At 41.7% G+C, this 72,089-nt stretch overlaps 3 protein-coding genes and 1 long non-coding RNA gene across 4 annotated transcripts; 3 read left to right on the plus strand and 1 right to left on the minus strand.

Annotated features, from left to right (window-relative positions):
• The first annotated feature begins 240 nt into the window (after positions 1–240).
• On the plus strand, positions 241–5,519 carry cd79b (CD79b molecule, immunoglobulin-associated beta). The gene is made up of 5 exons (XM_055922338.1): positions 241–409; positions 1,159–1,479; positions 1,766–1,884; positions 2,204–2,257; positions 4,507–5,519. The coding sequence occupies exons 1-5, from the start codon at positions 346–348 to the stop codon at positions 4,603–4,605; spliced, it is 657 nt and encodes a 218-aa protein (XP_055778313.1). The 5' UTR covers positions 241–345; the 3' UTR covers positions 4,606–5,519.
• A 20,402-nt stretch (positions 5,520–25,921) lies between these two features.
• LOC129855063 (uncharacterized) lies at positions 25,922–33,106 on the plus strand. The gene is made up of 3 exons (XR_008759417.1): positions 25,922–27,120; positions 29,426–29,527; positions 29,886–33,106. It is a non-coding gene; the product is annotated as an uncharacterized LOC129855063 (long non-coding RNA).
• Positions 33,107–35,312: 2,206 nt separating this feature from the next.
• ccr10 (chemokine (C-C motif) receptor 10) lies at positions 35,313–38,684 on the minus strand. The gene is made up of 2 exons (XM_055920153.1): positions 38,588–38,684; positions 35,313–36,601 (listed from the first exon to the last, which is right to left on the minus strand). The coding sequence occupies exons 1-2, from the start codon at positions 38,682–38,684 to the stop codon at positions 35,313–35,315; spliced, it is 1,386 nt and encodes a 461-aa protein (XP_055776128.1).
• A 7,455-nt stretch (positions 38,685–46,139) lies between these two features.
• Positions 46,140–51,651, plus strand: LOC129855068 (receptor activity-modifying protein 1-like). Its single transcript, XM_055922358.1, has 4 exons — positions 46,140–46,295; positions 46,773–46,826; positions 47,226–47,379; positions 48,267–51,651. The coding sequence occupies exons 1-4, from the start codon at positions 46,259–46,261 to the stop codon at positions 48,511–48,513; spliced, it is 492 nt and encodes a 163-aa protein (XP_055778333.1). The 5' UTR covers positions 46,140–46,258; the 3' UTR covers positions 48,514–51,651.
• Positions 51,652–72,089: the final 20,438 nt, after the last annotated feature.

Below are 72,089 nucleotides of genomic sequence, written 5' to 3' on the forward strand. Positions count from 1 at the left end.
TGTAAGCAGCCTATAAACAAGGACAATTCAGTGCAATTCACTTCACGAGTACAATTCACTCTTTGGGGTCGTTTATGTAGCCACTGCTACCATCCGCTAACGTTGGCATTTCAAAACTAACATGTAAGTCAAACAAGATTGCAATTTTGAAATGTGGGTGAACTATCCCTTTAATTATATCCTGTCTCTTATTTGTTTGATTATCTTGAATGAGGCATGCGCAACCAAACAGTGGGCACACCCACTGATGCTGGTGTCTCTCTCCACGCTACAGTCAAGGTGCTATTTTTCTGCATAGATTATTTTGGGCTAGTACAACTTGTGCTTTTACAATCTACAGTAGTAATGTTGACCACCATGTGCTGGCTACTGGTTGGATGTTGTGGGCTCGCCTTTGTGAACCTCTCAGGTAAGAGATTAGTACACTGACTTATTTTAAGAGTGATTCCTAGCATGTGTGCTGACAAATGAGACATACAATACTAGAGTCATCACATTACATCAAGCATTACATTTAAACTACTCTTGAAGTTATCTTTGTATCGATGTTTACAAATGTTTTATACATTGGATATTTATAACCGTTTTTTTGCAAGTATTTTTTTGTTGTTGTTGCATTGGACCATGTCTCGAGCATTGTTTCCTGCCCATCTGTGTAAAAGAGGAAGTCAAACTAACCTCACAATATATCTGTAATAAACATTTAGTTATGATCCATGTACAATTTGTTACATCCAAGATTGTTTAATCCATTGTATTATTGGTATTAGCCATTCATTTATGTTTTGTTTTTTACATTTACTTCATCGTTTTGTGTCATGGTAAATTAAGCAGAATATTTATTAGGCTGTTACTGTAAAACAGGCATACGGTCATTTGAAATAGCTTGGGTAGGCTTATACATTATTTCATATACTGATGTCTAACACGCTTACACATTTATATATTATATAATTAATCCGATACGAAAGATTATATGAAAGATTAGTGTTTGATTATCTAGGTGACATTTGCCATTTCATCATAACAAATATCTGACAACATTTGCTAATTAATCATGTTAATTTAACAGTAGTAGGTTTTATAAAATAGTTCAACGCTTCCATCACCTGTCTCACTGACCAAACCTTGTGTCTCTCATCCCACACGTCTCTCCAGTGGCTTTAAACAGCATCCCACACGTCACCCAGAAGCCTCGTTTCTATGGGGTGAAGACCAATCGCAATGTGACCATATTCTGTGTGGTATCGGACCGAAACCAGTCTGACACGGTGGAATGGTACAAGGCCTCAGAATACAACACCACGAGGAAGAAGATAGAGGGGGACCGTGTCACTGTGAGGCAGAAGAGCATGTTACGGAGCATGTTACGAAACGCCTCGATCGAACTCAGCCGTGTAGAGACGGAGGACACTGGATTGTACTTTTGTCGGATTAACAACATCACCTGGGGGCCAGGGACAGAGCTACAAGTGTTCAGTAAGTAGACTACAGTATAGCCCAATGCAATCTCGGATGGTGACATAAAATGTTAAGAATGATTGGATGAAAATGATTTGGAATCGTTTTTGTCAATGGGATGGCATCTGTTTAAGGATATGTATTGCTTTATCAACTAGTATGATTTTTTTTTTTATATATATATAATCCGCATCATTGTCATCCTCGGATTTGAAGATGGTGATAGATTGTCAAAACTCGTAATTTGCAAATTTACAAACTCGTAATTATATCTCTCTCTTTCTCTGTGTGTGTATGTATAAAGGACCCTCTAACGCTGAAAATGCAGAAAGGAGGAGCAAGCTGAAGGATGCTTTGATATTTCTTCAGGCGTTACTCTTAACGCTGTTTGCTCTTGTCCCACTGCTACGCCACCAATCCCTGGTGAGTCGCATGACACAATAAATATACATAACTGAAAACCCCAGCAAAAACAAAATTATGTATTTTAATGCATTATCTGGTGTGATTTCAATATGTTTGAATGTACCTGACACAACAAAACAAATGAAATAAAGTTATTCACATGGAATACTTACCTTCTGAACTTCAAGCTTTTCAAAAGTTTCATTATTTTGACACAAAGGTGAGAGGGTAGAGTGTGTGATACAGTATGTGTAAAATATATGGGGCAATATGTACAATTTGATACTTGGTTTTTATTATGCAGAATTGTTTTCAGTTGTCTCTAATTTTCTTTCAGTTGAAGAAGGAAGATGCAATTTATGAGGAACCTGAACATGATCACATCTATGAGGTACAGTATGTTAATGATGATAACAGGGTCTTCTGTGGTTTTTGATGAAAATGGAGCTAAAACCACCTCAATTCTCTATATGTTCTCCATACTATCTTGTATGCTGTAATGCAGTGTAACAATTTGGTTCATATTAGAAGGACAAGACTTCAGGGTTTGGGTCAATTCCGTTTTAATTCATGTCTGTTTAGGGAATGTAGGCCTATTGAAAATCAGGTTGCACCTATTTTACGATGCGAAGGTAACACTGTAAATACTATGAGTTTCTTTGGGATCCATTAAAACTTATACCACTCAGAGCCATTTGGTATCATTACCATTATTAACTACCGTAGAGTACCAGAAAGTATCCATTGTTACCACACAATTTCTCATTATGGAGTGGCTGTGCAACCTGTGTTCAGGACACGTATTCGTGTGACCCAACAACCTTACATTCTGCGCATGTTACTTTACGGGAAAAAAATTGGGATTGAAATGCAGCCCATGCAAAACAACTGATATCTCGAGTTAGTTACTGTGTGGATTGTAATTAATGTACATTTTTGTAGGGGTTGATACATTTTCTGTTAGGGAAAATCAAGTTTGACATTTAAAAAAACCTTTAGAAGCCTTCAATACATTACAAGTTTCCGACATCAACAGGGTGATCAAATTAAGATCCTACACCTGTAGGTTACATCAATTGGTAGGTAATTACAGTCAGCATGTAACCAACAAAGATTTCCTCAAGTTATGTCTTAAAATAGATTCAACATAAGATACATAAGATACACGGCACATAAGCTACCGGTAGATTAATTCCAGCCCTGTTAGTTCTAAATCAAATTAAACCAGTTGAAATCGCACTCTAAATGTATTAAACTTCAGAATTGCATTGTGGGTATACGTGTGCACAGCCTTATCTATGGATTATGCACCTATGAAATGGGATATCAGCCGACTCAGTAACACCCAAAAATCACAACTCTGTAGAGTTTTTGCAAATATTAGCGTCATACTGTAGCTCTTATTGCGGTACTTTGACTGTGGCAAGTCCCCTCCCCACTTAGTCTATTATGTGTGTTGAATATTCATGGAGAGGTGATTTCCCCCAGTCAAAGTCCTGCTATAAGAGCTATGATGCTAATATTTGTGTAAACCTGACAAAGTTGTCTTCTGTGGGTGTCACTGAGTAGGTTGATACGCCATTTCATGGGTGCACAATCCATAGGTTAGGCTGTACAGTGCATCATGAATGTTCAATATGCGCAATAGACTAAGTGGAGGAGGTGATTTTCCACAGTCAAAGTCCCACATTAAGAGCCAGGGACAGAGCTACAAGTGCTCAGTAAGTATGCTACAGTATAGCCCAATGCAGTCTCGGCTGGTGACGTAAAATGTTAGGAATGATTGGATGAAAATTATTTGGAATCATTTTAGTCAATGGGACACACAGGTCAATTCACCTGCCATCTTATTAAATACTAGTTGAATACCAGAGAAAACAGCGTAAAATAGCGCTACCAAGAATCATCACTGAAGTTAAATGATATCCAAGGTTTCATTAATTGAATTGATGAATTCAAATGTCAATTCATGTTCCAAATGACCTGGACCTGGAGAAATACATCTGAGCCTAACTTTAGGCCTGATCGGCTGTCAGTGACAAACAGGAAATTGTGCTTTTCCTCACAGCTGCATGTTTCTCTCTCTCTCTCTCTCTCTCTCTCTCTCTCTCCTTCAGTGACTCTTTAACCACAGCTTGTTTGTTATCATTGTCATAATGTGGATAACAAAATGTTTTCATTTTAGCATTTGTCTAAGTTGGCATTTCCTTTTTTGTGTTTGTGCATGTTGAAAATGTTGTGTGTCGTCATTCCAGCTTACACTTCTTATTTTCTGCATTCATCTGGCACCCATTTTTTTTTCTATAAATGGTGGGGCATCATCTTCCTTAAGCACTGCTTCTAATTAAAATAGTAGGGAAATATTTAGGTACTACTATTGCTCTCTCGCTATACACAGTCAACTTGTTGATATACCATAAAGACATACCAATAGCATAACAATCAAATTGTCATTAACAAATGAAAGTCATGTAAAAGCAGCACATTGTACATAAACTGTAGTCTACTTTTGTATATATTTGTATGAGTGTATTCATTGCATGTGCACAAAATTACATTTAGTTGTAATGTAGTAAATAGGGAATTTTCCCACCTTTTTTTTCCATCCCCGCGCCATTTTTCTTTATTTGACGCATGCAGGGCTTGGAGATCGAGCATTGTGGTGGTCTGTATGAGGACATCTCAGCGTATGCTCAGCCTGGGCCAGCAGAGGCTGCTGCAGCTTGGAAGCAGGAGTGAGCCGCATCGGCGCTGAGATGGGGACTGAGCTCTCCTGTCATCCACTGCACCTCAATGCCCAGCTGCCCCGTATTCGTTAAGCGTTCAGAGTAGGATTGCTGATCTATGATCAGTTTTGCCTCATAGATGAAAATGAATAGACAAGGGGGACCTGATCAAAGATCTGCACCCCTACTCTGATGCAATATGAATACGGCCCTGGACTCAAAAGGCCAATGTCTCATCCATGGTGTTTCAGGACGTATCTTATGTTTAGTGATTTGTTCAGATGACCACTATTTCTTTATGTTATAGATCCATCCATATGGAGAATGTCATTTTAGAATGCATGTCCGCATGTTCTTTTCGATACCTCCTATATAAGATGCACGTAGAGGAACAGATTGATGATTCATGTTTCTAACAGCATATTTTTCTCTCATCTCAAATGTGTTCGTGTTTTCTTTTCAGTTGTGTTTGGTGTTTTTATAAAAGGAGTTTTGAGTTGGTGCTACTATTTTGATTGTTATATAATAGGGTGAATGCGACAAAGTTAGTAATTGTAATGCTTGTCTGACGAGGCTTGTCCATAGAAAGGCTTTCTCTTTTCAGCTTCTCCTGTTTCAGTTGTAAATACTCAACCTGATCACACCCCTTCAAATTGTATCAATGTGGGTGTTTTGTTAAGTGGACATGTGGCCTGGATAAATATGTAGGCCATCCATTGCTGATTGCTAATAATGTTATACTTTTGCCTGTTCTATGATATGGCAGCATTGTAAAGTGGACTTTGCCTTTCATTTTTTTTCTTGTCTTTTGACATTTGTCTCGAGAGAGAAAGTTGAGCTGTCATTTTTGCCAAAGCGTCACAATGCCTGTTTTTATTAAAACTATTACTATACCATAAAACTATTAAACAGTGATTGACAAATCCATATGTAGTCAAAAATGCATTTAATGAAGTAGCACGTAAAAGCATACATCTACAGTAATTCTGTGTATAAAAATGTATCCAGCAATCATCCCAACAGAATAAATAAAAGTTAATAAATACCCCCACAAATAAATAGATTTAAAACCAGATTTAAAAAAACACATTTCTATGTGGAATCAATAAATATAAATAAAAAAACAGGCGAAATACATTTTTTTGTGAACATAATTATTGCGTTGCTCTGAGTTTAGATGCTGTTTTCTGTAGCTGAACCCAGAAGAACCAGCCTCCTCAGATGTGTCCTAACCTCTTTCCTGACCAGCTCCCATGCATGAGCACTGTATGCCTGCAGATTGATGACAAAGCCACAAACATATTAGCAGTTGAAAATCAGAACACCCTCATCATACAGAAGGGAACATTGCCTTTAAATTTCTAGCGCACTGTAGCGCAGCTCTTTATCATTAAGGATTACATTGAGCCCTATATTAGACAAGTACACAATACTGCAGTGTAGATAGGTACACATTGTTACATCTGATTGCACCATGAACAGTTTCAAGTATTTGCGAAATAAACAACAATTATTGGATGAGCGGAGGTTAGCCAAAATGAATCATGTATATGTTTTTGTATTTACAAATACAATGTACTTACACTGTACTTGCCAGTGTAACTACCATTTTTAATGTATGTACAGTATTTTGTTATGGACACAGAGTACCAGTCAAAAGTTTAGACACCCCTACTCATTCAAGGGTTTTTCTTTATTTTTACTATTTTCTACATTGTAGAATAATAGTGAAGACATTAAAACCATGAAATAACACATATAGAATCATGTAGTAACCAAAAAAGTGTTAAACATATCAAAATATATTTTATATTTGAGATTCTTCAAAGTAGCCACCCTTTGCCTTGATGACAGCTTTGCATATTCTTGGCATTCTCTCAACCAGCTTCATGAGGTAGTCACCTGGAATGCATTTCAATTAACAAGTGTATCTTGTTAATTTGTGGAATTTGTTTCCTTCTTAATGTGTTTGAACCAATCAGTTGTGGTGTGACAAGATAGGGTTGGTATACAGATGATATCCCTTTTTGGTAAAAGACCAAGTCCACATTATGTCAAGAACAGCTCAAATAAGCAATGAGAAATGACAGTCCATCATTACTTTAAGACATGAAGGTCAGTCAATCCGGAAAATTTCAAGAACTTTGAAAGTTTCTTCCAGTGCAGTCGCAAAAACCATCATGCATGCATCATGCATCATGCATGAAACTCGCTCTCATGAGGACGAAGACCCAGAGTCACCTCTGCTGCAAAGGAAAAGTTCATTAGAGTTACCAGCTTCAGAAATCTGCAATTAACTGTACATCAGATTGCAGCCCAAATAAATTCTTCACAGAGTTCAAGTAACTGACTCATCTCAACATCAACTGTTCAGAATACACTGCGTGAATCAGGCCTTCATGGTTGAATTGCTGCAAAGAAACCACTACTAAAGGATACCAATAATAAGAACAGACTTGCTTGGACAAAAAAATATGAGCAATGGACATTAGACCCATGGAAATCTGTCTTTTGGTCTGATGAGTCCGAATTTTAGATTTTTGGTTCCACAGCATTCTGTGGATATATACGCCATCCCATCTGGTTTGTGCTTAGTGGCACTATCATTTGCTTTTTAACTGGACACCCAAAACACACCTCCAGGCTGGGTAAGGGCTATTTTACCAAGAAGGAGAGTAATGGAGTGCTGCATCAGATGACCTGGCCTCCATGTAGGCTATTCAATATGATTTTAACTAGCCTATTTGTTTTATTTCATTTAGTAGCCATCGAAATTGGGCTACTTTAATGTTTGCCATTGAACAAAAATATATTTATATTAAAACGTAGGCCTATTTAAAAATAAAAATAAACGTAATACATCCAGCCACCCGTCATAGAGTGTTCTCTCTACTACCTCATGGCAAGCGGTACCGGAGTGCCAGGTCTAGGACAAAAAGGCTTCTCAATAGTTTTTACCACCAAACCATAAGACTCCTGAACAGGTAATCAAACAGGTAATCAAATGGCTACCCGGACTATTTGCATTGTGTGTTTATTTTTCACTGTCTTTTTACTGTTGTTTTATTTCATTACTTACCTATTGTTCACCTAATACCTTTTTTACCTGTTGAATTCGGCGCACATGACAAATACACTTTGATTTGAGCCTCAGGCTGTGTGACATCATGAATATCATCTGAAGCAGATCGAAAATGCATGACAACATCACTGATGATGAAATGTTATCGTAGTCTTACTGTAGGCTACACGTGGACTTTGCATCGAAAATATGTTTGCTGACGTTGTAATAACATGATAAGAGAGAGCCCCGATTATGAAATACTGTGTAGCCTGCTGACTTTCGACACGGTGATGAGTGGGAGTAGCGTAAAACGAAACGAAACCCCAGTGCTTCACCGCAGGATTAAGAAGAAATACGTCATATTTTTTCATTGTTGTCTGAATATTATCTCATGGTGACATACTACCCTATTATTAAACTGGAAATGCTTTTGGTTAATGAAAGAGGGCTGGAATGTGTTTCTTTGGAATCATCTAGAAGGCCCACTGAAATGTTCCAGAACCCTTTCAGGTCATATAAAAACCTTTTTGGTTGCAAATTTGGTTTTATTTGGAAAGACAGTTTCCAGCTAACTGCAATTTCTCTCCACTGATTCAAAGACAGGGCATCTGCAACTTTGCCCTTTACAACTTTAGAACTTTGACCTTCTCTTCTTCCTGATTTCTGTCAGCTCACTTTGGACTCAAACACAGCATGCAAAAAACCTCTCAGTGAGGGCTGAACAAAGTGACTGCTGAACAGCAAGATCAACCAGAGAGATTTGTTTTAGCCCGGCAGGTGGTGTGTGAGAGACTCTGTCTGGACATTACTGGGAGGTTGAGTGGAGTGGTAAAGGTGTTCTTCCATCAGTCTCAAGACATCATCAGGTCAAGTATAGACTGGATTGGGAAACAATGACAAGTCCTCGAGTTTAGAGTGCAATAAGCAGAGTTACTGGTTCAGACACAGTGTAAAGGCAGTCAATGTTGTTCTCCCCCTTAGACGAGAAGGAGCATGGATAGGACCAAGATGCGGATTGAGGGAAATAAGCCATCTTTTAATGAAAAAACAGCAAACAAGACACTACAAACTACAAAACAACAAACGTGACTAACCTTCAACTGTCCTGTGAGGACACAGGACTGACACAGGAACAAACACCCACAAAACACCAGTGAAACCCTGGCTGCCTTTGTATGACTCTCAATTAGAGACAAACAATACACACCTGTCTCTAATTGAGAATCATACCAGGCCGAACACAAAACCCCACATAGAAATACAAACATAGACAAACCCACCCAACTCACGCCCTGACCAACTAAAATGAATACAAAACAAAGGAAAACAGGTCAGGAACGTGACAGAACCCCCCCCTTAAGGTGCAAACTCCGGGCGCACCAGCACAAAGTCTAGGGGAGGGTCTGGGTGGGCGTCTGTCCACGGTGGCGGCTCTGGCGGTGGACGAGGTCCCCACCCCACCATAATCAATCCCCGCTTCTTTATCCCCCTCCCAATGACCACCCTCCCACTAACCCCACCTAAATGAAGGGGCAGCACTGGGATAAGGGGCAGCACCGGGATAAGGGGCAGCACCGGGACAAGGGGCAGCACCGGGACAAGGGGCAGCACCGGGATAAGGGGCAGCACCGGGATAAGGGGCAGCACCGGGATAAGGGGCAGCACCGGGACAAGGAGCAGCACCGGGACAAGGGGCAGCACCGGGACAAGGGGCAGCACCGGGACAAGGGGCAGCACCGGGACAAGGGGCAGCACCGGGACAAGGGGCAGCACCGGGACAAGGGGCAGCACCGGGACAAGGGGCAGCACCGGGATAAGGACCAGCACCGGGATAAGGGGCGGCAGGTCCTGGCTGAGGGACTCCGGCAGGTCCTGGCTGAGGGACTCCGGCAGGTCCGGGCTGAGTGGCAGCTCCGGACTGTAGGGCAGCTCCGGACTGTAGGGCAGCTCCGGACTGTACGGCAGCTCCGGACTGTAGGGCAGCTCCGGACTGTAGGGCAGCTCCGGACTGTAGGGCAGCTCCGGACTGTAGGGCAGCTCCGGACTGTCGGACGTCTCTGGCAGCTCCTGACTGGCGGGCGTCTCTGGCAGCTCCTGACTGGCGGGCGTCTCTGGCAGCTCCTGACTGGCGGGCGTCTCTGGCAGCTCCTGACTGGCGGGCGTCTCTGGCAGCTCCTGACTGGCGGGCGTCTCCGGCAGCTCCCGACCGGCGGGCGTCTCCGGCAGCTCCTGACTGACGGACGGCTCCAGCGGCTCCTGACTGACGGACGGCTCTACTGGCTCGGGACAGACGGGCGGCTCCAATGGCTCGTGGCAGACGGATGGCTCAGACGGCGCTGGGCAGACAGATGGCTCAGACGGCGCTGGGCAGACAGATGGCTCAGACGGCGCTGGGCAGACAGATGGCTCAGACGGCGCTGGGCAGACAGATGGCTCAGACGGCGCTGGGCAGACAGATGGCTCAGACGGCGCTGGGCAGACAGATGGCTCAGACGGCGCTGGGCAGACAGATGGCTCAGACGGCGCTGGGCAGACAGATGGCTCAGACGGCGCTGGGCAGACAGATGGCTCAGACGGAGCTGGGCAGACGGGCCGTTCAGGCACCGCTGGGCAGACGGCAGACTCTGGCCGGCTGAGACGCACTATAGGCCTGGTGCGTGGTACCGGAACTGGAGGTACCGGGCTGAGGGCACGCACCTCAGGGCGAGTGCGGGGAACAGGAACAGGGCACACTGGACTCTCGTGGCGCACTCTAGGCCTGGTGCGTGGTACCGGAACTGGAGGTACCGGGCTGAGGGCACGCACCTCAGGGCGAGTGCGGGGAGAAGGAACAGTGCGTCCAGGGCTCTGGAGACGCACAGGAGGCTTGGTGCGTGGTGCCGGAACTGGAGGCACCGGGCTGGAGACACGCACCATAGGGAGAGTACGTGGAAGAGGAACAGGGCTCTGGAGATGCACTGGAAGCCTGGTGCGTGGTGTAGGCACTGGTGGTACTGAGCTGGGGTGGGAAGGTGGCGCCGGATATACCGGACCGTGAAGGAGGACACGTGCTCTTGAGCACCGAGCCTCCCCAACCTTACCAGGTTGAATGGACCCCGTAGCCCTGCCAGTGCGGCGAGGTGGAATAGCCCGCACTGGGCTATGCAGGCGAACCGGGGACACCCCCTGTAAGGCTGGTGCCATGTACGCCGGCCCGAGGAGACGTACTGGAGGCCAGATACGTTGGGCCGGCTTCATGGCATCCGGCTCGATGCCCAACCTACGTTTATTGTCAAATGCAAGTGTAACGGCGTTTATATGACTCATCGACAAAGGACACAGTGCTGTTCTCTTTCACAGTTTCTTCTGCAAATACATACACAACACCATGTAAACTTCATTACAACTACAAAACCACCATGCAATCTCCATAAAAGTTGAGCAACTCTTTGGCTGCAACTCTAATACTTTTTAAAAAGTGAAATGTCTATTTATAATATACATTTGATACATTATTGCATTTATAACATGGCTACAGAGCGCTCAACTTATAATGACTCCGTCTGACAGCCACAACAAATCAACACAGCACACGGGCTACACATGTACAGGAACATATCATTATTCCATATAATTTGGGAGCATGTACCTGCGAATACATACACAACACTGTGTGAACTTCAGCACAACTGCAAACCCACCATGCAATCTAAGTGACGTGAAAGAAAGTACAAGGCGAACATTTGCGATCCTTTAGCATAACACAACGTGCAAATTGTAAATGTCCATAAAATGATAAATACATGACACAACATCACATAACGTGTCAACATCGATAATGATTATAAAACAATATGGTTTTCAGCCTAACATGCATTAGATCTAATTTTAAAAGTGAAAACACTGGTTGCAGCATGGATCACGATACATACAGTTGAAGTCGGAAGTTTAAATACACCTTAGCCAAATTCATTTAAAATCAGTTTTTCACAATTCCTGACATTTAATCCAAGTCAAATCCCTGTCTTAGGTCAGTTAGGATCAACACTTTATTTTAAGAATGTGAAATGTCAGAATAATAATGGAGAGAATGATTTATTTCAGCTTTTATTTCTTTCATCACATTCCCAGTGGGTCAGAAGTTTACATACACTCAGTTAATATTTGGTAGCATTGCCTTTAAATTGTTTAACTTGGGTCAAACGTTTTGGGTAGCCTTCCACAAGCTCCCCACAATAAGTTGGGTGAATTTGCTTGCATACGCCTTTTCAGTTCTGCCCACACATTTTCTATAGGATTGAGGTCAGGGCTTTGTGATGGCCACTCCAATACCTTGACTTTGTTGTCCTTAAGCCATTTTGCCACAACTTTGGAAGTATGCTTGGGGTCATTGTCCATTTGGAAGTCCCATTTGCGACCAAGCTTTAACTTCCTGACTGATGTCTTGAGATGTTGCTTCAATATATCCACATAATTTTCCTCCTCATGATGCCTTCTATTTTGGGAAGTGCACCAGTCCCTCCTGCAGCAAAGCACCCCCACAACATGATGCTGCCACCCCCATGCTTCACGGATGGTGTTCTTCGGCTTGCAAGCCTCCCCCTTTTTCCTCCAAACATAATGATGGTCATTATGGCCAAACAGTTATATTTTTGTTTCATCAGACCAGAGGATATTTCACCAAAAAGTACGATCTTTGTCCCCATGTGCAGTTGCAAACCGTAGTCTGGCTTTTTTTATGGCGGTTTTGGAGCAGTGGCTTCTTACTTGCTGAGCAGCCTTTCAGGTTATGTTGATATAGGACTCATTTTACTGTGGATATTATAGATACTTTTGTACCGGTTTCCTCCAGCATCTTCACAAGGTCCTTTGCTGTTGTTCTGGGATTGATTTGCACAAGTACGTTCATCTCTAGGTGACAGAACACGTCTCCTTCCTGAGCGGTATGACATCTACGTGGTCCCATGGTGTTTATACTTGCGTACTATTGTTTGTACAGATGAACATCGTACCTTCAGGCATTTGGAAATTTCTCCCAAGGATGAACCAGACTTGTGGAGGTCTACAATTTTTTTTCTGAGGTCTTGGCTGATTTATTTTGATTTTCCCATGATGTCAAGCAAAGAGGCGCTGAGTTTAAAGGTAGGCCTTGAAATACATCCACAGGTACACCTCCAATTGACTCAAATTATGTCAATTAGCCTATCAGAAGCTTCTAAAGCCATGACATCATTTTCTGGAATTTTCCAAGCTGTTTAAAGGCACAGTCAATTTAGTGTATGTAAACTTCTGACCCACTGGAATTGTGATACAGTGAGTGAAATAAGTGAAATAATCTGTCTGTAAACAATTATCGGTTTAATCACTTGTGTCATGCACAAAGTAGATATCCTAACCGACTTGCCAAAACTATAGTTTGTTAACAAGAAATTTGTGGAGTGGTTGAAAAACAAGTTTTAATGACTCCAACCTAAGTGAATGTAAACTTCTGACTTCAACTGTACCCCCATCAAAGTTTAACAATTCTTTGGCTGGATGCTGCGTGATCATGCGCACATTTGTGACCTGACACAGGAAACTAGGCGTATGTCGCGAATTTACAGGAGAGCTGTTTGAACTGAAAAAATATTTTAGCAAAATGCGTTTTTTGGCAGAAATGCCTTCTCGAACATGTGAACTTTCATATGCCTTAATATCAAACCTGTATGCCATCTGTAAATACGAATAAAATTGTTAAATTATGAGCCTAGTTGATTTAGCCACAGAAAAAGAAGGCTGAGATAATGAGTGGGTTGGACATGCCGAGAGTTGAGTTTGGATTGGTCTACCATATAGCACGCGTTTGTCTATTGGAGCTGGTCAGTATGTTTAGGTAATCGTGTCGAACGCTGCGTTTAAAAAAAAATGTAGTAAAACTACATAAACCTAATGTCAAGTTAAAGTGTACAGTTAGCTAGCTAACGTTAGCTGGCTGGCTCGCTAGCTAACGTTATGTGTATGCTCTCCACGTTCTGGAGGACCGTGTTTTGAAATCAGTAGAATTCGAGTTTGATAGCTAAGGAGATGGAGAAAACACCCGTCTGGGTTACAATGTCAAACTACTAAGGCAACCATGCATGGCATCAGACAGGAGACGCGTCCAACCATGATGTATACTGGTACGATTTTCAGATATTACACGTTTCTAATTGTGACAGAAAGTGGTTTCACTTCAAGTGTACTGTTAGCTAGCTAACGTTAGCAGGCTGGGTTGCTAATTAACGTTATGTGTATGATCTTATTCTTCGCATCTCAGACACATTTGCTCGACTAGTTATAGCCATAGAACCTGGTTGGTTAGCTACCTGCAGATTCATGCAGGGTAGTAACGTCATGAGTTGTGATTATGGTCCATTGTTTAGCTAGCTAGCGACATGTCTTAACCTGTTTGGGCTAGGGGGCAGCATTTTCACGTTTGGATGAAAAGCGTGCCCAGAGTAAACTGCCTGCTACTCAGTCCCAGTTGCTAATATATGCATATTATTAGTAGATTTGGATAGAAAACATTCTAAAACTGTTTGAATGATGTCTGTGAGTATAACAGAACTCATATGGCAGGCGAAAACCTGAGAAAAATCCAACCAGGAAGTGGGAAATCTGAAGTTTGTAGTTTTTCAACTCTTTGCCTATCGAATACACAGTGTCTATGGGGTCATATTGCACTTCCTAAGGCTTCCACTAGATGTCAACAGTCTTTAGAACCTTGTTTGATGCTTCTACTGTGAAGTGGGGGCGAATGAGAGGGGATTGAGTAAGGTCTCTCCCAGAGAGCCACGAGCTGACCATGCACGTTCACGTGAGAGTTAGCTTGAGTCCCATTGCATTTCTGAAGACAAAGGAATTCTCCGGTTGGAACATTATTGAAGATTTATGTTAAAACATCCTAAAGGTTGATTCTATACTCCGTTTGACATGTTTCTATGGACTGTAACGGAACTTTTTGACTTTGTCTGCTCTTAGTGATCGCGCCTCATGAATTTGGAATACTAGGCTAAACGCGCTAACAAAAAGGAGGTATTTGGACATAAATGATGAACTTTATCGAACAAATCAAACATTTATTGTGAAACTGGGATTCCTGGGAGTGCATTCTGATGAAGATCAAATGTAAGTTAATATTTATAATGCTATTTCTGACTTCTGTTGACTCCAACATGGCGGATATCTGTTTGGGTTGTGTTGGTCTCTGAGCGTACTCAGATTATTGCATGGTTTGCTTTTTCCGTAAAGTTTTTTTAAAATCTGACACAGCGGTTGCATTAAGGAGAAGTATATCTTTAATTCTGCGAATAACACTTGTATCTTTTATCAATGTTTATTATGAGTATTTCTGTAAATTGATGTGGCTCTGTGCAAATTCACGGGATGTTTTGGAGGCAAAGCCAAATGTAAACTGAGGTATTTGGATATAAATATGAACTTGATCGAACAAAACATACATGTATTGTGTAACATGTTGTCCCGGGAGTGTCATCTGATGAAGAATATCAAAGGTTAGTGATTCATTTTATCTCTAGTTCTGCTTTTTGTGACTCCTCTCTTTGGTTGGAAAATCGCTGTATGCTTTCTGTGACTAGTTGCTGACCTAACATATGTTCTGCTTTCGCCGAAAAGCCTTTTTGAAATCGGACACTGTGGTTGGATTAACGAGAATTTTATCTTTAAAACGGTGTCTAATACTTGTATGTTTGAGAAATTTGAATTATGAGATTTCTGTTGATTGAATTTGGCGCCCAGCAATTTCATTGGCTGTTGGCGAGAGGTTCCGCTAGTTCCTAGACAGTTTAACAAAAGACTCTTTTGACAAAGTATTTTAATTTTCAAGTTAAAGTGTACTGTTAGCTAGCTAGCTAATGATAGCTGGCTGGCTCGCTAACTAACGTTACGTCATGCGTTGGGATTCATTGTTTACCTAGCTAGCTATCTAGCTAAATTTCTTAACAAAAGACCCTCGTCTTCGTGTGCCAGAGCGCAGAATAACTGATGCATTTTTGAATGCTCAACACCCGTTGAATAGTTGAATATGTCCGGTGTCAGTAAACGTTGGCAACAAAGAGTAATTCAATTGTTGCCAGCAGCACAGTTACAGTCACCAACGCTCTGGATAACATGAAACAAGCCTAACCAGCTCTGCTAGGGCAAGTAAAATGGTCAGAGTGGGGTGTTCTCTCATTATGTGTCTAGAAGTAGCTAGCCAATGTTAGCCAGTTAGTTTGGGTGCTTGACTGTAGTTGTGAGGTTAAAGCTTTCGGAACAACCCTACTTATTGGCCAGAGCGTCCAGTGTGCGCTCTGAACGCGAAACCACAGATAGGGCGAGTAATGTTCAGTGAGCTGTTCTCTCTCTTAGATGTCTGGAAGTAGCTGGCAAGTTAGTACAGAATGCATGGATCAACCCTTAAAGAGGTGGGGCTAAGGCCTAAGAGGGTGTGAACAATGCTGAATGGGTGTAGACAAAGAAGGGGTCTCTAATAGTAGTACCAAAACATTGAAAGACGGTTTTCTCAAAAGTGAGTTTACAAGTTGATCAACTTTCAAAGCAGAATTACTCCTCAAATGCAGTGTATGATATACCATTTTGTAGCTCTGAGTCTACTTTTATCCAATGTAAAAACCAGAAATGAAAATGTTGCTCCATAAGACCGAATCCAGGTGGTGTGTCACATATATAGATACACTAGGTGCAGCATGGATCACGATACATACCTCCATCAAAGTTGAACAATTCTTTGGCTGGATGCTACGTGATCATGCACATGTATATAGATACATATGGGGATGCAGTTACTCAAATAATACAGCAGGTGGCACCACAACCATACATACATAACCTGGCTGTTTAATTATGACAAAATTCTACAACTAAGGATGTCTATTTCAACCCTGTTACACCCACCCCCACTGAATTTTGGCAGAATTTAAGCAGCAACCACAAAATTTGAGCACACATATAAGGTCCATTTATAAGAACCAACATTTGAAGTATCCCAAAAGGATGAAGTGGAAGGAGAATTGGTCAAACTCTCAAACCAACTACTGGCTGTAGGATGCCTGTCTACACCCTACACTACCCATCTACACTGTGTACTACTAGACCTCACCAATAAAGTACAATGCTCATGTAAAATAATAGAAACTGAAATGTTCACCGAACTATTATCTGTGAATAACAACTCTAGTTTTGCTTAATCTCTGAAGGTTTGGATCACTGACTTGCAAACTGCTTGAATTTTAAAATTAGTGACACTTAGAATATCTTGTGTAGACATAGTGTGGATCAATCTGTTGACAGGTCTGATGATTCGACTAACACGTGTCCTGATTTGCCTAACTGCACTAGGATTGTCGTTGTGCGTGTAAATCACTGGAGTGTCAGTAAACTTAGTCACTAGGCTGTTCAGACTTTCCAAAAGCGGTAGAAGAGTGTGTCTGCTCACTGGAGCTCTTCTTGAGACCAGTGATTCTGAGGTTACACCTGAAGATTCTTCACGCTCATCTCTACTACTTGGTAACTGTGTGATCCAATCTCAAATTCTTCCTTCAGAGTCCATAAGCTCCTGATCAGTTAAAGAGTTATCTCTCTCACTGTCACGCCCTGACCTTAGAGAGCCTTTTTATTTCTCTATTTGGTTAGGTCAGGGTGTGATTTGGGTGGGCATTCTAGTTTGTCTATTTTTTTGTTGGCCTAGTATGGTTCCCAATCATAGGCAGCTGTTAATCGTTGTCTCTGATTGGGGATCATACTTAGGCATCCTTTTTTCCCACCTTCAGTTGTGGGATCTTGTCTTTGTATAGTTGCTGTTAAGCGCTACAGAGCTTTACGTTCGTTTGTATTTTTATTTTTTTTGGTGTCATTTTAAATAAAAGTAAAATGTACGCCTACCACGCTGCACCTTGGTCTTCATCCAACGATGGACGTAACACTCACTCTCTCTCTTTCAGGAATGGAACACATTCTCTTCCACAGATAGGTCTGCTCCTCTTTCCTCTCTGTGATCTGGTTCTCCCTGAGTGACTCCTTGAACAGACACGTCCTGCTCCACTCCAGATAGTGAATCTTGACTCTCTTCTTGAGGAAAGGAACTCCCTTGTCTGACATTTGATACTGAACCCATCATCACATTGTGAGCACCGGAACTTGGAGTCGGGCCAACGGACATGGATGAAGAGGAGCCAGAAACTGCACTTTCATTGTCTACTGGGGAGAAGTTGACCAACATGTTCAGGTTCCGATGGACTACTTTTTCCTTTCCAGTGGCTGTGTTACGTATTCTGTATGTGTGAGTGCCTGGATTCTTGTCGGCCACGGTGTATATTGTCGATTCCCATCGATCCGCCACTTTCCTCTTGCCCCTTTCTTTCTTGTTTGCTCTCAGTACTCGATCGCCAACTCCTATGGTGGGCCCCTTGAACCTTCTGTTGGAAATCTTGGTTTGTCGGGTTCTGTTCTTTTGCAGCATGTTCCTGTGCTGTAACCATAGCATCCTTCAGATCATTTTACTCAAATTATACAGCAGGTGGCTCCACGACTACTGCTAAATTATGACAAAACACTACAACTCAGGATGTCTATTTCAACCCTGTTACACAAGGACTAGAGTAACACCTTACAATGAAATGCTTTCTTGCATGTAGGCCAACAACAGCAAGTACAAAATACCACAGCAAGTACAAAATTGGTAGGCCGTTATTGTAAATAAGAATGTGTTCTTAACTGACGTGCCTAGTTAAATACAGGTTAAATAATACACAATCTAAAAAGTGAATAACAATGGATCAAAGAGTACAGAGAATGTGCAATCAGGCAGTTAAAATACATTTAGTATAACAGTGAAATTGATATGTACATATGAGAGGGATAAATTGTCTAGTGCATATTTAATAAAAAAAGAATATGAAATGTACGTTATTATATCTTAAGCCACAATCGGCCCAAATGTGGCCTGCAATAATGAATACAGAATCGTTTGCCGTCCCGTAGCACTCACTTCTGTCATCATGAAGTGCTTTGAGTGTCTAGTCAAGGATCATATCACCGCCACCTTACCGGCCACCCTAGACCCACTTCAGTTTGCATACCGCCCCAACAGGTCCACAGAGGACGCAATCGTCATCACACTGCACACTGCCCTATCCCATCATCAAGCTGGAGTCCCTGGGTCTGAACCCTGCCCTGTGCAACTGGGTCCTGGCGCCCCCAGGTGGTGAAGGTAGGAAACAACATCTCCACTTCGCTGACCCTCAACACTGGGGCCCCACAAGTGTGTGCTCAGCCCTCTCCTGTACTCCCTGTTCACCCACGACTGCGTGGCCATGCATGCCGCCAATTCAATCATCAAGTTTACAGATGACAACAGTAGTGGGCTTGATCACCAACAATGACGAGACAGCCTACAGGGGGCACTCGGAGTGTGGTGTCAGGAAAACAAATCAAATTGTATTAGTCACATGTGCCGAATACAACAGGTGTAGACCTTACAGTGAAATGCTTACTTACGAGCCCCTAACCAACAATCCAGTTTCAAAAAAATACAGATAAGAATAAGAGATAAAAGTAACAAGTAATTAAAGAACAGCAGTAAAAAATAACAATATATACAGGGGGGTGCCGGCACAGAGTCAATATGCGGGGGCACAGGTTAGTTGAAGTAGTATGTACATGTAGGTAGAGTTATTAAAGTAACTTGGCATAGATGACAACAGAGAGTGGCAGTGGTGTGGAGAGGGGAGGGGGCAATGCAAATAGTCTGGGTAGCCATTTGACTAGATGTTCAGGAGTCTTATGGCTTGGGGATAGAAGTTGTTTAGAAGCCTCTTGGACTTGGCGCTCCGGTACCGCTTGCAAAGCTGAAGTCTTTGACAATTTTTAGGGCCTTCCTTTGACATCGCCTGGTATAGAGGTCCTAGATGGCAGGAAGCTTGGCCCCAGTGATGTACTGGGCCGTTCGCACTACCCTCTGTAGTGCCTTGCGGTCGGAGGCCAATCAGTTGCCATAGCAGGCGGTGATGCAACCAGTCAGGATGCTCTTGATGGTGCAGCTGTCAAATCTTTTGAGGATCTGAGGACCCATGTCAAATCTTTTCAGTCTCCTGGGGGGGAATAGGTTTTGTCGTGTCCGCTTTACGACTGTCTTGGTGTGCTTGGACCATGTTAGTTTGTTGGTGATGTGAACACCAAGGAACTTGAAGCTCTCAACCTGCTCCACTGCAACTCCGTTGATGAGAATGGGGGCGTGCTCGTTCCTCTTTTTCCTGCAGTCCACAATCAACTCCTTTGTCTTGATCACGTTGAGGGAGAGGTTGTTGTCCTGGCACCACACGGCCAGGTCTTTATCCTCCTCCCTATAGGCTGTCTCGTTGTTGTCTGTGATCAGACCTACCACTGTTGTGTCAACAGCAAATTTAATGATGGTGTTGGAGTCGTGCCTGGCCGTGCAGTCATAAGTGAACAGGGAGTACAGGAGGGACTGAGCACACACCCCTGAGGGGCACCTGTGTTGAGGATCAGCGTGGCAGATTTGTTGTTACCTACCCTTACCACCTGAGGGCGGCCCATCAGGAAGTCCAGGATCCAGATGCAGAGGGAGGTGTTTAGGCACAGGGTCCTTAGCATATTGATGAGCTTTGAGGGCACTATGGTGTTGAACGCTGAGCTGTAGTCAATGAATAGCATTCTCACATACACTTGAAGTCGGAAGTTTACATACACTTAGGTTGGAGTCAATAAAACTAGTTTTTCAACCACTCCACAAATATCTTGTTATTACTTCTTCAGGCTAGGGTCCTTTTTTCTGAATTTCTGCCTGACTGACGTACCCAAAGTAAACTGCCTGTTACTCAGGCCCAGAAGCCAGGATGTGCATATAATTGGTACCATTGGATAGAAAACACTTTGAAAAAAGTTTGGAGAAATTTTAAAATACTGTATGAGAGTATAACACAATAGATATGTTAGGAAAAAATCCAAAGAAAAACCAACCAGAATCATATTTTTATTGAGAGCCCATGCTCTTCCAATGGAACTTAGGGTCATATCCAAATCCAGCTCCCAGATTGCAATTCCTATGGCTTCCACTAGACGACAACAGTCTTTGTTCAAGGTTTCAGGCTTGTTTCTTCCCAAACGAGGAAGAATTTTGAGTTTTAGTACTGGGAGTCAGAGTTGGAAATCAGTCTGTGCGCATGCGATGAAGAGGACGTGCACCTGCTAATTTTGCTTTCCTATTGAACATACTTCTTTCCATATTTAATATTATAGTTTAATTACATTTTAGGGTACCTGAGGATTAAATAGAAAGGTATTTTGACTTTTTTTAACAAAGTTTAGCGGTAGCTTTTTGGATTCCTTTCTCTGCATGTTGAATGAGTGTATTACTCAAATCTATAGCGCCAACTAAACAGACCTTTTGGGATATAAAGAATGATTTTATCTAACAAAACGACCATGCATGTTGTAGCTGGGACCCTTTAGATTGCAAATCAGAGGAAGATTTTCAAACAGTAAGTAAATTTTTAATTGCTATTTGTGATTTCCTAAAGCCTGTGCTCGTCGCAAAATATTTTGATGTGAGGCGCCGTCCTCAAACAATCGCATGGCATGTTTTCGCTGTAAAGCCTACTGTATATCGGACAATGCAGTTAGATGAACAAGACCGATATAAGACACTTGTATGTACCTAACTGTTTAATACCATAATTGTTATATTTTATTTGAATTGCGCGCCCTCCAATTTCACCGGAAGTTGTCGACAGGTGTCCCGCTGGCTTAACAAACTATAGTTTTGGCAAGTCGGTTAGGACATCTACTTTGTGCATGACACAAGTAATTTTACCAACAATTGTTTATAGACAGATTATTTCACTTATAATTCACTGTATCACAATTCCAGTGGGTCAGAGGTTTACATACACTAAGTTGACTATGCCTTTAAACAGCTTGGAAAATTCCAGTAAATTATGTAATGGCTTTCGAAGCTTCTGATAGGCTAATTGACATCATTTGTCAATTGGAGGTGTACCTATGGATGTATTTCAAGGCCTTCCTTCAAACTCATCTCTAGGAGACACGTTCTGTCTCCTAGAGATGAACATACTTTGGTGCGAAAAGTGCAAATCAATCCCAGAACAGCGAAGGACCTTGTGAAGATGCTGGAGGAAATAGGTACAAAAGTATCTATATCCACAGTAAAACGAGTCCTATACCGACATAACCTGAAAGGCCGGCTCAGCATGGAAGACGCCACTGCTCCAAAACCGCCATAAAAAAATCCAGACTACGGTTTGCAACTGCACATGGGGACAAAGATCGTACTTTTTGGAGAAATGTCCTCTGGTCTGATGAATCAAAAATAGAACTGTTTGGCCATAATGACCATTGTTATGTTTGGAGGAAAAAGGGGGATGCTTGCAAGCTGAAGAACACCATCCCAACTGTGAAGCACGAGGGTGGCAGCATCATGTTGTGGGGGTGCTTTGCTGCAGAAGGGACTCGTGCACTTCACAAAATAGATGGCATCCTGAGGTAGGATAATTATGTGGATATATTGAAGCAACATCTCAAGACATCAGTCAGGAAGTTAAATTAAAGCTTGGTCGCAAATGGGTCTTCCAAATGGACAATGACCCCAAGCATATTTCCAAAGTCATGGCAAAATAGTTGAAGGACAACAAAGTCAAGGTATTGGAGTGGCCATCACAAAGCCCTGACCTCAATCCTATAGAAAATGTAGTCCAGGTGGGAAAAATTAACTAAATTCCTTTAGTCCAGGTGGGAAAGAGTTGTGTGGAGTGCAATAGAGATTGCATCATCTGTGGATCAACCTCTCACTCAATGTCAACAAAACAAAGGAGATGATCGTGGACTTCAGGAAACAGCAGAGGGAGCACCCTCCTATCCACTTTGAAGGGACAGCAGTGGAGAAGGTGGAAAGTTTTAACTTCCTGGGTGTACACATCACAGACAAACTTAAATGGTCCACCCACACAGACAGTGTGGTGAAGAAGGTGCCTCTTCAACCTCAGGAGGCTGAAGAAATGTGTCACCCTGTCGGGCTGTATACGGCAACTGCCTGGTACGGCAACTGCACCGCCCTCATCCGCAAGGCTCTCCAGAGGGTAGTGAGGTCTACACAATGCATCACCGGCGGCAAACTACCTGTCCTCCATAACACCTACAGCACCAGATGTCACAGGAAGGCCAAAAAGATAATCAAGGACAACCACCACCCGAGCCACTGCCTATCCACACTGCTATCATCCAGAAGGCGAAGTCAGTGCAGGTGCATCAAAGCTGGGGCCGAGAGATGGAAAAACAGCTTCTATCTCAAGGTCATCAGACTGCTAAACAGCAATCACTCAATCACTGCCTACATTGAGACTTTAATAAATGGTCACTAGTCACTTTAAACAATGCCACTTTAATAATGTTTACATATCTTACATCACATACTCCACCTTGCCTATGCCGTTCGGCCATCACTCAACCATATACGTACATATTCTCATTCACCCCTTTTTTTATATTTAACCTGGCAAGTCAGTTTGGAACAAATACTTATTTTCAATGACAGCCTAGGAACAGTGGGTTAACTGCCTTGTTCAGGGGCAGAATGACAGATTTGTACCTTGTTAGCTCGGGGATTCGATCTTGCAACATTTCGTTTACTAGTCCAACACTCCAAGCACTAGGCTATGCTGCCGCCCCTTTAGATTTGTGTGTATTAGGTAGTTGTTGGGGAATTGTTAAATTACTTGTTAGATTTTACTGCACTGTTGGTACTAGAAGCACAAGCATTTCGCTACACTTGTATTAACATCTGCTAACCATGTGTATGTGACCAATACAATTTGATTTGGCCCACTTTTGGCCCACATAGGACTGGCCACTGCCGAGGCAAAGCCAGCAGTGCTAAACAGTTTCCGCAAGTGGCCCGGAATTGTCTGCTATCTGCAAGGCCCAGTTTGTTAGTGACACGGCTAACTTTACAACAAAAAGCCTTTTTGAGCAAAGTAGCTTGCTTCTTCAGAATTGGTGGGTCCCCTGCGGGACGGTTGAGCTAACGAAGGCTAATGTGATTAGCATGAGGTTGTAAGTACAAGAACATTTCCCAGGACATAAACATAAATAATATTGTCAGAAAGCTTCAATTCTTGTTAATCTAACTGCATTGTCCAATTTACAGTAGCTATTACAGTGAAATAATACCATGCTATTGTTAGAGGAGAGTGCACAGTTTTGAACATGAAAAGTTATTAATAAACAAATTAGGCACATTTGGGCAGTCTTGATACAACATTTTGAACAGAAATACAATGGTTCATTGGATCAGACTAAAACTGTGCACATACACTGCTGCCATCTAGTAGCCAAAATCTAAATTGCACCTGGGCTGGAATAACACATTATGGCCTTTCTCTTGCATTTCAAAGATGATGGTACAAAAAAATAAAAAATAAACGTTTTTTTCTTTTCTTTGTATTATCTTTTACCAGATCTAATGTGTTATATTCTCCTACATTCCTTTCACATTTTCACAAACTTCAAAGTGTTTCCTTTCAAATGGTACCAAGAACAAGGCAGTTAACCCACTGTTCCTAGGCAGTCATTGAAAATAAGAATTTGTTCTTAACTGACTTGCCTAGTTAAATAAAGGTAAAAAAATAAATAATAATAAATAAATATGCATATCCTTGCTTACTAGCAATGATGCCAAACATTATCTAGCTAGCTAACGTTAGCTATAACAAGTCCGCAGCCAGGCTACAGCAGAAAATACCAAAACGAATTAGCTAACTAGCTAACAACATGAAAAACATTACATTTAGGCAGTTCCACTTACCGGTCGAATCACTGAAAAAATATCAACACATTGCTCACTTACAGCCCATGAAAAAAAATGTCAGGGCCTATTTGGGATCCATGTTATAGCTCACATGGGTTTTCCCATTTGTTACCCAGTTGGTATGACCAACTCGAGTTTCAAGTTTCACATTTTTATGTAACGTGCACAAGTACAGTGAAATGCCTTTCTTGCCAGCTCTTTTACCAACAATGCAGTAATCAATTTCAATATAGTACTGGTTCACATAGACCGTCCCTGACCATATTCACACCAGATAGCCCACTTACAACACATGTATTCAGGGCCCATTGTAGTCAACATGGGTTCACTTGTGTGTGACTAACCTGATTGGGTTCCAATCATAATTCCTGAAAAAAATAACACCAGATTTCACACTTACATACCATCTTTTTTTAAATTCAGGGTCCATTTGGGACCCACATTATAACCCACATAGGTTTGTCCATGTATGGCTCAAAAGGTTAATCCAACCGGGTAACAGCTAAGATAGCAATTTAAAGCCTCTGCCCAGTTGAAACCCATGAAGCCCATATAAAACCCAGGTGGGGCTCACATGTTGGCTGGTTTAACATACTTGTTTTGTCTGACTATTCGGCACAACCCTATGATTGTGTATTGATACACCATCCAAAGTTGAATTAATCATTTCCCCATGCTCAAAGGGATAGTCAATGTCTGCTTTGTTTTACCCATCTACCAATAGGTGCTCTTCTTTTTGAGGCTTGGAAAACCTCCCTGGTCTTTGTGGGTGAATTTGTGTTTAAAATTCACTGCTCAACTGAGGGACCTTACAGATAATTGTATATGTGGGGTACAGAGATAAGGTGGTCATTAAAAAAGCATGGTGTACACTATTATTGCACAAAGAGTGAGTCCCATACAAATTTTTACTCTTGAACTTATTTAGGGTTGCCATAACAAAGTGGTTGAATGCTTATTAACTCAAGACATTTCAACTTTTCCTTTTTATTTAAATTGTAAAAATTACAAAAAACATAATTCCACTTTGACATTATGGGGGTTTTGTGTGTAGGCCAATGCCATTAAAAAAATATTTAATACATTTTAAATTCAGGCTTTAACGCAACAAAATGTGGAAAAAGTCAAGGGGTGTGACTACTTTCTGGAAGCACTGTACTGTAACTCCCCTCCTGAAAAACGAACATGAAATTGCAAAATAAGCTGTTTGTGACGTGGTTATGTTTGCAATAGCCTACTGTTACAACAGCCACATAAATGGTTTGTTAGAACTGTTTTGTGTACAAGCGGGAGTGACCCGCATGCAGAGCAATCTCCATATTTTGCATCATATTACGCAAGGGATATACAACAAGGGTATATGGTGTGTTCCATGACGCGCTAGCAGAAGTCCACGAGTTTCAAGTCGTCTTAGTTTGAACGCTTGTTATGGGCATTTTACACACGTTCATTACATTTACAGGTGATTAGAACGTTTGAATATTGTACTTTCAGACGCATGAATCGGTGCCACTGCCACAGACACGCCTGTGCAGTAACGGGTACTTTAAACATTGTACTACCACATTGTAGCCCCTCCCATCTCAATGTCTGCCTGTTGCGATGAGTCGCTTACTCCGGGAGGGAGATGTTTCTAAAAATGGATAAATTTGTTAAAATTAGTCAGTTAACGTTACATTTACAGAATGTAAATGCCACAGCAAGGCGTTGGAGAGGAAGAAATTAAAACGACTTTTTCCATATAGCTAGCCAGCGTCAGCTTTGTAGTTGTAATGCTATCTTATTTTCATTGAAATAGCATGGCTAGTTAGCAATAGTCTTCTGTCTAGCCTGTAACTCATAGTTGTTACGTTGTGGAACAGAGCAATAGTTCTTTGTACTTGTCATTTGGTTGAGACTAACATTAGTTTAGAAAATAATTGTTTACTTTGTGTACATTTGTTGTGTAATTGGTTGGCTATGCTAGTCAGCAAGCTGAGATGTATTTACTCAAGTTGGCCATTAGCTAATGTTTTAGGAGAACAGGCTAGATTCCTGCAGGATCTAGACAATAGAGCAGCGTTTCTTAAAGTATGGGTCGCGACGTAAATGTATAATTATTTCATTAATTACTGGAATTGATTGTGCAAGTGCGCTCTCTGCTTAGCAGCGGTCTCTGCTCAGTTTGGCAGCTGCGCGAGAGGGAGATGCCGTGTGCTTCGCGGTTTTCTGCATTTTTCCCCTGCAGTTTTCTTGAAGATCATTCCGGGGCCCACACGCTGGAGCGCTGTGGTTCAAGCCAATGACTTGTTATCCCCACTCGCCATCCCTCACCGCTGTCATGAAATGGACTCCTGCTAACCACAAGTTCTGACTAAGCTCAGTCGTCATGAAACGCATATACAGTGATGACATTATTCACTTTCATACACACTTTGAGAAATAACGAGGAGCGCCACAATGTGTTTTGTGTGGGTAAGTGCTTAGTAATGAGCCTCTCAAAACGTACAAATTAATAAAACGACACGTCCTGACCAAACATCCAGGCACAACATGACGGTAAACCCAGGGAGTTATTTCAGAACATGGAAGAACGCTTCAGGAAACAGTGCTTCGAAAGTGGGAAAGTAAGTCAACTAACAAGGCATTGTTGTCATTTTATAACAGGGTGATGATAAGCAGAAATAAGGGAGTACTATCTCTCATAGTAGTAGATGGGAGTTTATCTTTCAAACAATCCCCTGGCCTTGTGTCACGTTCTGACCCTAGTTATTGTGTTAATTGTTTGTTTTAGTAGGTCAGGACGTGAGTTGGGTGGGCATTCTATGTTTTGTGTCTGGTTAGTCTATTTCTGTGTTTGACCTGATATGGTTCTCAATCAGAGGCAGCTGTCAATCGTTGTCCCTGATTGAGAACCATATTAAGGTAGCCTGTTTGGTGTTGGGTTTTTGTGGGTGATTGTATTTCGTGTCAGTGTTCGTGCCACACAGGGCTGTTTCGGTTAGACTCTCTTTATTTATTTTTATTTAAAAAAAAAAAAAAAAAAACGTTAGTGTTCAGGTTATTTTGTTAATAAAACATGGACACTTTCCACTCTGCGTATTGGTCCGATCCATACACCTCCTCTTCAGACGAAGAGGAGGAAATCAGCCGTTAAACCTTGTAACGTTACACAACTAACGTAAACTCACCCCATTCCGTACAAATGTGCGCAACCGCAACATTCAAAGGAGGCTACAAAGAAAACTAATGGGACTGTGTTGACTTCAAAATCGGGGGTGTGAACTAGGTTTCTATTCAAGCGTTGATCGACATGGCTCTATAGTATTGGAGAAAAGTTGAAAAAACGGACCCTCCGTTACATCGTGACGTGTCATGTCGTAACGTACAGCACGCATAAAGCAACTATTTCTGCCTTACAATCGCTCTCCACCAGGTGTAGCACTTCTCTCATCGTTTAAAAACAAGAAATGGACAGTGATGGGGGTAAGGGGGATACCTAGTAATTTTTTGCATAATCATTGCATGCGATCATCATTCTCAAAGCCGCTGTTTACTTCTAAGATCACTTTAGCACCGCCCTAAAAACCAGATTCAAATTCGACACAAACCTTCAAATAGGTATGTAATGACACATATAAACTCTTTATAGTGTTTTATTTACATTTTAGAGGAGATAAGGTGATAAGTTGGACAGATCGAGTGAAAAAAAGCAATTTTCCCACACAACATCTCTCCTTCTCACTATCACTCATTAGTTTTGCTTCCCCACCCGCCATTTTTAAAAAGACCCGACGGGACTCATTGCCTGCTTGAATTATGCAGAAACAGGCAGCGTTTAGGTCATGCAATTGATTCTGTTGGAAAGGGGAGAAATTGTGCTTTACAATGGTATTGACATTACAGTTGATCTGGAAGTATTATGTTTTTGGGGCTCTAAAATAAGGGCAATTGTATGGACCAAGGCGATGTACGAGTTTACGTTAATAGCTAACGTTAGCCAAAGCAAGCTAACTAGCTACTGATAGTGCAACCCTAAGAAACAGTACAGAGGAAGATAAAAAATGCAGGCCTACTGTACATTTTACTGTAGAAATGATTGTTGAAAACAAGTCTAGGTTGGAACTGTTGCTGTTACAAGTAATAATTTTTATTCTGAACTGGAATAAACTGATTGACGCAAGATGCTTTTTGAAGCAAACACTCACACAGTTCTGGGTTGCTCATCTGCAGCAGGAAGCGGTCTCCTGCCTGACTGAGAAAACAGTAGATGTTCTGATCCAGTTTGGCACCACCTACCTATGCAAGTCAGGGTTCTCAAGTACAGAAACAGTGTCAATGCTGAGCATGACCTCAGTGTTGCACTGTTAAAAACTGAGCCCAGAATAGACATGCTTGTTGGAAACTTCAACCAGCCACACACCTCTCATTAGGACTGTGTGTATGTGTCTGTTTTGTGGTCTACATCTGTGTGATGTGATCAATCCGTTTATTCCGGTTCAGAATAGAAAATAAAAAAATGCATTTTAACAGCAGCAGTACCAACCTATACTTTATATCAACAATATTTATACAGCATTTATACAGTAATTTATACTTTTTTATCGATATTGTCACGTAGGTTTGCACGATCAAAAGGCCTGTGTGTGTGTGTATGTGTGTGCTGTTATACATATGTGTGATTTAAATTATTTATTGTATATTAACCGCAACAGTTCCAACCTAGACAGGTATGTAAGAGTGTTTTTAATGGGGAAAAATAAACATGAGAAGATTTATAGGTATTTCATTGTTATTTTTTTGTTGTCTATATTGCATTTTTTTAGGCATAAGGGCAATAAAATGTACCAATATTTACGTATAGTTGCATATTTTCCTACGCTTGGGTCCCAGGAAAACACAGAATTTCAAAATTTCTCATTTGGGTCCCAGGCTGAAAAAGTTTAAGAACCCCTGCAATAGAGAATGGAGAATAAGATCTGGCTGTTGCAGTACCCAGATGAGGGGAGAGGAAACTGCTACAGAGATAAAAAGGTAAGATCTCTATCTTGAGTAGCTATATTTCAAGGTTTAACTTTTTATTGGCTTGCTAAATGAGCTGCTTTTCCTGAAAATGTATCTGATAACCGAGGTAAAGTCAGATTCAGGTTGGATATTCGACAGATATTCTACTGTAGTTTTCCTTATGTCCACCAACAGCAGTTCGGGCCCGTCAAACATAGTGACAAATAAACATTTTCACATTTCAATAGCTCTTTAACAATTACTCCTAAAACATTCAAAGCTGGTTCTAGCTAACCCGATGGCATAGACACACATCGCACACACTTTTTTTTGTTGCTTTACATCTCACTATTTTAAATTCTTTATTTGAATTTTTGAATTTCAATAGATCCTTGGTCAATAGATCCCAGACCCAACCCCCCACCGGTCCGCCATCGGCCCGCTGACGGACACCACCCCGACGAACCTCCGCACGCAGCGCAGAAACTCTGGACGCGTGCCGGGCCCTTCTCGCGGATCTCCCCAGCTACGCCGCTCGCCGGCCCCACACATTGTAGGTAAGGAGGTCTCCTCTACGCTCACTAGACTTGAGGCGGAGACTAAACCCATTGGCCTCGCAGTGATAGGGCATTGCATGGATCTGGCTCATGCCCTACGAAGTGGGGAGAAGTATCTCCAGCTTGTCTGGGGAGGGAGGCCTACATCTGATGTGAGTAGTACCATCCACGCCCATTGATTTGCTGCGGAACCATAAAACGTACGGAAGAAGCCTAGGTTCTTCCACGGATCACTGAATGTCAACTTTATGAAATTCAAAGGAGCGTACCCACCTATCGCGGTCGCACTCAAATCACCCGTGGAGTGACTGTGACCCACTCATGTCAAGGTGAGGAATATCAATGAAGCGTTGGTCAAGGTGGTTCCTATGGCTCTGTCCCGGAGGGCTGTATGGGCAAGAAAATGATTGAAAGGGGATGATTCTTTTCTGTTGCTTCTCCCGACACCCAGTCGATGGTGCCGCTAGATACTGCGATGGTTATTTGGTTCTCAAGCCTATAAGTATTGCGCTGGCACTTGATGTCGATTTTGTGTAAAAACCCAGTTAAAGTCAACTGAAAGTTAGTAGCGGTAACTGATGTCCAGTTTGTAAGACAGAAAAGCCTCTGATACCACCGGCATTACTTGAATGGATGTCAATTTGGTGATATCTGACCATAGCATGCTACCCTTCGCGGTCACACTCAAACCACCTTCGGGGTGGCTGTGACCTCACAACAAAGTGAGGAAATTCGATGAAGCGGGGGTAAGCGGCAGGACATAATTAAGAGTCTCTTGAGGTAGCCAAATGCCTCGTCATCTAATTAGTGACGTTCATGAACGGATGAGCAAGATTCCCACTGTCCCTACCTACTATCTAGCGAAACCACAGCCAAGGGAACGGACTTGACTGAATCAGCAGGGAAAGAAGACCCTGTTGAGCTTAACTCTAGTCTGGCACTGTGAAGAGACATGAGAGATGTAGTGGGAGGCCTTGACCGCTGGTGAAATACCACTACTCTTATCGTTTTTTCACTTACCATTGTGAAGCAGAATTCACCAAGCGTTGGATTGTTCACCCACTAATAAGGAACGTGAGCTGGGTTTAGACCGTCGTGAGACAGGTTAGTTTTACCCTACTGATGATGTGTTGTTGCAATTACCAGGTGCATGTGGTTCCTGACAGTGGGACTATAGACGTTTTAGTAATTCCAGGGAGAGGGGTGTGAGCTATACTCTAAGGCCGGGAGAGGGGTGTTGACCGGGTAGGGAGAGTAGGTGTGGAGGTCTGTAGTTTCAGGGAGTAAACTATACACTCTCAGACACAGGGAGAGGGCAGGAAGGCGGGCAGGGAGTCCTAGAGGCCAGGAGTCAGAGGTCACCAGGTCAATGGGGGCCTGCCTGGAGGTCAGGAAGGCCCCAGGGAGAAGGCCTGAGTGAATAGGTGTGTGAGTGACACTGTCCTTCAAGGGGGCAGAGCAGGCAAATTAATGTAAAATCGTGTGAGATGAAAATGGACAAACTAAATGGTGTGCAATGTGTAGGCCCACTGAGTGTACATTCTGAACATTGTTTGAAGTCAGTAGGTCACATGACTAAGAAGCTATTGAATGTAAAAAAAGTTTGTACTTTGTTTACACTCTCTAACTAATACAAAATGCTGCTCACATTTCCACATGTTTATTAGCTTTGCAAAGCGAACTAATGTCCAAATCGTAAAAATAACACCTGTGCAATGTTGTGCACAATTTTTCCAACATCATGACACTTATTTGGAGTCTGTGGCTCAAGTGGTTTGAAAGCACGAATATCCGTTGAATATCCAACCTGAAACTGTCTTTACCTCGGTTACCTGATAAAGTTGTTAGTTCTAGTTATTGTTTTTCTTATGCAATGTCCAGGAAATGTCAAATACTCAAGCATCTGCAGACCAGTGAGGAGGAGGAGGAAAGCCTATAGAACAAGAATTACTAGGTATTGCTAAATAAGCTGCTTTTCCGGAAAATGCCTATCTGATAAAGCTACACTTTTAGCACCTTTTTTTCTATTTAGAACTTGAAAAGTTAGTCAGCTGTAGGATAACTTTTTGAAGAACCCTTGTTGGTTCCAGGTAGAACCTTTTTAGTTCCAAGTAGAACCATTTTGGGTTCCATATAGAACCCTCTGTGGAAAGGGGGTTCTACATGAAACCCAAATGGGTTCTACCTGGAACCAAAAAGGGTTATACTACGGGGACAGCTGAAGAACCCTTTTTTCTAAGAGTGTATCTAGTTCTAATGCAATGTCCATGTTACAGCCACAACATGATGATCATGTAGTCAAGCATATGAAGACTAGCGAGGAGGAGAAATGCCTGCTTTGGATGAGCAAGGAAGAACAATAACAACTAGCTATATCAGATAAACATGTTCAGGGAAAGCAGGGAGAGAGCAAGCTGGTAGTAGTAACATTATTATTTGAAACCTCACATACGCATGTATCTGTGTTATAATTAAGCAATAAGGCACCTCGGGGTTTGTGGTATATGGACAATATACCACGGCTTAGGGCTGTTCTTCTGCACGACGCAACGTAGAGTGCCTGGATACAGCCCATAGCCGTGGTATATTGGCCATATACCACAAACCCCCGAGGTGCCTTCTTGCTATTAAAAACTGGTTGCCAACATAATTACAACAGTGAACAAGTAATATTGACTCATATCCGTGATATACGGTCTGATATATACCATGGCTTGCTATCTGTCTCATGTTGTACCGATCATCAATATGAACAAGACTGAATTCCGTTGAATTGTCAACTGGTCTAAATTCTTGTTAGGAAGATGTTGCTGTTCAGAATGACATGTTTATGACTGTTGATGTTCACATATGTTGAATGAGCATCACCACACCTTCACAAAGTCATACAATGTTTGCTTCATGAACAATTGTTACATCTGAAATAAATACAGAATTATTTTTAGTTTATTCTGTTTCTAATGTTTTTTATGCTGGATGTGAGTAATTTAGCAGGTCTATAGTATAATGTATTGTTTTGAAATGTTTATTAAATATCTATTCAGTCAACTCACTTATTTTGTACGGTTACTTTTTACATGCTGAAACAGTCTCATTAGTTTTGAGCTAGAATATGATAGGGTAAATGTCTACTACCCTTTTTAAAATGTTGTTGATGAATGAAATTAGCACTGTTTCTAATAGTTTGTTGCTACTGTCTGGTGAGGATGTGGGCAATATGGAATACATTGGAGGAGGAACGGAGAATGAATGAGAAATCAGAACTTGGACAATGTCAGGGAATAAGTAGGTAAATGTACAACCTATCAATGACAAAAGAAACAGTGCAGAGGTAGCCTTAAGATAACGTTAGGTATGTGCATGTTATGTACTAGACAGAGTGCTAGCCAGCTATTTTCAAAACATTGGATTACCAATTTAAGCGGTGACGTCTCAGTTTGCACCACATTTTCAGATGGAGGTATAAACACTGAACAAAAATATAAATGCAACATGTAAAGTGTTGGTTTCATGAGCTGAAATAAAAGATCCCAGACATTTTCCATACGCACAAGAAGCTTATTTATCTCAAATGTTGTACACCCTGGTCCTTCCTCCACTGCCTCTGTACCAGTTTATAAATTCCTTTTTAGAAAACATTTTAATTCAGCCTTTGTGGTTTGGTAAGTATAGTGACTACTATTGCTTTAATTTATTCATCAAACAAATAGGGTTTTGGAAAAGTAGGTACTTTTTTTCAAGACAAAGGAGATGATTGTGGACTACAGGAAAAAGAGGACCGAGCACGCCCCTATTCTCATCGACGGGGCTGCAGTGGAGCAGGTTGAGAGCTTCAAGTTCCTTGGTGTCCACATTACCAACAAACTAACATGGTCCAAGCACACCAAGACAGTCGTGAAGAGGGCACGACAAAACCTATTCCCCCTCAGGAGACTGAAAAGATTTGGTATGGATCCTCAAAAGGTTCTACAGCTGCACCATCGAGAGCATGCTGACTGGTTGCATCGCTGCCTGGAATGGCAACTGCTCGGCCTCTGACCGCAAGGTACTAAAGCGGGTAGTGCGAACGGCCCAGTACATCACTGGCTAGCTACCTCAGAAGTTGCGCTCCAACACAACATTCTACAATTAAACTGTGTTATTTGACGTGTCAAATTAAAAACGTATTTAACGTGTCAAATAGTGTTTTTTGACACGCAAAGACCCAAACGGCGTTCCATACTGAAGCAGCTAGCACGTTTACAGTAGTTGCCTTGGTAACTAAACAAACAGACTTGCTGGTTTATCAAACAAAACCAATCAGTCCTAGATTGCTGTTATGAAAATCGAATTCAACAATGCCAATAATGTTTTCAATTCGAATTTTGCTTTCAAAAACAGCTCAAACATAGAACATGTAAGAATCAACTATAGCCATTAAAATCTACCGTGGTGTGTTATAGCGAAATAGAATGCCCTTGAAGCCAATCAGAAACAAGTATTCAACAATGCCATGCTATACATTTTGTTAAAACAGTTGGCCTTAAAGACACACCATAACTACATGATTCTATAATATATGAGGACAGACGTACAGATAGATACATTACATATTGTCTATATTGCACTTGTTTGAATATATTATAATGAAACAGGGAGGGAGCAGGTCTCGAACCCTCGGCCTTCTAGCTCGAGGTCCGGCGCGTTATCGACTGTACCGCAAAAGCATGCTCGTGCGGCATAGTCGATTTCCGTGCTTATAAACCCAGAGTCGTTACAATATCTTCACATAATACTTATTTCAGACATGTTCCATCAACCATTGGATATTAAATTGGCATTAATAATAGGTACATTAACAACCTTGTGTTGTAATATTGAAGTACATACTATATTTAGTATTTTTAGTATTAGTGTATGTACTATTTTCTAAATGATATGTTTCTGTTACAAAGATAAGTGAGGCAAAGATGAATGTGGTGATGCTTTAAAAAATAGAAATTCGGGCCAGTATATCACATGAAGCATATTCATATTTTAATATTTTTTTATAGCATAATTTCAGGTAGAGCTTTCACAAGTGGAAACATACAGTCACAGTCCCACAAGCACTGCTTGATTACAGTAATAAAAAAATTAATGCACATAAGATATATTATAAAAGTGGACACTATAATGAAATACAATTGAATAGAATCAATTATCGATTAATGCAAATCTTAATATGAATTATAAAAGTGAGTCCTGATAAGGATCGCACAAGCTATACAAAGATTGGTTTAGACCGGTTTGGTTTTGGAGACAGTGGACTGAAGCAGGCCATTTGAGGGCAGGGTAGGCCTACTAGGGAAGAGAAACACCTTGGTCGGACCAAAGGGGTGGCTTGCAGTTGGAGGCTGATATTTGACGCTGTGTGGCAGGGTGTCGGGGGGTAGGAGCAGAGGTGAGGTGGGCGGCAGGGGGGAGAGGGTGGTTAAGCCCAGGGAGGAGGGTGACCCCGAGGTACAGCTCTCCAGATGAGGCCCAGACACGGCCCAGCACAGGCAGCTAACGCCGTGGAGCAGCTTCAGAACGTCGCTCCTGAAGCGGACACCCACCAGGGCATAGAGGAGGGGGTTGAGACAGCAGCGTGTATATGCCAGGGTGCAAGTCACGTACTCCCTCAGCAGTGTGGCAGCCCACTGATCGCAGGTCTGACTGGCAGCCCCTGGCCCTGCCACCTTGAGGGAGAGCACCACGGTGTAGGGCAGCTGGAAGAGCAGGAAGACGGCCACCAGCACCACCATCAGCCTCAGGGTCCGCTGGCGCCGCCAGCCCCCCCGTCCCCGCCCTTCACACAGCACTCGGCCAATCAGCGAGTAGCAGGCTACCATGACAAGGAAGGGCAGGCAGAAGCCGGCAATCTGGGCGCAGCGGGTGGCCGTCTTGACCCGCCAGCTCTCCTCCACCCACACGTTCATGCCGCAGTGCGCCTCCCCCTCCTGTTCTCTTTCCACCCCGGAGAAGAGGATCTCGGGCAGGCTAAGGAGCAGGGCGGTTAGCCACACGCCCAGCGAGGCCACCTTGCCACCTGTTAGCATGCGGCTACGTAGCCTCAGCACCTCCTGGGTTCGAGCCACCACCATGTAGCGGTCTACGCTAATGCAGGCTAACAGCAGCAGCCCGCTGTAGGTGTTGACAGCGTAGCTAGCATGCGTTGCCTTGCACAGGGCATCGCCGAAGGCCCAGTGGCCCAGGAGGGTGTCCCCAGCCTGGATGGGCAGGGTAAGGAGTAGGAGGAGGTCGGCAATGGCCAGCTGGAAGAGGAAGATGTCAGTCATGGAGCGGAGACGCATGCGGCGGTAGAGAACAAAGGTGGCGATGACCAGGGAGTTGCCGAGTAGGCCCAGGAGAAAAACCAGGAGGAAGACACAGGTCTGGAAGACCTTGATGGTCAGCTGTTGCTCGCTGGCTTCGCAGCGCTCAATGAGCTTGTAGCCTCTGGTGGAAGTCTCGTTGTAGTCAAAGTAGTCCCCTGTCACCAGGCTGTGATCGTAATCCATGTCAAAAAATCTTGTGAGATCCATATCTGGGTAACATAATGACAAATCAGTCACAGCAGCACAGAGAGTTAGCCTATCCATAAGCTTTGTAGGCTATTGATATTTGTAAGATAATGTCAAGTTTCAGGTCTAACTTCCACACATTAAAAAAAAGAAGTTAGGGTTCATCTTCAAATGGGTTATGCTGTGTAACCCATTTGAAGATGTGACAACCTTGTCCAACTACAAGTCCTTTCGAGTCCATATTTCTTCTACATCTTACAAATGTGTGTTTGCATAATCAAATTAAGCAAATAAACAAATGAGTCATTATACATATATACCAATACAAATTTGTCCCAAAGAGTTGAGTGCTGTTTTCTATCCGTACCATTGACAACTTAGGTTGGGGGTTCTCACAACTTAGGTTACCATTCTCACACACTTGTCCATAGGCCGTAGCGACACAAAGCCATTAGGACACTGTATTATATACACAGAAATGGCCCCACAAATATACTGTAAATATTCCTATTTCAATACCCTAAAGCTGAAACATTGTCACGAACACCCTGATCATTTTGTGTGGTTTGAGTAAGCAGCCTTATATTTCAGTCATAAGAGAATAGGTTGCGTGCCACCAGCTCCAGTTCGTTGGTGAAAGGGAAACCGTGGGTTGACTAAATGTATAGAAATCAGTCACTGTCGCGTGCTGAATGTCTTTAAATTTGCTTTCTGACACCACCATGTTCCATGACATCTCTGATACATGTGCCTGATAACTGCAATTAGCTGTGTTTTAGTCGTAGATAATATTTCTTATTTATTGCATTCATGACTTGAGCTTCTAGTGGAAACGGGCATAGTCGACATCAAAGAAAGGTAAGAGGAAACTGAGAGAGCAAATTATGACAAGAATAATCAACTTTTTTGTTGAAAAACTAATGGCTGGTTTGTTGTTGTAGAATTGTTTTGTTTGTGAATTATTTTATGAGACATTGAGATTGAATCAGGAGGATAAGATTATCTATATCCTAACATTAAATCAATAAACATATATTTGCTCCACCTGATCTGTACTTTACTTTTTTGAACTTAAAATTAGGACGCTTACAAAGTGTGTTATTAAACAGATTAAGAGGATTTATTATTACACCCTTAAACATTATGCTAGATGTTCACTGCTGTCAAATAAACTCTGAGTCAAGGGCCTAAGGGGCGAATCCTAACTTCCTCTTTAGTGAAACTTTCATGTACGGTAGTCCCACATTCACGTCAATGCATGGCTAAGTGAAAACTCGATTTAAGTGGAAGATTTTTCAGAATCTCCCCCAAGTGTGCATGATTGAACTTCAATTAAGAAGTAGCCTACTTCAATTTAGCCTATGTATTACTCAATGTATTGATATTGTGTCCACCTATTTTGCAACAAATGCAACGATATACTAATCTACTAACTGTTATAATATCAATGTAGATAGTACAGTTTAAAATTGTTGTGAAAAGTCAGACTTAAAAAGGGGAATTTAACTAATTCGATTATCAAATCAATCAAATCAAATTAATTCTAACTTGAACATTTCAGAGCTATTTACGTTGGCAGCTGAGTGAATTTGGTACTGAAACAATAACCCTCCTCAAGTCTATGGATTAGTCAGACAATGATGCGTACCGGAGAATCAACCACACCACCTTCTTTCATAGTTGTAAAGGTGTGACCATAATCATCACTACTTTTGCATGCACTCGAATAACAGCAAGGATTATCAACAAATATAGTTACGATATTAATGATAATACTAATAATAAGTGCTTTTCAAAGTAAGAGTAATGTGATATTATTTTGTCACTCAAATATCCCACGGAACACTTGGTACATTTATTGTATTGCATCACGTAACTTTTTCCTAATATACTTACTTATTTCTGCAGAGCGATGCATGCATTTAAGATTGCATTACCCATGAAGATAATCAACTATATTTGAACAATGTAATACCCATGTCTTAGTTTCCATTCATTTCAAAACTTACTTCTGCTGTCTACAGTGACAGACATGTCCTGAAGCCCTCCTCTGTAGCAGTGACTTGTTTGGGAGATGTCAATCTCTAGGACACACACCTTTACCATATGTTCGTCTTTAGCCTATCAAAGAAGATGTTGCTGACCCCATGCCCCTCAAACTTTTCATGACACTGAAGACATGCACCACAATGTCAGCTAAAAGGATGTTTGTCATTCAAATTTGTTTTTTGGGGTCAAAAGTTGCTTGGCAAAGGTTATTTCCTCAATTGGTTGCGTATGGTTATGCTATTATTCATATTTACAGTAGCAATCTATGTAAACGTTTCATATAGTCACATAATGTAATACAGAGATGAATCTTTATGATTTTACTATCTATTTTAGACATCATTTCACAAAATAATACTATTGTTAACTCAATTCAGAAACTCTATCATGTTTGTCATTTTTATTTCCAGCAGAAATGTCAAAGATAAGCATGATGAAAAAATTCTATAAACATTCATAAAAGCTAATGGTTCCTTATAAGTGCCTATGGAATATGTGTTATAATGCATATATAATGTATGTGGCTCACAACAACAAATATTTGTATTGTTTGTTGTATGGTGTTCACGGTCTGTGGTCATGTTTAGGTCATACTGGTTTAACTTGGTGCACTGGGGTTGAGGGTTTAGAGTGCATGGGAGGTTTAGGACATGGGTGTTACCTGGTAGTTGTGAGCATGACAGTTCACAACCTTTCGCTAATCTGCCTGACCCCTATGAACAGTGTTCCCCTAAGGGAACACCCTAAGGGCAAATCTTACACTGAACTATGCAAGTGATAGTATATACAGTAAGCAACTCTATGGGCAAAAATTGGTTGAGTCAACATCGGGCCAGATTTACTAAATATTTGCCTGGTTTGCAGCCATTTTTTTAGTAAGGTATAAAACCCCCAAATAAACTGTCTTGATTTACGCTTGACCTTAATTACATTTATCTGAACTTTCATTTTATACCTTTTGATCTGTCCCCAATGTTCAATTCCCTGTTGAAAAAAACACGCAGAACTTAGTTCATCAGTTTGTACTGTTTTTGTCACATTTGAACCCAGTTTTAACCACAAATCAACAACAGGGTTTCCAAGCTTGTTTTATTTGAAGTTGAATTCAAGTTTTTTTTGACAACTTATTCAAATGTCAACAGCAGAAAATGTTATCTGAGGTTTTTGCCCGATAAAATGGATAGAATATGTATTGTGCACTTCCAAATTTCCCACGGAAGCTGGGCACCAAATTCACCACTGCACTGAAATACATAATTACCATGCCCGCTACTTTACTGCGGGCATAGAACAGCAAGCTAATGTTTCACTACTGCAGCTTGCCATTTGCTGATAGGGTTAGACACCAAAGTGTTGTGTTGTGTTTTTCTTTTTTTTTTTGCAAATGGGAAATGTTTTTCAAGTTCACCGAGGTGTGAGATGTGGTTTCTCGTTAGGCTCTGGCCCCACTGATTTGTTTTCTCTATCTCCCTTGTTTTGTTTTTTCTGTACTCTGTGGTTGTCTAGTTGATGGGAACCAACGAGCGACCTTCATTTGGTCTACAAGCTGTTTTGAGCGCCAATCTTACCTACATGTATTGTTTACTCCAAACGTCAATGTCTCTGAATGACTTAAGGGATATTTTACTCAAAAACATTGTTTCGTATATTGTTAATCAGTGCAATGTTGACATGGTCCCAAAATATGGTGCATGTCAGCAGTAAGGTTTCACGATAGAGCACTTTCATTAAAAATCTAAAGGTGTGATGCGTTTTGCATCATCATCACACTTTTTCGGTTTGTGCTGAAGGTGCTCTGTTTTGAAAACTTTACTGCTATGAATTTACTATTTATTTCAGGTCTCAGGAGTATTGCACCTGCATTCTTAAACTCTTGATGGGGAGATGGTCAAACTTACCCATTGGTTGCACTCAAACCTATAATTTATCCCACCCCAATACACTATGTTCGATGTTAACTACCTCACTGTAGAGCAACATACCACATCAGTCATCATACCCTTATGAGTTCTCCCATGCAGGAAGTAGACACAATGACGCCACTTGCTATGCACCCTTAACTGTCTTTCCAGGCCCTCCTTTTCGAGAGGGGTTCCTAAACAATGTCTTTCAACGTTGACTGACTCAACCTGCTCCTGAGTGCCAGAGGGCTGTTGTGTTTCCTGCGAAGGAAGACAAAGGTGTAGACTGTGCCCACACTGAACTCTCCTGACATCCTGCAAGTTAGGGCCCTTGGCCTACAATTTCTGCGCCTCATGAAAGTCTAGTTAACATAATAATTTGTCTGTTTAAGCTAGAGATATCTGTTTTTTTGCATGGGCTGCGTCTCAATCCACCTCATGCGCCAATATTCGCCCTTCCTCATCTGCGGTGAAATGTGGCAGAGATAGAGTAGTGTTTGTCAGACCATGAGACATCACAAAAATGGGTCTTCTCACATAAACGTATTTAGCGTCCGAACGGTTTGGCCTACAAACTATCATGACCACCCTACTGAAAGATGAGACACAAAACACAATGTTCTCCGTTTTGCTCTAGGACGCTAACAAGCCTCACAAGACTCGTCTTAGGTCCCAGTTAAAAATGTAATGGATGTACAGTATATATGGAGATAGTTTAGTGCCTAAAATAAGGGAATAAATACATTTAGATTTTTTTTAAACAGTTTCCTGTTTTATATCGCTCAGCTATAGGACAGACATTTCAGAACAAACTTCCTTTAGATTCTTTGTGGGACTATCTGTTGTCCATGTAGTGAATCTGTTATTCAATGTGTTTCTATTGGCTAATAGCAGTAATGCTAAATTCCATGTTTCATCCAATACATACATTTTTTTTTAAAGATACCTTAAGAGGTCTTAAAATTCATAATCAAATTGCAAAATAATCTTTGGTATGACCAGCTTTAAAAAATGCCATATGTTAGCTTAGAACAAAAAATGTAGGGTCCCTCCTGCTTAAAGTATTAACCTTCATTACACGTTTTTCAAGTGTAACTACTAAGTAGTTCTGCTTATTAATTTTCAGTGGTCGTGTATTAATGTTTAACATTGTTTTATGTATTTAAACAATTTGTCATTTTAGCCCACCTTAGCAGGCCTCGTTGAGCACAGTGCTCATTCTCTTGCAATAACTGGAGGTAGAGCTGTAATTATTACATGATGCCGCATTAGCCGCTGTCATTAAGAGTGGTGCACATGACCTTGTTGATGGTGGGAATGGCTTTTCTCATTATTGTGATATCCGTTCATCATGATCAATTGCACCTCATAGCACATCAAACTGCTTAGTACTATTTTAGAAACATCCATTTCTTTCTTCAAACTAGCATACAACATTGTGCAAAAGTATAATCAAATCTAAAAATGTTGAATTACACACAATCCTCTAAAAACAGAGCCAGGTGGCACAATTAAGAATTAATAACTTGCACAAAAGTAATAATTATCAGCACAATACAGATAAATAAAGTGTTTTTTACTCAAATATCAATGTGTCTGACTACTACTTTATAATTTTAAGTAAATAATTAAAACAAGTAAGAAGTAAGTAATAATAGTTATATTGACTTTAAAATACATAATTATCATAAACTGTAAAAACTCAATACCTTTAGATTAGCACAACACAAAGTTATATTTACTCAATAACTTAATATTTGTTAACAGTACGCAAAAATATTAAGTGATAAGAAATCTTATTGATATGAGTTAGTACAACGTTTATGATTTGAGTTCAACTGTCCATTGGAGATGTCTGAGTAGCCACTACTCAATTTCTTTAATGCCTTAGGCAGTTACTTTTTATAGTGTGGAAAGTAAGTTACTGTGAATATTCACAGTAACTTACAGTGCCTTCAGAAAGTATTCAAACCCCTTGATTTATTCTACACACAGTACCCCATAATGACAAAGTGAACACATATTTTTTTAAATGTTTGCAAATGTATTGAAAATGAAATACAGAAATATCTCATTTACATAAGTATTCACACCACTGAGTCAATACATGGTAGAATCATCTTTGGCAGCGATAACAGCCCTGAGTCTTTCTGGGTAAGTCTCTAAGAGTTTTTCACACCTGGATTGTACAATATTTGTCCATTATTCATTTCAAAATTCTTCAACCTCTGTCGAATTGGTTGCTCATCATTGTTAGACAACCATTTTCAAGGCTTGCCATAGATTTGAGTCAAAACTGTAACTCGGCCACTCAGGAACATTCACTGTCTTCTTGCTAAGCAACTCCTGTGTAGATTTGCCTTTATGTTTTAGGTTATTGTCCTGCTGAAAGGTGAATTAATCTCCCAGTGTCTGGTGGAAAGCTGACTGAACCAGGTTTTCTTCTAGGATTTTGCTTGTGCTCAGCTCCATTCCTTTAATTGTTTATCCTGAAAAACTCCCCAGTCCTTAACGATTACCAGCAGGGGAGCAACTTTCACTGGGGACGGGGATATGCATTTTTGTCTCCCCCCAGTTTTATCATTGGAATGTGATACAAAACGAGGCATCGGTGTGCTTTAGGACCATGCGGAAGCCTCCGAGTGGCCGGGTAGGCTGTTTGGAGTGTTTATTCGACTGGATTTAAAAATATAATATATATACTGTATATATCAATGTCCCCCACACTTCTAAAACCAAAGTTTCTGCCCATGATTGCCAGTATAGCCACAACATGAAAATGTAGAGAAAATAGTCAGTAATGTATTGGATTTGATTTGGCCCAAACATACACTTTGTATTGAGGACAAAAAGTAAATTGCTTGCCCAAATTGCAGTATTACTTTAGTGCCTGTATTACTTTAGTGCAGTATTACTTTTTATTCTGTACATGGTTCCTTCTTTTCACTCTGTAAATTAGGTTAGTATTGTGGAGTAACTACAATGTTGTTGATCCATCCTCAGTTTTCTCTTATCACATTCAATAAACTCTGTAGCTGTTTTAAAGTCACCATTGGCCTCGTTGTGAAATCCCTGAATGGTGCCCCTCTTCTCCGGCAACTGAGTTAGGAAGGACGCCTGTATCATTGCAATGACTGGGTGTATTGATACAACCTCTAAAGTGTAACTAATAACTTCACCATGATCAAAGGGATATTCAATGTCTGCTTTTTTGCCATCTACCAATAGGTGCCCCACTTTGCGAGGAACTGGAAAACCTTCCTGGTCTTTGTGGTTAAATCTGTGTTTGAAATTTACTGCTTGACTGAGGGTCCTTACAGGTAATTGTACTGTATGTGAGGGGTACAAAGATGAGGTAGTCCTAAATAAAATGTAAACACTATTATTGCACACAGAGTGAGTCAATGCAACTTATTATGTGACTTGTTAAGCACATTTTTACTCCTGATTTTGTGTGTGTGTGTGTGTGTGTGTGTGTGTGTGTGTGTGTGTGTGTGTGTGTGTGTGTGTGTGTGTGTGTGTGTGTGTGTGCGTGCGTGCGTGCGTGCGTGCGTGCGTGCGTGCGTGCGTGCGTGCGTGCGTGCGTGCGTGCGTGTGTGGTGTGTGCGTGTGCAAGCATACTATACGTGCATCCATTTGCATGTGAGTGAGTGTACGCCCCAGCAGTGCATGCGTGTTTGCCTGGTTGTGTTGTTCTTGTATGTTTTATTTGTCTTTGTTTTAACAAGCACGGCTATCTTTCATGTCCATCCAACTTCCTGTTTCCATTGGGCGAGTCGTCTTCTGAGCCGTTGAGCATAGGGGAAATCTCTCAAGAGCCCTGGCAATCAGACGGCAGGAAACTAGCCCGAGTGGCTCCTACGCCCAAATGGACCCCGTAGCAACTGGCTCTCGTCACACACACTCACTTGTATACTCGCAGGAACATGAGGACACACACATACTGGTGCACTAGCAGAATGATGCAAACACGCACACCCACGCACACACATGTGGACACACACTCACTCCTGCACTCGCAAAGGCTGACACACACACACACAGACACACAGACATTTTTGCCTTTTGAAATGATATCCCTAAAACTGCAATTTTTTTATTTTCCTTACTTTGTACTGTGACTCCGCTAAAAAATGTTGGACCCAGTACAGAGCACCGTAGAGTAACAGCTTGCAAAATTGCTATATTTATTCCCACAAGTGTATATAAATAATTAATTCCTTGTGGATTATCTGATTCAAGAGATGCCTGTCTCTCTAAAGCAAGGGGAGCAAAGTATGGGCTGTGGGCTGTATCCGGCCCACGAGACATTACATTTTTTTAAATTATAATAATATACACTACCGTTCAAAAGTTTGGAGTCACTTAGCAATGCCCTTGTTTTTTAAATAAAAGCTATTTTTTTGTCCATTAAAATAACCTAAAATTGATCAGAAATACAGTGTAGACATTGTTAATGTTGTAAATGACTATTGAAGGTGGAAACGACAGCTTCTTTATGGAATATCTACATAGGCGTACAGAGGCCCATTATCAGCAACCATCACTCCTGTGTTCCAATGGCACGTTGTGTTAGCTAATCCAAGTTGATAATTTTAAAAGGCTAATTGGTCATGAGAAAACCCTTTTGAAATTATGTTAGCACAGCTGAAAACTGTTGTTCTGATTAAAGAAGCAATAAAACTTGCCTTCTTTAGACTAATTGAGTATCTAGAGCATCATCATTTGTGGGTTCGATTACAGGCTCAAAATGGCTTGAAACAAAAAACTTTTCTCAAACTCATCAGTCTATTCTTGTTCTGAGAAATGAAGGCTATTCCATGCGAGAAATTGCCAAGAAACTGAAGATCTCGTACAATACTGTGTACTACTCCCTTCACAGAACAGCATAAACTGGCTCTAACCAGAATAGAAAGAGGAGTGGGAAGCCCCGGTGCACAACTGAGCAAGAGGACAAGTACATTAGAATGTCTAGTTTGAGAAACAGACGCCTCACAAGTCCTCAACTGGCAGTTTCATGAAATAGTACCCGCAAAACCCCAGTCTCAACGTCAACGGTGAAGAGGCGACTCCGGGATGTTGGCCTTCTAGGCAGAGTTGCAGAGAAAAAGCCATATCTCAGATTGGCAATAAAAAGAAAAGATTAAGATGGGCAAAAGAACACAGACACTGGACAGAGGAATTCTGCCTAGAAGGCCAGCATCCCGGAGTTGCCTCTTCACTGTTGACGTTGAGACTGGGGTTTTGAGGGTACTATTTTATTGAAGCTGCCAGTAAGGAGTCAGAGGGGAGTGGATGTGGGAAGGGTTAAAGACAGAGATTGCTATGTGCCTTTAGAGCAGGGGTGGGCAAACTTTTTGGGCAAACTTCTTGGTGTAGGTTGAAGTTGCCCCTAGACGCTGGTCTTGGGTCAGTTTTGCATTTCCCCTGCTAATGGTTAAGGTTGGGATTGAGGAAGGGGAAGCTTATCATAGATCTGCACCTAGGGGAAATGCCACCCGAAAGTCGGTGTCCATCGAGCCATGGAATCAACATCAACAGAACAGTAGGATGTTTCGTCAGCACTTTTCTGTGAACAATGGCTGGAAAAACGTGGGTGGGCTTAGGTCTCGTGCTTTAACCCACTCCTGTTCATTCCGGAGGAGAACAGCGTATTGACACTCTTGGCTGCTACTCACTAGTCCTTGAGTTTAATTTGGCTCTGAGGCTCTCCAGTGTCCTCTCTCCACCATGATCTTCCTACTGCTCTTCCCTGTCCTCGTCTTAGGTATGTATCCTATGGTAACACTTTACTGAAAATTAACAGGCATGTTCAAGCCCTTATAATGTGTTATGTATTTTTATGTGGCTAATATACTGTATGGGGAGCTGTTATTTAGTCAAAATCATTATAAAAGATCATAAGACATTATAAAGGGGCCAAGCATGCTTATGACAAGTCTTACGATACATTATTGATGTATTATAATGTTTTAAACCTTTTGCTATTAAGTGTCTGTTGTCTGGGCGGTGTGTGAGTGATAAGACAAGACTTCTGATATAATGGTATTGGTGGTTTCTTGTTGCTGCTTCTTCTTGTTGCGTAGCTGCCTTGTCACGGTGGTGTAATCAAAGGTGTAATTAAGCCAAACTCTGTATGTTAGTGGGAGTAAGAAGACAGATTTGAAGGCATATTTGACCACACATGACAATGCACTACCCCGGTCTTTTAACACAATAATGTTAAACACCTCTTAATTTCCAGGTGAAATTCAATTACAAAGCAATGTCTCATCCAATGTAACATTTGAAGATAATGGTAAGTGCTCAAATGATCTTTAATGCATTTTACTTACCTTAAAAATAATAGTACCTAATTCAAATGCATGATGTATCTTCCTAATCAATTTGTATTGTATTGTACCTTGCGGTTGGATTTGTTTTCCGAATCAACAGTTCAAATACACAAATATATATATATATATTTATATATATACATATATTTTTTTAAATACATTATTTGATAAGGTACTAGGTGTAAGAATGTGACACACTTCTTTAATCCTGGCCAGATAGTGTCAGCCCAACATTGCAACAATAATGTATAGATACCTGATTTCATCTATGCGTAGGCAATAAATTGGATGGGTGGATTATAAATGGGGTAAAATGTGTCATAATGGTGTAAGATATATATTCTCTCTGGCTGTACCCCTAGAAAGTTTTCAGGAGCAGGAGTATTTCCATGTTTTTCGCCACTGCAATGAGAGCCTCCTAGAACAAGTCAGCTACATCATATGCTGGAATCAGTTTGACTCTGAAATGAAAAACATCAACAAGGAACTCTGGTGTGAATGGGACCAAGTCATCAGGTATACCTAAATGTTGCTTTCTGACTAAATGTTGCTTTCAAACATTATATGCTTACTACTCTTTGACCTTATTTACACTTAGTATTAAAATGTGATCTACATCCAGAATACAAAACCAAATAACTAAAATGCATCTTAATACCAAATGTGATCAGATCTGGTTAATTTTTACATTACATATATAGTTCCATCGCAAATTCATTGTTTGACTTCCTGTTTTAGATGTAATCTACATCACCATATTGGTTGAATCACATCAAACTGTTAGATTATTGGTTCAATCTCCTTACATTAGTTATAACTGGTTAAAACACCCTGCACAGACTTTACTACTTACATCGCTCTCTTCGGTTCCATTGATGCTGAAGTAGTTTCATACTTGGACTCATAGAACAAATCGTTTCATCTCTATGCTTGGACCTCTCTCGTTAGACCTCTTCCTCTTTCAACGTAAACAGTAACAGCACATGGAGTTACATGAAATAAAATAGTTGAAGTAAGTGCCTCTAAAGCATGGGCAGAGGGAAAGCTTTCAGTCACACTTTGTCGGCAAGTAATCATTAGTTGACAGTGGAGAGCATGCGATAGAGGGTGTGTAGAGGCTATATACACCCTGCAACACACGCGGGCTCGCACACAGGCAGGCACACAGGCAGGTGTGCATGCACACTCTACCATTCTTCAACTCTCAAATATTACGAGAATTACCATGATAGTCGAAATATCTTATAATACATAACCAATTTAATCTTGCCCCAAAAAATAAAGAATAACTCAAGTCTCCAATAGTCTTAATTGAGTAAAAACCTATAATTACTGTAAAATGTATTAGCTAACAGAGTTACTCTGCATTTACTGTAAAACTTGACTTGATCTCTCCACGGCAGACCATACAATGAGCTGACCAAATGTATCGAGAGCCTGACCACCTACTTAGGATGTTACTTCCCGAACCAAGTGGTGCAAGACTTCTTCATCCAGATCCATTCCAGCTTCTTCCAGGCATGTCCGGAGGAGGAGCAGTTATTTCCTGATGCCCCCTCCGGTGTTGTGCTTACCCTTACCCTCATTCCAGTCAGTCTCATCCCCATCTTGGTTTTCCTAGTGGTCTGGAAGAGCAAGATCTGCGACTAAGTTGGAAATGTTGAATATGTGCTTTTTGAATGTGTCTTAGGTCCCTTCCTGAAACAGCCCCTAATAATTCCCTCTAAGTATTTTCTTATAATGTGTTTATTTTTAAAATATTTTTATTGTATGTATATTAAGATTGTTTCTATTTGTATATTTGTAATGTTGCAAAATACATTGACTTATTTCTTTCACAAAAAAGTATTATAATTGTGTCTATTCTGAAACAACCCCATGTCAATATATTTATATTGTAATACAGAATAAGGGCAATAAGTACCTAGAATTAATTCACTGTAGATGGTCTGTAGTCATATTTATATTTACTTTTAACATATTCTATTAACATATTTACTTTTTACTATATGTAATTTAAGCCACTGGGGTTGCTCTTCAAATGGGGTCCCCCACATTTAGCTGTCATGTACACTGAAATAAAACTAAACCACAAAACAAATGGACAGAAATAATATCCACAACAGTCCCATAGTATAAAAGTGAAAAGGGGGCCGGATAACAACTGCAACTACAGGGACATCGTGTTTTCTGGACCCTTTTTGGACCCTCCCCTAATCCCAGTGTCACTATAGCTCGTGCTATACCTATACATTGTCTTCCCTTGGTCTCCTGCTTGGAAATTCTAGGGAATGATTCAGATAAGGTATATAAATAGCAGCCATTAACACTGAATCAATCTTTCAGAAGACTGTTTGTTTACCTTATGCATGAGAGTGAATGCGTGGCAGATACATTGTAGTATCACCAGACCTGGGTCATACATATGAGTCAAATACTTTCAAATACTTGAGATGCACTTGATTGAGTTTACAATGGGACCAATGGAATAGTCCCAAAAGAGCAAACCCCAAGCTTAATCAAATGAAAGTATTTGACCCAGGTCCGGTAATTAGGTCAGAGGTCACCTTCAGCCAGCCCAATTTCCTACTGAACCCACCTGGGTGACTGTCATATAGTCAGTGAATAATATAACATACTGTGCTCAGCCAACCAAACATGCTATTGGTCTGTTGGAGTGTTCATTGTGTGCTGCTAAATATCTCTGTTGGAGCACTGCCTAACACTGGGAATCAATGAAGTGCATCCAACTCAACCATGCCATACAGCCAGTTGTTGATACCCAAGATCTTTAGGCAGTAGTCCAGTCCTGGATCGGGACTACTAGTGCTGTGGTATCTGCACAAACTAGCCTTTTATTACACTACAATTTAGTGCAATAGCAAATGTACCTCCACTTTCAATGCTAAGACAACTGTTGTATGATGTTTCCTGTGCTGGTGTGGTTGTGAAGAGGCGAGTATATCAAGTAACTTGAGTTACAGAGAGGGGTAACTTATTATTTGAATAATCAAGAAGCTAGTTCTCACCGTTTTTCTGAATGAATACAGTGGCTCACCATGGGCCAATCCAGTTGCATTGTCGAGAGAGAGAAAGATTAAGTGGTTGTTTGAATAACGATAGCCTTGTTAACTTTCACATGCTTATTAGTTCAGTGGGGAAATGCGGACTGCTTGGAACAGGGCAAATTCTTTTGGGTGATTAAACCTTATCTAAACTCACCGTTTCACCCACGGTTGTGGTTAGATGCACTGCTGACAATCAGCCGTTTGACATTTCACAGTTGTAAGGTGAGGCTATGTCGAGATGGCATAAGGCGCCACCTACTGTCTCAAAGCTGTAAAGACGACTCCAGTCAACCGTATGCAGTTTGGTACAGTATACACATACAGGTAACTGCCAAAATAGAGGAAACACCAACATAAAGTGTCTTGGGGCATTGGGCCATCCACCACGAGACAGAACAGCTTCAATGCACAATGGCATATAGTCTACAAGTGTCTGGAACTCTATTGGAGGGATGTGACACTTCTTCCACGAGAACTTCCATAAATTGGTGTTTTGTTGACGGTGGTGGAAAACGCTGTACCAGGCTCCGCTCCAGAATCTCCCATAAGTCTTCAATTGGGTTGAGATCTGGTGACTGAGACGAACATGGCATATTATTATTCATTATTAATAATATTTTTTTAAAATATATATTCTTTCATTTTCATGATCATCAAACCATTCAGTGTCCACTCGTGCCCTGTGGTTGGGGGCATTGTCATCCTGTGGGGGCATAGCCATGGTAGCCTAAATGGCCAAAATACTGATGGGATGTTAATTGCTTAATTAACTCAGGAACCACACCTGTGTGAAAGCGCCTGCTGTCAATATACTTCTTATCTCTCATTTACTCAAGACTTTCCATTATTTTGGCAGTTATCTGTACATATTTCATTTTACCAAGTTTCAACTCAAATACAAATAGTTTGTCATTGTTGGAGTAAGTTTTGGGTCTACTGTATTAACATATTGGGTTTACAATATATTTTTCTCAATTTTATTTTATTATTTTATTATAATGAGGAAAATGCAAGAAAAGGAAACATGTCAAATAAGATAAAAGTGTCTTTACCTTTGGTTAAAAAATCCCACCATGGATGAAATCTCCATGTCTTACATAAGTATAACTGACTTACTAAATATATTAAACCCAAACTATGATAGCCTACATGTATAACATGGAGTGTAAATGAGGATGTCAGTGTAAAGCATAGTAAATACACCAGCTTACAGAGAAAAATAACAGAGTAACCAAATACCAGTCCATTAACAAGTCTCCCCGTCCTGTTTGAGGGAGAGCAATGGGGGGTAATAAACAACATTATAAATGTCTCACACCTCCAAACTGGACCGTTCAGTGTAACATTAGTCTGAGGTACCTTTAACTGTCTACAAGGATCTTCTGTGTTTCCCTGTCACGAATCCCGCCGAAGATGGTGCCTCTTCCCGTTCGGGCGGCGCTCGGCGGTCGTCGTCTCCGGCCTACTAGCTGCCACCGATCCCCTTTTCTGTTTCATTTAGTTGTGTCTGATTTGTTGCACCTGTTTTGTGTTTAGGTTCATTGTGGGCTATTTAAACCCAGTTGGCCCGCCGACTTTTGTGCGGGCTTGTTTTTCTGTTTGTGGTGTCGTTATTTCTTGTGGTGTCTGTTCCGAGTAGATTTTGTCCTGTTTGTTTGTTTTGGACTGTTACTTGACGCGCCCTTGTATGTGTGGCGTAGCCGTCTCGCTGTATCTTTTGGAATATTAAATCCACTTGCTTCTCACTACCCTGCTCTCTGCGCCTGACTCCTTCATCACCACTTTTGGAACTGTGACATTCCCCTCCAGTTTGTGGATGTTTATTCTCAGATCCCTCTATATTTATTGAATATTTCTCCATATGTACTGAATATCTATCCATTCAACACAATATGAAGACAGAACCAAAGACCCACGAACACACGGTAAGTGATGTGTTTTCTTGTGGATAGACCAACATGCTAAAGTATAGGCTACTGTTAACATGACTGTTCCTGATACTTCTCCTGTATTTGCAATTAATATACAGTTGAAGCCTGGAAGTTTAAATACAGCTTAGCCAAATACATTTAAACTTAGTTTTTCACAATTCCTGACATTTAATCCTAGTAAAGATTCCCTGTCAGTTAGGATCACCACTTTATTTTAAGAATGTGAAATGTCAGAATAATGGTAATAATAACAGTTTGTATGATGGCAATTTGCATATACTCCAAAATGTTATGAAGAGTGATCAGATGAATTGCAATTAATTGCAAAGTCCCTCTTTGCCATGCAAATGAACTGAATCCCCCAAAAACATTTCCACTGCATTACAGCCCTGCCACAAATGTACCAGCTGACATCATGTCAGTGATTCTCTCGTTAACACAGGTGTGAGTGTTGACGAGGACAAGGCTGGAGATAACTCTGCCATGCTGATTGAGTTCGAATAACAGACTGGAAGCTTCAAAAGGAGGGTGGTGCTTGGAATCATTGTTCTTCCTCTGTCAACCATGGTTTCCTGCAAGGAAACACGTGCTGTCATCATTGCGTTGCACAAAAAGGGCATCACAGGCAAGGATATTGCTGCCAGTAAGATTGCACCTAAATCAACCATTTATCGGATCATCAAGAACTTCAAGGAGAGCGGTTCCATTGTTGTGAAGAAGGCTTCAGGGCTCCCAAGAAAGTCCAGCAAGCGCCAGGACCGTCTACTAAAGTTGATTCAGCTGCGGGATTGGGGCACCACCAGTACAGAGCTTGCTCAGGAATGGCAGCAGGCAGGTGTGAGTGCATCTGCACGCACAGTGAGGCGAAGACTTTTGGAGGATGGCCTGGTGTCAAGAAGTGCAGCAAAGAAGCCACTTCTCTCCAGGAAAAACATCAGGGACAGACTGATATTCTGCAAAAGGTACAGGGATTGGACTGCTGAGGACTGGGGTAAAGTCATTTTCTCTGATAAATCCCCTTTCCAATTGTTTGGGGCATCCGGAAAAAAGCTTGTCCAGAGAAGACAAGGTGAGCGCTATCATCAGTCCTGTGTCATGCCAACAGTAAAGAATCCTGAGACCATTCATGTGTGGGGTTGCTTCTCAGCCAAGGGAGTGGGCTCACTCACAATTCTGTCTAAGAACACAGCCATGAATAAAGAATGGTACCAACACATCCTCCGAGAGCAACTTCTCCCAACCATCCAGGAACAGTTTGGTGACAAACAATGCATTTTCCAGCATGATGGAGCACCTTGCCATAAGGCAAAAGTGATAACTAAGTTGCTCGGGGAACAAAACATCGATATTTTGGGTCCATGGCCAGGAAACTCCCTAGATCTTAATCCCATTGAGAACTTGTGGTCAATCCTCAAGAAGCAGGTGGACAAACAAAAACCCACAAATTCTGACAAACTCCAAGCATTGATTATGCAAGAATGGGCTGCCATCAGTCAGGATGTGGCCCAGAAGTTAATTGACAGCATGCCAGGGCGGATTGCAGAGGTCTTGAAAAAGAAGGGTCAACACTGCAAATATTGACTCTGCATCAATATCATGTAATTGTCAATAAAAGCCTTTGACACTTATGAAATGCTTGTAATTATACTTCAGTATTCCATAGTAACATCTGACAAAAATATCTAAAGACACTAAAGCAGCAAACTTTGTGGAAATTAATATTTGTGTCATTCTCAAAACTTTTGGCCACGACTGTACACAAAAACACACAAAAGGAACCGACAGCTTCTGAAATTGAGCACCCAGCTACAAGCTGAGAACCAGAATCTGATTGACAAGATTGAAGCTGATGCATTTCTAAAGGAAGAGTGCTTGGAAGTGTTGGGTAACATGACGCAGTATATTGTATGTTTTGGATGTTCAATAGAAAATATATATATATATAATAAAATAAAAAAAGTAAAACATGACGCAACTTCAGGAGGAAGTCTGAAGAAGAAATAGACTCCAAGTTGGTTCACATGCGGTCAGTGAATGAGGCATATCACTTACTCGACCAATACTACCCTGTGGTCAATAAGAAGATGAAAGGTGAGCACATTTCAGACATGTAAAGTTGTAATAAAAAAAATACAGTGCCTTCAGGAAATGTTCATATCCCTCGACTTATTCCACATTTTGTTGTGTTACAGCCTGAATTCAAAATATACACTATATATACAAAAGTAAGTGGACACCACTTCAAATTAGTGAATTTGGCTATTTCAGCCACACTTGTTGCTGACAGGTGTATAAAATTGAGCACACCACCATACAATCTCGATAGACAAACATTGGCAGTAGAATCGCCTTACTGAAGAACTCAGTGACTTTCAACGCGGCACCGTCATAGGATAGCACCTTTCCAATCAGTCAGTTTGTCAAATTTCTGCCCTGCTAGAGCTGCCCCGGTCAACTGTAAGTCCTGTTATTTTTAAGTGGAAACAACTCAGCCACAAAGTGGTAGGCCACACAAGCTCACAGAACGGAACCGCCGAGTGCCGAAGCGCATAGCTTGTAAAAATCGTCTGTCCTTGGTTGCAACACTCACTACCGAATTCCAAACTGCCTCTGAAAGCAACTTCAGCACAAGAACTGTTCGTCTGGATCTTCATGAAGTGGGTTTCCATGGCGGAGCAGCCACATTCAAGCCTAAGAGTGGTGTAAAGCTTGCTGCCATGAAATGCGTGTCAGCTAATCTAGCAGCAGATCAATTCTTTATGATGGAAGCCATGTTTGTTTATGTTTGACTTAGCGAAAACCTAATCCCAGAATTCCATTCACTATAAGATGCAAATAAACAAAGTCAAAGATGGCTGCGCTCATAGCCTGAAAAATATGAACTTAGTTTAGCCACTTTTCAACATATTACAAATCGTCAATGTACTTGTTACAGTGTATACAAGAACCGGAGCACATGACTTGACAAGTCGTTTATCGTTTTTGACAAATCACAAAGCAAATAAAATGTTTTCACCTCAGATCATCACACCGTAGCGCAAAAGCTAAACAGGGATGAAATCATTTTATGGGGGATTGTGGGGGGGGTTCATTTAATTTGTGGGGGGTTTTCAAGTCCATGGGGGAAGGTATCGTGGGGGGATAAGATGCAGGAAATATTACTATGATGGGGGATTTATCAATAAATGGGGGGCAAACACAAGAGAAGTTTATACACTAAATAAAAAATGTTAACCTGGAAAGGGGGGTCTGAGCTGGCAACCCTGAGGTACCAAAGTTACAATCTGATGCCGCGTTCAAAACAACTGGGAACTGGGAAATCTCTGACTTCCGACTTTAGTGCGTTCAAGACAACTGGCAACTCTGGCAAACCAACTAGCTCCGACTGGGAAAAATCGTTTTAAATGGTCATCCAGCTCGGAATTCCAACTCGGGACCTCGGGCCTATTTCTAGAGCTCCGACTTACTAACCTGAAAATCATTGACGTCATGATTTTACCTAGTATTTTTCCAAGTTCATAGTTGTCTTGAAAGCACCATAAATCAGTCGAGTGAACTATCCCTTGTTATAACATCTTTGGTCTGACTGAAGCTTACATGACAACCAGAATGCATTGTATAATGTCAACAAAAATTGCGCCACACGTAGCCGGAAAATAGCTTAGCATTAGCTCATCATAATCAGTACAACTTTAAAAAAAAGTATTTTACACACATCATATGTGTCCATTACAATCTATGCAAGAATCGTAATGCATGATTTGTCACCAGTACTTGAAAAAGTGAAGAAAACAGTAAATACATTAAGATACATACATACATGCGGTGTGCTACTACTGCAGAAACGACAACACGATATACAGAAAATAAGCCACTTACTTTGATAGGAACGCACACATGTCCAAAGTCCAATTTGTAAGGAAAACAATCATGAAGGCAATGCGGGCGCCAGTCAGAAAATGTGCTGTCAGAAAACGTTTGTGCAAGGCCTGTTCTGACTAGAGATGCACAATGTCTTCATACTTGATCTGGGGAAACACTAGGGAAGTGCTTGGGATCTTGTTGAAGAGAGAAGCTTGTCAGTAAAGCCTTAAACATACATTTTTTGCAACAGTGAAATGGGCTACTTCTTATGTGAATTAACGAGGAGGTGGAACACACCTCAACTCAAACTGTTGTTCAAAAATTAAACTTGTTATAAAATAATTAGAAATTGACAAGTTGAAACATAGCCTATAGATAATTAGCAGGCAGCGTGCCTTGCTTTGAGGGCAGCGCGGGTAACTGTCCTGTTGCGTAACAATCACTTTTTGGAACAGTGAGAGCATTCTGACATAACGCACATGAAAAAAACTCATGGAGGCGCAACGGTTAGAGATATTTGGAACTCACACGTGAAAAGGTTAATGCCCATGATTTTGTAATGAGATGCTCGACAAGCAGGTGTCCACATACTTTTGGTCATTTTTTTTAAAATACAGAAATATTTGAAGGTCAAGAATATAATACAGTGGCTTGCGAAAGTATTGACCCCTTACCATTTTTCCTATTTTGTAGCCTTACAACCTGGAATTAAAATAGATTTTTGTGGGGGTTTGTATCATTTGATTTACACAACATGCCTACCACTTTGAAGATGCAAAATACTTTTTATCGTGAAACAAACAAGAAGTAAGACAAAAAAACTGAACTTGAGTGTGCATAACTATTCACCCCCTCAATGTCAATACTTTGTAGAGCCACCTTATGCAGCATTTACAACTGTAAGTCTCTTGGTGTATGTCTCTATAAGCTTGGCACATCTAGCCACTGGAATTTTTGCCCATTCTTTAAGGCAAAACTGCTCCAGCTCCTTTCAAGTTGGATGGGTTCCTCTGGTGTACAGCAATCTTTAAGTCATACCACAGATTCTCAATTGGATTGAGCTCTGGGCTTTGACTCGGCCATTACAATACATTTAAATGTTTCCCCAACCTCTTGACGCTATGGGTCAGATTTTTATTTATTTTTTAAATAACGTTCCCAAGGTAAACGGACTATTTCTCAGGTCCAGATCGTAGAATATGCATATCATTTACAGATTAGGATAGAAAACACTCCAAAGTTGCCAAAACTGTCAAAGTATTGTCTGTGAGTATAACAAAACTGATTCTGCAGGCAAAAACCTGAGAAAATCTAACCCGGAAGTGATTTTTTTTATTTTTTATCTGTGTTTCCCGGCCCGTCTTTCTTCCATTTAAAGGGGTATCAACCAGATTCCTTTTCCAATTGCTTCCTCAGGCTGTGACCAGGCTTTAGACATAGTTTCATGCTTTTATCTTGAAAAATGAGCGAGATTTTTCAAAACTAGTCAGGTGTCCTCTGATTAGTTCCTGTGCGCGAGAGGGTAGCTCTCCATTTTCTTTTTCTCTCTTATTGAATAGGTTACAGTCCGGTTGAAATATTTGCGATTATATTTGTTAAAAACAACCTGAGGATTGATTATAAAACAATATTTGACATGTTTCTACGACCATTTTGGATACTTTTTGGAATTTTCGTCGAACGGAACGAGGCTTTGGTTTTCTGAACATAACGCGCAACCCAAATGGCGTTTTTTTGTTATAAAAGTAATATTTATTGAACAAAAAGAACATTTGTTGTGTAACTGGGAGCCTCGTGAGTGCAAACATCCAAAGATTATCAAAGGTAAGCGATTAATTTTATTGCTTTTCTGACTTTCATGACCATGCTAATTTGGGGCTAGCTGTTCTAGCATTGATTGATACACTCACAAAAGCTTAGATTGCTTTCGCTGCAAAGCATATTTTCAAAATCTGACACGATAGGTGGATTAACAACAAGCTAAGCTGTGTTTTGGTAAATTTCACTTGTGATTGCATGATTATAAATATTTTAAGTAATATTTTGCGCCCTGCAATTCAGCGGTTGTTTAGGAAAATGATCCTGTAAAAGGGATCCGTAGCGCAGAGAAGTTAAACCAGTCAACTGTTGCTTTAGCAATATGCTTGGGCTCATTGTCCTGCTGGAAGGTGAACCTCCGTCCCAGTCTCAAATCTCTGGAAGACTGAAACAGGTTCCCCTCAAGAATTTCCCTGTATTTAGCGCCATACATCATTCCTTCAATTCTGTTTCCCAGTCCCTGCTGATGAAAAACCTCCCCATAGCATGATGCTGCCACCACCATGCTTCACTGTGGGGATCTTTCTTGCCTCTCTGATTATTGCCCTCTTTGCCTGGTCCGTGAGTTTTAGTGGGCGGCCCTTTTTTGGCAGGTTTGTTGTGGTGCCATATACTTTCAATTTCTCAATAATGGATTTAATGGTGCTCCATGGGATGTTCAAAGTTTTAGATATTTTTATAACCCCACCCTGATCTGTACTTCTCCACAACGTTGTCCCTGACCTGTTTAGAGAGCTCCTTGGTGCTCCAACGGTAGTCTGTTGAAGAAGGTGTGAACCAAAGCGCAGCGTGGTAAGTGTTCATTCTTGTTTTATTAAAACTGAACACTATAACAAAAATAAACAAGAGAATAACCAAAACAGTCCTGTAAGGTGAAAACACTTAACAGAAATAAACTACCCACAAAAACCATGTGGGAAAAAGCTACCTTAAGTATGGTTCCCAATCAGAGACAACGATAGACAGCTGTCCCTGATTGAGAACCATACCCGGCCAAAACAAAGAAATACAAAACATAGAAAAAATAACATAGAATGCCCACCCAAATCACACCCTGACCAAACCAAAATAGAGACATAAAAAGCTCTCTACGGTCAGGGCGTGACACTTGGTCTTCATAGTGCCACTTGCTTGGTGGTGCCCCTTGCTTAGTGGTGTTGCAGACTCTGGGGCCTTTCAGAACAGGTGTATATAGTATATACTGAGATCATGTGACAGATCATGTGACACTTAGATTTTGCACAGGTGGACTTTACTTAACTAATTATGTGACTTCTGAAGGTAATTGGTTGCACCAGATCTTATTTAGGGGCTTCATAGCAAAGGGGGTGAATACATATGCACTCACCATTTTTCAATTTTTAATTTTGCATAATTTTCTGAAACAAGTCATTTTTTTCATTTCGCTTCACCAATTTGGACTGTTTTGTGTAACAAAGTAGGAAAAATGCCAAGGGGTGAATACTTTTGCAAGGCACTGTATATTACTATTTAAATGAAAGGCTTGTAGGGAATCTAACATTGCTCTATCAAATAGAATAACTCCTCTGTGCTTGGAATGGAATCCCTTATGCGAGCTAGCTAGTTTTAGATGAGAGAATCAAAAGTTACCTACTAGTTTTCAACAACAAAAAAGAAAAGACAACTTGCCCTTTTGCTCAAAACTTTTGTACTTTCTCAATGTCATGAATTTGTGACGTTGCCAATTCTTGTTCCAGAATATATTTAATTATTTGGTCCTCAAACTTGAACTCGAGATTTGCCATTTTGAAAATGAGGTGTTTCCCGCTAACCGGTATATGAGACCGATTATGTATGGAATGAATTTGATATGAAAGCACTTGTCATTGGCATGATATGAGGTTTTAGTCTGGGCGGTAGTAAGGTGCACTGTAACAATGTGTTGTACAAGTGGATAACACTTTGCAATAAGGCTTATTTTATAAAGGGTTTAAAAAGGGCTTATACAACGAATGTTGAGCGAATATTTATAGATTCTTCATAAATTAATAAACTGTTATTATTTAAAATTGGTTCAAATTAAAATAACTGCTAACACTTTTTAATAACGTTCATGAAAAGTCTTTAAGAATGAATGTTTATAAATGTTTATAAATGTTATACAAATATGTGACTCACCACCTGGAGTCGGTCTCATGCAGCAACATTTGAATTTCTGTTTTTTACATTGGAGAAAAGTAGAGACTCAGAGTTACAAAATGGTATATCATACATGTACACTGCATTTGAGGAAACAATGGGAAAGTAATTCTGCTTTGAAAGTCAATCAACTTGTAAACTCACTTTTGAGAAAACCGTCTTTCAATGTTTTGGTACTAATATTGGAGAGCCCTTCTTTTTGGGGTCAATTTCACACCATATGTATTGAATTCAAAATAAAATAAATTGTGAACATGAAAAATAAAGTTGAGAATGTAAACATTATATTTTCGAGGGCAGGTGAATAATGGATGTTGAAATCAAAAACCAAACAATTGAAAGAAAAATGTATGGAATTGTAAACAAAAATAAGACATCAAAAGCAAAACCCCCAAAATAGTAAGCAAATAATTTTAACCTGTCTAGGATCAGCGTGCCGCTAGCGGCACACCCCCCCCGCCCCCCCACTGAAAACCAGTGCCGCGAAATTCAAAAAAAATATTTTTTTAAAATATTTAACTTTCACACATTAAAGTCCAATACAGCTAATGAAAGACACAGATCTTGTGAATCCAGTCAACATGTCCGATTTTTAAAATGTTTTACAGGGAAGACACAATATGTAAAGATGTACATCTATTACCTAAAAACACATTTGTCACGGTTCATGAATCCACTGCCTCACTCTCTCTTTTCTCTCTCTCTCTCTCTCTCTCTCTCTCTCTCTCTCGCTCTTTCTCTCTCTCTCTCCTGTGTTTGTGTGGGCGTGGTTCCCAATCTTGGCCTGATTGTCTGCGCCAGCTGGAATTAATTATCTTCCCCTTTATATGTTCTGTAACCTGTGTTTCTTGTTGTCAGATCGTTGTTTCTTCCCTGAGGTTGTGTCGTGTGTCAGTGCTCTTTCTCTCTCAGCCCTTGTGGGGATTATCTGCTGTGCTCCTTCCTACCCAGCCGGACTCACTCCCTTGGATTTCTCAGCACGCTATCATCAGAGGATGTGCCCTAGGCCCTGGGTTGGATTCTGTCTGAGTATATTCTGTCTGTCCTGTGGATACTGTAAACTATTTTCATTAAACCATCGTTGCTTGCATCTTGCATCCGCCTCTGTATTGGGACAGAACGATCTGACCATATCATGGATGCAGCGAGTTCAACGAGTCTGACCGAATTCATTTCCCGCAGTATCACGAGAATGGACCAACAAGAGGAGAACATCTCCAGCACAGGTCGGGCAGTACAAGCCATGGCGACGCAGGTATCCCAGCTGACCCAACAATTACAACATCTGAAGGGTCTCGCTGCGCCACCTACACCAGCAGTTCCACACGCCCCGCCAGAGCTGGATTCTCAGCTAGAGCCACGACTACCGACACCAGAGGGTTATTCAGGTGATCCGGACTATTGTAGAGCTTTTCTTACCAGATGTTCAATGCATTTTTCGTTGCAGCCACGGACCTTCAACCGTGAACAGTCTAAGGTAGCATTCGTACTCACACTGCTATCAAGCAAAGCAGCTCTTTGGGGAACGGCGGTGTGGGCGAACCAGGACCCATGCTGCACCTCTTTCCAGACACTATCCGAGGAGATGAGAAGGGTCTTCGATCGGGCCGTGGCGGGTAGGGAGGCGGCCAGACTACTCGCTGACCTTCGCCAAGGAGAACGTTCAGTATCGGAATACTCCATCCAATTCCGCACTCTGGCCGCAGAGTGTCAGTGGAACGAGGAGGCGCAGTGGGACATGTTCCTGCATGGGCTGGGGGACCGGATCCAGAAGGAGATCTATGTTCTGGACCTTCCCAGGAGTTTAAATGGACTAGTGGAACTAGCCTTGAGGGTCGATGCTCGTCTGAGTCGTATTGGCCGCCGAGCATGCCCTAACAGACCGTATAACGACACGGAGGGCTGGCATACCAGCGGCGGGAACACGGTCAGTTCAGCCTCCGCTCACGAACCCATGCAGCTGGGGAGAGCTCGCCTCTCCCGGGAGGAGAGGGAGAGGCAGAGATCACAAGGACTCTGTCTCTACTGTGGTAGAGCGGGCCACTTTATCCACTCCCGCCCGGTAAAAGATCAGGCCTGGTAGTAAGTATGAGGCTACTATCGGGTGGTGTCACCACAGAGAAGACCTCATCATCTACTCTCCTCCCGGTAAGACTAAGATGGGCCACCCACACGCACGACACCCAAGCTTTACTGGACTCAGGAGCAGAGGGTAATTTCATGGACTTCAAGCTCGCTCACAAGCTCCAGATTCCTATCACCTCACTCACGCACAAGATATCCGTCAACGCTCTCAATGGTCAAGAACTCCCCAACATATCTCACACCACTGAACCTATCACACTCATCACTTCTGGCAATCACACTGAGACACTATCATTTCTACTCATGGACTCACCCCTTGCACCATTAGTTCTCGGCCACCCTTGGCTCACCCAACACAACCCCAGAGTGGACTGGGGTCATAACTCTATATCCATGTGGAGTAACAAGTGTCTTGAGTCCTGTTTAGTGTCTGCTTGTTCATCTGTGTCTGATTCTGTGTTTCTAGAGGAGGCAGTGGATTTGTCTAACGTGCCCGTTGAATACCTCGACCTGAAGGAGGTGTTCAGTAAGTCCCGTGCTGCTTCTCTTCCTCCGCATCGTCCCTATGACTGTGCAATAGAATTATTGCCAGGTGAGTCTCCGCCTAAAGGCAAGTTATATTCACTCTCTGTTCCTGAGAGGGAGGCTATGGAGAGATACATCTCTGATTCTCTGGCATCTGGATTCATTCGTCCTTCCTCTTCTCCAGCGGGGGCGGGGTTCTTCTTTGTGGGAAAGAAGGACGGATCTCTGCGTCCTTGCATTGATTACCGTGGGTTGAATAACATCACAGTGAAGAATACCTATCCCTTACCGTTGATGTCCTCAGCCTTTGAAAGGTTACAGGGAGCATCCGTGTTCACTAAGTTGGATTTACGTAATGCATATCATTTGGTTCGCATAAGGAGGGGGGACGAATGGAAGACCGCGTTTAACACCCCCAGAGGGCACTTTGAATATTTGGTCATGCCTTTTGGGCTATCCAACTCCCCAGCGGTTTTCCAGGCACTCGTCAATGACGTGCTGAGAGAAATGATTGATCAGTTCATATATGTTTACCTGGATGACATACTGATTTTTTCTTCTTCTCTCCAGGAACACGTTCAGCACGTCAGACGAGTGCTCCAGAGGTTGTTGGAGAATGGACTTTTTGTCAAGGCGGAGAAATGCATTTTTCATGCACAATCCGTTCCATTCCTAGGTTACATCGTCTCGACTGAGGGTATTCGCATGGATCCTGACAAGATTAAGGCTGTGGTGGAGTGGCCAAGCCCAGATTCCCGTAAGGCCCTACAGAGGTTTCTGGGATTCGCCAATTTCTACCGGCGTTTTGTTCGCAACTTTAGCCAGATAGTCGCTTCCCTTACCGCCTTAACCTCCCCCAGAGTGACGTTCAGGTGGACCGATACAGCCGAGGCTGCATTCGTCAAACTCAAGAGCCGCTTTGTTTCGGCCCCCATCCTCATAGCTCCCGATCCCTCGCGTCAGTTCGTGGTGGAGGTGGACGCTTCAGAGGTGGGGGTAGGTGCGGTACTTTCCCAACGTGCCGCATCTGACAACAAGATGCACCCTTGCGCGTTCCTTTCCCATCGGTTATCACCTGCGGAACGCAACTACGACATTGGCAACAGAGAGTTGTTGGCAGTAAAGTTAGCATTGGAGGAGTGGCGCCATTGGTTAGAGGGTTCGGGGGTACCTTTTATAGTTTGGACCGATCACAAGAATTTGGAATATATCAGAACAGCCAAGAGACTCAACTCCAGGCAGGCGCGGTGGGCACTCTTTTTCGGACGTTTTGACTTCTCTCTCTCGTATCGCCCGGGTTCCAAGAATGTCAAACCCGATTCCCTTTCTCGTATTTTTGACCATTCCGAACACCCATCCACTCCCGAGTGCATCCTACCCAGGACCCTAGTGGTCTCCACACTTATATGGGAGGTTGAATCGAGGGTCAGAACGGCCTTAGAAGGGGTAACGCCTCCGCCCGGTTGTCCGCCTAATCGGTTGTTTGTGCCGGAGGGGTGTCGGTCCGATGTTATTCGGTGGGGGCATTGCTCCAACGTAGCGTGTCATCCAGGAGTCAGCCGTACTAGATTTTTAGTGAAGCAACGCTTTTGGTGGCCGCTGATGGCTCGTGACATTCACAGTTTTGTCTTGGCTTGCTCGGTTTGTGCCACTGGGAAGAGTTCTAATCGACCCCCAGATGGGTTACTCCAACCGCTGTCGGTCCCTTCGAGACCCTGGTCCCACATCGCGCTAGATTTTGTTACCGGTCTCCCGCCCTCCCAGGGCAAGACGGTTGTTTTGACTGTGGTGGACCGGTTCTCGAAGGCGGCTCATTTTATTCCCTTGCCTAAATTACCATCTGCCAAGGAAACAGCGGTAACGGTCGTGGATCATGTCTTTCGCTTACATGGCCTGCCGATGGACGTAGTTTCTGACCGTGGGCCCCAATTTGTGTCCAAGTTTTGGCAGGAGTTTTGTAGGTTACTGGGAGCAAGTGTCAGTCTTTCTTCAGGGTTTCATCCCCAGAGCAACGGTCAAACGGAGAGGGCCAACCAAGATTTGGAGAGAGTGTTGCGATGTTTGGTTTCTAAGAACCCCTCTTCCTGGAGTCAACAACTCTCTATGGTTGAGTACGCTCACAATTCGTTGCCAGTGGCAGCCACGGGTCTCTCTCCGTTTGAGTGTAGTTTAGGTTACCAGCCACCTATCTTTCCCAGTACAGAGTCCGAGGTCACTGTTCCCTCCGCTCACGCTTTCATCCAGAGGTGCCGTCACGTATGGAGCAGAGCCCGTGAGACTCTCCTCCGGGTGGGGGCGCGCACCAAGGCTAAGGCCGATCGCCACCGGTCGAAGCCTCCGGTATACGTTTTTGGACAAAGAGTGTGGCTTTCCACGAAGAACATTCCACTCCGATCCGTTTCTAACAAGCTTGCCCCCAAATTTATCGGGCCGTTCAGGGTCACCAGGATCATTAGTCCGGTGGCGGTCCGGCTCAAGCTTCCTCCGGCGTATAGGAGAATTCATCCTACCTTCCATGTGTCCAAGATAAAACCGGTGTTTCAGGCACGCATTAACCCGCCGGTCCCGGTTCCCCCGCCGCCACGACTTGTTGATGGGGAGACCACCTTTTCTGTCAATCGGATTTTGAACTCGAGAAGGAGGGGACGCGGATTCCAGTACCTGGTAGACTGGGAGGGTTACGGTCCGGAGGAGAGAAGTTGGGTACCCGCTAGGGACATTCTGGATCACTCCCTTATCGATGATTTCAATCGACAGGTAAATTTGTCTGGGAACGCCAAGAGGCGTTCCTAGGGGGGGGGTATTGTCACGGTTCATGAATCCACTGCCTCACTCTCTCTTTTCTCTCTCTCTCTCTCGCTCTTTCTCTCTCTCTCTCTCTCCTGTGTTTGTGTGGGCGTGGTTCCCAATCTTGGCCTGATTGTCTGCGCCAGCTGGAATTAATTATCTTCCCCTTTATATGTTCTGTAACCTGTGTTTCTTGTTGTCAGATCGTTGTTTCTTCCCTGAGGTTGTGTCGTGTGTCAGTGCTCTTTCTCTCTCAGCCCTTGTGGGGATTATCTGCTGTGCTCCTTCCTACCCAGCCGGACTCACTCCCTTGGATTTCTCAGCACGCTATCATCAGAGGATGTGCCCTAGGCCCTGGGTTGGATTCTGTCTGAGTATATTCTGTCTGTCCTGTGGATACTGTAAACTATTTTCATTAAACCATCGTTGCTTGCATCTTGCATCCGCCTCTGTATTGTGACAACATTAGCATAATCCACCATCTTTTATTTGTCCACCAACACCAGTAGCCATCACCAATTCGGCTAAACTAAGATATTTATAGCCCCTAACCAACAAAAAAACTCATCAGATGACAGTCTGATAACATATTTATGGTATGGGATAGGTTTTGTTAGAAAAAAGTGCATATTTCAGGTAGATGGCATAGGTTACAATTGCACCCACCGTCACAAATGGAATAGAAAAACTACTTAGAGCAACGTGTTTACCTACTTACTAATCATCAAACATTTCGTAAAAATACACAGCATACACGAATCGAAAGACACAGATCCTGTGAATACAGACAATATTTTAGGATTTCTAAGTGTCTTACAGCGAAAACACAATAAATCGTTATATTAGCATAGCACATAGCACATAGCAGCCCAGCATTGATTCTAACCAAAGTGAGCGATAACGTCAACATCGCCAAAAATATATTAATTTTTTCACTAACCTTCTCAGAATTCTTCAGATGACACTCCTGTAACATCATATTACACAATCCATATAGAGTTTGATCGAAAACGTTTATATTTAGCCACCAAAATCATGGTTAGACAATGTGAAATGTAGCTCAGCTGGTCAGAAAATGTCCTTGCGCCACTTAGACAGTGATCTACTCTTATACATAAATACTCATAAACGTGACTAAAAAATATAGGGTGGACAGGGATTGATAGACAATTTAATTCTTAATACAATTGCGGAATTACATTTTTTAATTTATCCTTACTTTTCAATACAGTTTGCGCCAAGCGAAGCTACGTCAAAAAACATGGCGTCCTAAGCCACTAAAATGTTTCGACAGAAACACGATTTATCATAATAAAAATGTCCTACTTTGAGCTGTTCTTCCATCAGTATCTTGGGCAAAGGATCCTTTCTTGGGAGTAATCGTCTTTTGGTGGAAAGCTGTCCTCTTGCCATGTGGAAATGCCAACTGCGTTCGGGATGAACTGAAAAGCGTGCCCAGCTATTCACATCGTTTCAAAAATAAATGTCCCAAAATCGCACTAAACGGATATAAATTGCTATAAAACGCTTTAAATTAACTACCTTATGATGTTTTTAACTCCTATAACGAGTGAAAAGATGACCGGAGAAATATAACAGGCTAAACTAACGCTTGGAACAGGAGGGGGTCGGTGTCCTCCACGCGCGTTACGCACCAAGAAAAGACTTGCTAGCTACAGGGTTTTTTAATTTGTAGTGCCTGTGAACGCGCAATCGACCCCATTGGAATCGTCATCACGTAAAGGCATCCAGGGGAAGACGTAAGAAGTGTCCGTATAGTCATAGCAATAACAGTGCCCTTTTAACTGACTTCAGAACAGTGGCCAACATTTCTGAAATCTGAATCCATGTCAGGGAAATTGCTGTAGAATGGGCTCTGTTCCACTTAGAGACAAAATTTCAACTCCTATAGAAACTATAGACTGTTTTCTATCCAATAATAATAATAATATGCATATTGTACGATCAAGGATTTTGTGGGAAGCCGTTTCAAAAATTACCCAATTAGCATAAATAGTCTCAACAGCGCCCCCATCCTCAACAGGTTAAAGCGAGAGCAAAACTATAGGACAAATTATTCAAAAATATACTTGAAAACAAATGTAAAAATCTTTTTCAGTTAAATTTTCCCAGAAACCAATCCTATTTATTTGTACATTCTCAACTTTATTTTTCATGTTCACGATTTAGTACATTATTTGGAATTCAGTACATATGGCGTGAAATTGACCACATACTTCTTTGTTACCACCCATTCAGCATTGTTCACACCCTCTTAAGCCTTAGCCCCACCCATCTCTGTAAGGGTTGATCTGTGCTAACTTGACAGCTACTTCCAGACATCTAAGAGAGAGAGAACAGCTCACTGAACATTACTCGCCTTAGCAGAGCTGGTTAGGCTGTTACAGTATGTTATCCAGAGTGTTGGTGACTGCAACTGTGCTGTTAGATTGTCAGTTTGTAAATTCAGAGCGTTTCGCGTTCAGAGCGCACACTGGACGCTCTGGCCAATAAGTAGGGCTGTTTCCGAAAGCTCTGACCTCACACCGACAGTCAAGCACCCAAGCTAACTGGGGCGGCAGGAAGCCTAGTGGTTAGAGCGTTGGGCAAGTAACCGAAAGGTTGCTAGATCGAATCCTTGAGCTGACAAGGTAATAATCTGTCATTCTGCCCCTGAACAAGGCAATTAACCCACTGTTCCTAGGCTGTCATTGTAGATAAGAATTTGTTCTTAACTGACTTGCCTAGTTAAATAAAATAAAAATTAAAAAACATTGGCTAGCTGCTTCTAGACACATAATGAGAGAACACCCCACTCTGACCATTTTACTCCCCCTAGCAGAGCTGGTTAGGCTTGTTTCATGTTATCCAGAGCGTTGGTGACTGTAACTGTGCTGCTGGCAACAATTGAATTACTCTTTGTTGCCGAGGTTTACTGACACCGGACATATTCAACGGGTGTTGGGGTGTTAACCCTGGTGTTCTCCTGGCTAAATTTCCAATCTGGCCCTCATACCATCATGGCCACTGAATCATCCCCAGTTTCCAATTGGCTCACTCCTCTCCACTGTAACTATACCCCAGATTGTTGCTGTAATTGAAAATGTGTTCTCAGTTAAATTAAATAAATACAAAATGCCTGAAGTAAACAGCGATATTGGGCCAATTTCTGCAACAACCAGCTCGGTTGAAGCGACCACTCACTTTCAGTTCATTTAAAGTTTTCCAAAAATATTTTCAAAACAAGCCATACAAAGCTGGTTGCAATTCCAGTTTCATCTTCCAGAAAAAATTGAACAAATCTTACAACAGATATTATGGTTAAAGTCAAAAACACTAATTGATAAAAAAAACATTATTTCTGGATTTTTAAGGAATTATCTTTCTTAATGATATTATGAATAAGACAGGCCGAGTTATGTCACATGTGCAGCTAACAAAAATATATGTAAATGTTTGCTCTATCCAAATTTACCACCAACTCATTGCAGCATTACCGCAAAAATGGAGGAGGCAAGTAGGCAACTTGTTTGTCTGCCATTTATGAAAGACCAAAATTGCCACAAAAAAAGTCATAAATATACAGTCATAAATTCACAAATATACCAGTTTCATTTGAGGACCAAAATGTTGAAAGCTGCGCCATGCAAGTTGCAAAAATACACTGCTCAAAAAAATAAAGGGAACACCTAAACAACACAATGTAACTCCAAGTCAATCACACTTCTGTGAAATCAAACTGTCCACAAAGGAAGCAACACTGATTGACAATACATTTCACATGCTGTTGTGCAAATGGAATAGACAAAAGGTGGAAATTATAGGCAATTAGCAAGACACCCCCAAAAAAGGAGTGATTCTGCAGGTGGTGACCACAGACCACTTCTCAGTTCCTATGCTTCCTGGCTGATGTTTTGGTCACTTTTGAATGCTGGCTACAACCCACACAAGTGGCTCAGGTAGTGCAGTTCATCCAGGATGGCACATCAATGCGAGCTGTGGCAAAAAGGTTTGCTGTGTCTGTCAGCGTAGTGTCCAGAGCATGGAGGCGCTACCAGGAGACAGGCCAGTACATCAGGAGACGTGGAGGAGGCCGTAGGAGGGCAACAACCCAGCAGCAGGACCGCTACCTCCGCCTTGGTGCGGAGTGGTCTGTGGTCACCACCTGCAGAATCACTCCTTTTTTGGGGGTGTCTTGCTAATTGCCTATAATTTCCACCTTTTGTCTATTCCATTTTCACAACAGCATGTGAAATTTATTGTCAATCAGTGTTGCTTCCTAAATGGACAGTTTGATTTCACAGAAGTGTGATTGACTTGGAGTTACATTGTGTTGTTTAAGTGTTCCCTTTATTTTTTTAAGCAGTGTAGTTGGGAAGAGACTTTCAATGTGCCACATGGTTTATAAACTGATACACAAAACAATGCTTGATTCAAACTTTGAGTTTTTCAATTTAAATTATTGTTATGTATTTGGGGCATACAACCATCTCAGCTTTGCAGATTTTGCTATGAAGAGACAGAATCATTATATCTGTCACGCCCTGACCGTAGATTGCTTTGTATGTTTCTATTTTTAGTTTGATCAGGGTGTGATGTGGGTGGGTATTCTATGTTGTAGGTCTAGGTTTTCTATTTCTATGTGTTTGGCCTGGTATGGTTCTCAATCTATCGTTGTCTCTGATTGAGAGCCATACTTAGGTATCCTGTTTTCCCACTTTTGTTTGTGGGTGGTTATTTTCTGGTTAGTGTTGGTTGCACCTGTCAGAACTGTTCGTTGGTCGTTTTGTTGTTTTTGTTCGTGTATTTATTTTTGATTAAAAGTATTATGGATACATACCACGCTGCACTTTGATCCTCCTCTCCTTCTCCCGACGACTTTCGTTACAATATCACTTATTCTGGTATTGCCCATATGAAGCTTATTTCCGGTTACAGGTTCAGGAATGTCTGGAAAATCCCAACATTTACCTAAAATGAACCCTAGGGAGATTTGGAAAGTCAATCAATCAACAATATAATAATGTTTTTAGTACAAATATTAATCTTTATCTCTCCATCTTACAATGTCGATACTATGCGATTAGAAAAGTTCCGAATGTATGTGAAACATCACAGGACAGTTGAAAAATATACGGCACATGGAAATCATGAGGGCAGTTTATGTTAGGGGTGGGTTTAAAAGCTCATGTTCTATAATAGTTATAACAAAACACGATATATGTGTTTGGGTACTGTCTATCTGGATGTGATGTATGTCAAGTAACTATATTCTTGCCATGTAACTACTGTGCAGAAAAGAAAGAGAAATGCCATGTATGTAAAATGTGTAGAACGTACATGTAACAAAAAAAGAAAAAGCTGTATAAGCAAAGAACATTTTTGTCCTCCAAAGAAACTGTTGAAGCGCGAAGATAAAGTCCTCTGAAATGTTGTCCCTGTAACAATCATGTTGTAGCAGCATGAAGCACACCCGGTCACATGCACAGGTACTCTGTGTGACTGTGTGAGCACAAAGTGAATATCTGCGGCGCTACCCGTGGCAACGTCATGTCGCTGAGTCTCACTTTAATTTTTTTTTTTGCTGTATTGATCCCCCACCAAAAATGTCATCATCTAAAATTCCAGAAATTCCTTAAATAATGTGTCTTTAATGTTCTAACATCCTAGTTTTGTTGTTTAATTTAAAAAGAGAGACGTTTTTGCATCACTACCCCCAAGTTCATATGTGGGCAAAATATGACCCGTATGTATTTCCTATGGAATTCACTGCATTGCACTCGTCAAACTGACCTTTCTTTTTGCTACAACAATAAAATCAAAGTAATTAATAAAATATGTATTAAATATCTTGTTTTTAAATGTTCATTAACCACTGTTTTCTTTTCTCCTTTTTAACTCATTGAGTATAAGGAGTTTCATAAGTAGGCTCATAAGAATGTTGCCAGCTATACAACCAAAATGGTTTTACAGATGCTGGATGAGGAAGCCATTGGTGCCTTTGACTCAGAATATGAGGTATCCAATTCAGATGACACAGACTACGTGCCTGTGGGTCAAGTTGGAGTTGTGGATGCACCTGGTAGTCCAGCTGAGTAAAAAGGGGTCTTACTGGAGTGAACACCCCCCCCCCCCACACACACTAAAGGCAGGACCAGAAGCATTAACATCCTGAGGAGCTGCCCAGGGCCTGTGCCAGGGTCAACAGTTGTGTCACCAAAAGTTGCCTGCGAGCTGTTCATTAGTGACAACATCATTGAGGATGTTGTAAAGTGTACAAATTTAGAAGGACGGAGAATAGCGACAGTAAAAGGGACAGAGTGGAGAGAGGTCAACAAAGAGGAACTAAAGGACTTTATTGGTTTAACCCTCCTCGCCGGCATGGAGAAAAGGTGGGATGTCTCCAAATAGAAGCTATTTTTGGATCCACTGCAGAATCCAACGTATAAGGCCACCATCTCGGTCGGAAGATATGAGGATGTCTGACACTACCTGAGGCTTGATGACAAGAGGACCAGAGTGTTCAGAGAGGCAACGGACCACCTGGCAGCCTTCCCGTATGTGTGGGACGTTTTCCTAGCAAACTGTAGAGGAAGGTTCATCCCCAGCAACTGCGTCACAGTGGATGAGCAGCTTTCCTCCAGATGTGATGCTTGGCATTCCGTCCGTTCAATCTTGGTTTCATCAGACCAGAGAATCTTGTTTCTCAAAGTCTGAGAGTCCTTTAGGTGCCTTTTGGCAAACTTCAAGCGGGCTGTCACATGCCTTTTACTGAGGAGTGGCTTCCATCTGGCCTCTACCATAAAGGCTTGATTATTGGAGTGCTGCAGAGATGGTTGTCCTTCTGGAAGGTTCTCCCATCTCCACAGAAGCATTGAGTCAATGGAAAGATGTGGGGTGGTGAAAGAGAGCCATGCCACCACCACTCAGAGCAGCCAGGGCCAGAAGAGATGCAAGCTCTGCCCGAAGCGGATCCTTTGTTCACACC

This window comes from Salvelinus fontinalis, chromosome 1 (assembly GCF_029448725.1).
Source record: "Salvelinus fontinalis isolate EN_2023a chromosome 1, ASM2944872v1, whole genome shotgun sequence".
NCBI lineage: Eukaryota > Metazoa > Chordata > Actinopteri > Salmoniformes > Salmonidae > Salvelinus > Salvelinus fontinalis.

What these genes read in the sequence shown, in the direction of transcription:
- cd79b (XM_055922338.1), top strand. Translation starts at nt 346, where the DNA reads ATGTTGACCACCATGTGCTGGCTACTGGTTGGATGTTGTGGGCTCGCC. An exon ending in GACAGAGCTACAAGTGTTCA is followed by an intron (nt 1,480 to 1,765) that starts GTAAGTAGACTA and finishes GTATGTATAAAG; the next exon opens with GACCCTCTAACGCTGAAAAT. An exon ending in AACATGATCACATCTATGAG is followed by an intron (nt 2,258 to 4,506) that starts GTACAGTATGTT and finishes TGACGCATGCAG; the next exon opens with GGCTTGGAGATCGAGCATTG.
- ccr10 (XM_055920153.1), bottom strand. Translation starts at nt 38,684, where the DNA reads ATGGTAAAGGTGTGTGTCCTAGAGATTGACATCTCCCAAACAAGTCAC. An exon ending in TGTCACTGTAGACAGCAGAA is followed by an intron (nt 36,602 to 38,587) that starts GTAAGTTTTGAA and finishes TATGTTACCCAG; the next exon opens with ATATGGATCTCACAAGATTT.
- LOC129855068 (XM_055922358.1), top strand. Translation starts at nt 46,259, where the DNA reads ATGATCTTCCTACTGCTCTTCCCTGTCCTCGTCTTAG. An exon ending in TGTAACATTTGAAGATAATG is followed by an intron (nt 46,827 to 47,225) that starts GTAAGTGCTCAA and finishes CTGTACCCCTAG; the next exon opens with AAAGTTTTCAGGAGCAGGAG. An exon ending in GAATGGGACCAAGTCATCAG is followed by an intron (nt 47,380 to 48,266) that starts GTATACCTAAAT and finishes TCTCCACGGCAG; the next exon opens with ACCATACAATGAGCTGACCA.